At 53.9% G+C, this 69740-nt stretch overlaps 2 protein-coding genes and 1 pseudogene across 4 annotated transcripts; all 3 read left to right on the top strand.

Moving 5' to 3' along the window:
- The first annotated feature begins 16078 nt into the window (after window positions 1-16078).
- Window positions 16079-25642, top strand: GPR78 (G protein-coupled receptor 78). The gene is made up of 4 exons (XM_010384411.2): window positions 16079-17333; window positions 18069-18182; window positions 22651-22873; window positions 22946-25642. The coding sequence occupies exons 1-4, from the start codon at window positions 16666-16668 to the stop codon at window positions 23030-23032; spliced, it is 1092 nt and encodes a 363-aa protein (XP_010382713.1). The 5' UTR covers window positions 16079-16665; the 3' UTR covers window positions 23033-25642.
- Window positions 25643-27626: 1984 nt separating this feature from the next.
- Window positions 27627-57808, top strand: CPZ (carboxypeptidase Z). Of its 2 annotated transcripts, XM_030921288.1 has the most exons (11): window positions 27627-27860; window positions 34185-34217; window positions 35890-36264; window positions 38591-38803; window positions 41898-42094; window positions 42660-42821; window positions 43196-43354; window positions 50116-50251; window positions 52427-52566; window positions 56479-56578; window positions 57309-57808. In XM_030921288.1, the coding sequence occupies exons 1-11, from the start codon at window positions 27773-27775 to the stop codon at window positions 57662-57664; spliced, it is 1959 nt and encodes a 652-aa protein (XP_030777148.1). In that variant the 5' UTR covers window positions 27627-27772; the 3' UTR covers window positions 57665-57808. The 2 variants fall into 2 exon arrangements, with proteins under 2 accessions (XP_030777148.1, XP_030777152.1); XM_030921292.1 differs by lacking the exon at window positions 38591-38803.
- On the top strand, window positions 48887-49734 carry LOC115894283 (annotated as a pseudogene). The gene has a single exon (XR_004054380.1). The product of XR_004054380.1 is annotated as a 40S ribosomal protein S6 pseudogene (transcript).
- Window positions 57809-69740: the final 11932 nt, after the last annotated feature.

The raw sequence follows: 69740 nt of genomic DNA, 5'->3' as shown, positions 1-69740 counted from the left end.
GGCCTTATATCAGTGTGCTTTTGATGTTTATGTTTAATTTGTAGAGAAACTGAACTAAATTTTGTCTCTCAAAATTTGTCTTTACAATCTCACGCACTCACCACTTCCATGATAGTCCCATGGCCTTGAGAGGTTGAACGGTTTTAATTTCTGGCCCTGTGTCTCAAAAATGCAGCTTATTTTGATTATCATCTTCTCCTGGGTCTGAACGTGAGACTTTAACTGCTGTCAGTGTTTAAGATTTAGCAGGTCTTGGTGTCCTTTTGGACCCAGCCATCAAATCCTTATAACTTAACAGCACAAGGACTTTAGAAGCAATACAAGGCTGGGCATGGTGGCTCACGCCTGTAATCCCAGCATTTTGGGAGGCTCACGCTGTAATCCCTGCATTTGGGTGGATCACCTGAGGTCAGCAGTTCGAGACCAGCCTGGCAAGCATGGTGAAACCCCATCTGTACTAAAAATACAAAAAGATTAGTCAGGTGTGGTGGTGGGCGCCTGTAATCCCAGCTACTGGGGAGGCTGAGGGATCAGAATTGCTTGAACCTGGAAGGTGGAAGTTGCAGTGAGCTGAGATTGTGCCATTGCACTCCAGCCTGGGTAACAAGAGCACAACTCTGTCTCAAAATAAATAAGTAAGCAATACAGAAAGTTACATGGATATAATAATTTTTTAAAATCTCAGTTTTAGTAAGCAAATAAAAAACTTAATAATGATGACATAAGAATTATTTCAATAAAACATAAAATATGGCCAGGAGCAGTGGCTCATGCCTATTATCCCAGCGCTTTGGGAAGCCAAGGCTGGCAGACCACTTGAGCCCAGGAGTTTGAGGCCAGCCTGGCCAACATGTCAAAACCCCATATCTACAAAGAGTACAAAAATTAGCTGGGTATTGTGGCATGTGCTTGTCATGCCATCTACTTGGGAGGCTGAGGTGGGAGAATCATTTGAACCCAGAAGGTGGAGGTTACAGTGAGTCATGATTGCAACACTGTACTCCAGCCTAGGTAACAGAGAAACAAACCCCAAAACATAAAATATATTTGTTATGTTGGTTACCAGAAACCAAAACAAAAACAAAAACCCCACCTTCTGCAGTGTGATTTTCTTCCCTAGGGGAAATCCAGTTAGATGCCCTTGCAAGTCAAAACTAATGAAAATGGTACTTGAATTAATTAGACAAAGGAAGAGGGTATCCTGGGTCTTAAGTGAAGGTGTTGGGTTTCATAGAACAATTTAGACATATTAGGAACAGCAAAGAGTACAGAATGTTATATTAGAATAAAATACCCTTTAGGGCCGGGCGCTGTGGCTCACACCTGTAATCCCAGCACTTTGGGAGGCTGAGGCGGGTGGATTGGATCACAAGGTCAGGATATCGAGACCATCCTGGCCAACATGGTGAAACCCTGTCTCTATTAAAAATACAAAAATTAGCTGGGCGTGATAGCCCATGCCTATAATCCCAGCTACTTGGGAGGCTGAGGCGGGAGAATCGCTTGAACCAGGGAGTCAGAGGTTGCAGTGGGCCAAGATTGCCCCACTGCACTCCAGCCTGGCAACAGAGGGAGACTTTGTCTCAAAAAAAAAAAAAAAAAAAAAAAAAAAAAAAAAAAAAAAGAAAGAAAGAAAGAAATTCCCTTTAGACCTTTAAGATAAAAATCTTTAGCATCAGATCACAACAATAGTTAGAATCTGAGGAAAAAAGTGAGAGGAGTTGAGAAACAAGTTGAAGGGGAGAGATTATCTCAGACCTTCTCAAATGGGAGAGAAAGCTGAAAATAGCATGTCCATGAAGGGTCAAACTCTGTAAAATATTTAAAGAGGTGTATTGTGAGCCAGATGTGAGGATCATGACCCTTGACACAGCCCCAGGAGGCACGGAGAACACCTGCCTGAAGTGGCTGGGTTACAGTCTGATTTTATGCATTTTAGGGTGTCAATCGAAGAAAATGACGAGACAAGTCTCAATCATTTTAGGAGATTTATTTGCCGACTTTAAGGATGTGCCTGGGAGACACGTCTATGCCTTTCTCCGAAGATGATTTTGAGGGCTCCAAATTTAAAGGAGAAAGGGTGGGATATTGAGAAGCACATAGTTTTCACATTAAAAAAAGGGGCAAAGGAAAAACATGGGGAATGCACATTTTACATAAGAGAACACCGACAAAAAGCAGTAGGGGAGCAATCAGATATGCATTTGGCCTGGTAGTGGCAGGGGGGTGGGCAGGATGACTACACCTGTAAAGATAAGCTATCAATTTGCATTGCCATGATGAAGTTTTAACAGCTCACTAGGAATTTACTTCTGGGCAAAATATGGGGGAGGCAGGTAGCTTTTCATCTTGTAGCCATCTTATTCAGAACCCAAAAGATGGAGGCAGGTTTGCATGACCCAGTTCCCAGCTTGACTCTTCCCTTTGGCTAAATGAGCTTGGGGATCCCAAAATTTAATTTCCTTTCACAGGGAGAACTGAAGTTATAGGCAGATGTCAGTCAATACATAGAAGGTATACATTGGTTCAGTCTGAAAAGGCAGGAGCTCTGCAAGTGGGGGCTTCCAGATCCTAGGTGGATTCAGAGATTTTCTGATTGGCAATTGGTTTAAACAGTTGGGATTATGATTTAAAGACCTAGAATCAATAGAAAGGAATGTCTGGGTTAAGCTAAGGGATTGTGGAGACCAAGGTATTTTTATGGTGCAGATGAAGCCTCCAGGTAGCAGGCTTCAGAGCTCTAATCAGACATAAAAAGGTGCCAGACTCTTAGCTAATTCTCTCCTGGATCAGGGAAAAGATCTGGGAAGGGAGGGGATTCTCTGTAGGTTGCAGATTTTCTCCACCAGAGACAGCTTTGTAGGGCCATTTCAAAATATGTCAAAGGAATGTATTTTGTGGCAAAATACTTCAGTTTCTTCCAGGGCCTGCTATTTCTCATGTAATGCTAGGCTGGCGTCAGGTTGGAATTTGGTGTCTTATTGCTACAAACAGTCTGTTTTGTCCTTCTTAAGTCTCTGTTTTAATGTTAATGCTGGTTAGCAGTGCTTGAATTCCAAAGGGAGGAGAGTATAATGAGGCATGTCCAACACGCTTTTCATCATGGCCTGGGCTAGTTTTTCAGGTTTCGCTGGAATGCCCTTCACTGACTAGGGGTGGCGGGTCCATCAGCTGGGGGCTTAGAATTTTATTTTTGGTTTATGAGCAACATGCAATAAAAGTTGAACTTTTGGGTTAAAAATTGAAATCTCTTGCAATTTTATTAATAATAAGTCAATACTTCAAGAAAAATTTCTTCTAACCAATTCTTTAGTGTATTTTTTTTTACTTTTTGAGACAGAGTTTGGCTCTTGGCATCCAGGCTGGAGTGCAGTGGTGCGATCTCAGTTCACCGTAACCTCCGCCTCCCAGGTTCAAGCAGTTCTCCTGCCTCAGCCTCCTGAGTAGCTGGGATTACAGGCGCCTGCCACCATACTTGGCTAATTTTTGTATTTTTAGTAGAGATGGGGTTTCACCACATTGGCCAGGCTGCATTAGTGCATTTTTAATATCAAGGCCCAATCTGTAGAAAGACTATTATACATAATCTCCTTTTAATTATAGGCAATTTAATCACATAAAGTTTATGTATATATGTATACCTACACACACACATGTATATAAATTCTCTTTTTATAAACCTTATTAGGACTTGCACAAACCATTTATGACATGCTTGAACTTCCTGCTTTGTCCTAAACATTCTTTTTCTTAAAAAAACAATCATTTTATTTCAGGACAAAAATGTATCATACAAGATTTTTTTCTCATATAAAATTATTTTTCTTTTAATCTTTCTCGCCAAAAATGCCTCCTTATATGTATAACTTTCTTTACATCTCTCTTATTTACTGGTTCTTTTTACTTCATTTCATAAATAACCTTTGAATTAGACAAAAATTATTTTCCTTTTAATAACACATTTTTCTGAAGAATGTTTTTTGTAATATATTTTTTAAACTAATGAAGATTTAATATGACTTTAGATTCTTAATTATATGTAAATTTATTTGTAAGGGTTTTTTTTTTTTTTTGAGAACCTGTCTTACCCTGTTGCCCAGGCTGGAGTGCAGTGGCACATTCTTGGCTCACTGCAACCTCTTCCTCCCTGGTTCAAGTGATTCTCCTGCCTCAGTCTCCCAAGTAGCTGGATTACAGGCATGCACCACCATGTCTAATTTTTTGTATTTTTAGTAGACATGGGGTTTCACCATGTTGGTCAGGCTGGTCTTGAACTCCCGCCCTCAGGTGATCCACCCACATTGGCCTCCCAAAGTGCTGGCATTATAGGCGTGAGCCACCATACCTGGCTTACTTATAGGTATTTTTCTATTACATTTACCTAATTACTTATTATTTTTATTTATATTTTATATTTTAATTTTATTATTTATTATTTTTTTATTTTTTTTCGAGATGGTGTTTCACTCTGTCACCCAGGCTGGAGTGCAGTGGTATGATCTCAGCTCACTGCAAGCTCCGCCTCCTGGGTTCATGCCATTCTCCTGCCTCAGTCTCCTGAGTAGCTGGGACTGCAGGCACCCACCACCATGCCTGGCTAATTTTTTTGTAGTTTTTCAGTAGAGACGGGGTTTCACCATGTTAACCAGGATGGTCTCGATCTCCTGACCTCGTGATATGCCTGCCTCAGCCTCCCAAAGTGCTGGGATTACATGCATGAGCCGCTGTATTTTTATTTTGAATAGTTTACTTAGATTACTTATAAAAACTGGGATAGTCATTGTTTAAAGTTATTTTCCTGTTTTAATCATTTTTATAGCCTGTGAATATCAGGCGTTTACTTAAGTAAGAATCTTAAGGTTAAATAAATGGGATTTTTGCCAATAACTCAGGATTTAGCTGTTTTCGTTTAATAAACAATATTAAATACTCTACTTATCAACAAGTATTCAAGGGTCATTTGACTTCAGTCTGGATTTATAGTTTTATAACCTTCATGCTAAACCTTGACACCTTATAATATCTAGCAGAGATAAATATAAAACTGTTTGATCAATAAATTTAAACAGTAAGGAATGCTAATAATTATGAAGACATCTCTAATTTTATTTTACTAATAATTTTAAAGCCAGCTTATTTATAAAAGATTTACTTAAGTCACATTAACTTGAAAAGCACTAGGGCTTATTACTTAATTTATGAGTACTTTTATTTTTAAGCCAATTTGGTAACTTGTGGCCATAGCATACGTACATACATGTAAGCACATTTAAGCATACGCATACATATAAACAAGGATCCTGCAGCTTTTACTTCAGGACTCTAGCCATGAGATGTCAATACAAACTCACAAGTATGCAAAAAAAAAAAAAAAAAGAAAAGAAAGAAAACAGATGCCAACTGGTTTTTGTCTCAACATCAGTAGAAAGTTAATGGCAGACTTAAAGCAGGTAGAAAATAAAATAGAGAAATAGGCAGAGAACTTAGGAACCCTATAGTTGCAGGTCCAACTTTGAGCTCTGAATTTTTCTTGATGAAATTTGCCTATCAGTTTAAAATCTGCACAAGAATAGACCATCATAGGTAACCAGCTGGAGTACTAGAAAACCTGGCATGTTTTTGGCTTTCCCATTTTTTAAAAACTTAATTATCCTCGTGCTTTCTTAGGATATGAAAGAAAGCTGCAACAAATTAAAAAATTATCTTTTGCCGGGTGCGGTGGCTCAAGCCTGTAATCCCAGCACTTTGGGAGGCCGAGACGGGCAGATCACGAGGTCAGGAGATCGAGACCATCCTGGCTAACATGGTGAAACCCCGTCTCTACTAAAAATACAAAAAAAACTAGCCGGGCGACCTGGCGGGCGCCTGTAGTCCCAGCTACTCGGGAGGCTGAGGCAGGAGAATGGCGTGAACCCGGGAGGCGGAGCTTGCAGTGAGCTGAGATCCGGCCACTGCACTCCAGCCTGGGCGACAGAGCGAGACTCCGTCTCAAAATAAAATAAAATAAATAAAATAAATTAAAATAAATAAAATAAAATAAAAAATTATCTTTTGTAGAGACAGGGTTTCACCATGTTGTCCAGGCTGGTCTTGAACTCTTGACCTCAAATGATCCAACTGCCTTGGCCTCCCAAAGTGCTGGGATAACAGGTGTGATCCACCAGGCCCAGCCCTACAACAACACATTTGAGAGAACTTCTTAAATTGTTGTTTGATTCTGTAGGAGTAATGTCACCTGGGGTGCCCACACAGGAGGGACCCCCTTAACCACAGCATTTACCATGACCTGGGTAATAGGCATATTCTATGGGTGAATATCCTGGTCATTATGAAGCCAGTCCTAAATGGCTTGCAGCTTGCATACGAAGCATATCAGTTGCTTCATCTGGGGTGCTCCAGTTGGCATTTATAGCAAGAGTTGGGCAGTCCCCTCCTCAGGGTAAACAGACTCTGTGGTGGTTTTCATCCAGTCTGCCAGGCTGGCCGTTCCCTCAGGCATAATCTCCTGTGCAGCTGGATCACATATACTGATCAGGGAGTGTTCAGAGTGAGCTGTGGGTCCTGCATCAACCCAAACGTGCCCTTTCATTCTGTAACATTTAAAATTAAACATACTGTCCATGAAGTAGTTACTCTCACAACCGATTTTAGTAAAAGTTGTGCAGGAAGCTGATGACACCAATCTGTAAAATGGAACAATTCCCTGACACCACACCTTCTGGGTTTCAGAGTTAGTTGGTTTTTCCCTTTCTCCACATGGACTGTCTTCTGGGTACCCACAGGTCTCAGAGGTACTTTCTGCTCCCCTGGCTTAATTTTTCCTTTTGTGGATAGCTCTGAGGCTGGTGATCTGAGTCCAGACAGACCACATCTGAGTTTGGTCCAACCTCAAGGCTCCCCATCCCAGGCCCAACATTTCATTTGACTTCCAGTTTGGCTATTACAGATAACAGTAACCAAGGGGCTGAGTATGTTGCTTTACACATCCAGTGAACCAACTCAACAGTGTGACCCATCTCCAAATTCCACTGGTGACTTTGGCCTTCAGTGACTGAGGCAGCCCAGCTGCAGCTCATAACCATGGGACTCTTAGTAAGCACCTGCTGTATGCTTAGCTGCAGCTCCATACCATGGGACACTTAGTAAGCACCTGCTGTATGCTTAGTCTGGGCTGCTTCCAACTTGTTTTATCTCTTCCTGCCACCCCCAACAATCTAAGCAGATGGCTCCTGCTGTCTTGAAGAAGAGGAAACTGAGATGCAGAGAGATGAAGTGACTTGTCCAAGGTCATGCAGTGACCCAGGGTCTGAGCCAGGGTTGGGACCACTTTGCCAGATGCTGGCTAGAGAAGGTGGTGCTCTGCCTCCCATAGGCAATCCTGAGTCACCAGCCACAGTGCAGAGTGTAATTAGGCCTGACTCATGCAGTCATTATACGGGTTTTAATTATCCACCACCTCGTCCTGGTGTCCTCTTTGGGCCAGTGATGGAGGCCATGGGACAGGCCTTCTGGCTGGGGTGTCTCCTTGTATCTGTCAAGCAAAGAACTGAAAAAATGTGGGGGACATGTCCAACAGTGGCTGAAACAGAAATAATGGGTGCTGTGCAGAGTGACAGGGAGACCTTGAGTTCTCTCCAGGAAACTTAACTGCAATTCAGCAACTGGAATTCCCAGTTTGGCCACCAGCATGGAGGGTGGGCAGGGCCCGCCTAATAATTGCCTGGATTCCAGCTGGCGCCAGAGGGCAGGGTCCAGGGCTTGGAGTCCAACAGTGGGGGTGGTTCAGGCTCCTTTCAGCTCTGTGGCCCCAGACCAGCCCCCTGGTCTCTCTGTGGGCAAGTTTCTCCAGTTGAGAGGGCAAATACCTGCCTCATTGTTTGGGTGCTTATCAGATGGGGTTAAGCAGGTGAAATGTCCAATGCTCTCTAAGAGCTGTTTACAATGTTTGCCTTGCATCTTAATATGGTCATGGCATGTCAGCTGTGGTGAGTAGATGCCGCTCACAGGAACTGGGCAAGTGGAATCCATACCTCACAGGGTTACAGGGAAGATGGTGGAGGTGACGCATGGGAAGACCTCCCCAATAAGTGTTGGCTGCTCCCAGTATCATGAGAATGATTCCTGGTGGAGGTCATAACTGTGTTACCATTGCCTGCGATGTCTGGAAACATTTTTGCCAAAGGTGACACTGCCTGTGTCCGGGTTGTGTGTCCTGTCCAGACCGGGTGTGTGATGGGCTCCTTCCAGACTCCTCAGAGGCACATTTCACAGGTTTATGTCACAAGGCCCATTTGAATCCTACCTTGTAGGACAAGCCCTGGTTTTATCCATCTTGTCTTCAGACCTACAACCAATATTTCCTGAATGAACAAATGAACAACTGGACTGTTTATTTAAAATTTTATTCCCGTGAAGACTAAACTCAGGTTGAAGTTTTCCTGGGAAGCTTCCTCTCCCCAACCTCTTTCTTCACATTTTCTTTCTTTTCTTTTTTTTTTTTTTTTGGTCAGAGTCTCGCTCTGTCGCCCAGGCTGGAGTGCAGTGGCCAGATCTCAGCTCACTGCAAGCTCCGTCTCCTGGGTTTAGGCCATTCTCCGGCCTCAGCCTCCCGAGTAGCTGGGACTACAGGCGCCCGCCACCTCGCCCGGCTAGTTTTTTGTATTTTTTAGTAGAGACGGGGTTTCACCGTGTTCGCCAGGATGGTTTTGATCTCCTGACCTCGTGATCCTCCCGTCTCGGCCTCCCAAAGTGCTGGGATTACAGGCTTGAGCCACCGCGCCCGGCCTTTCTTCACATTTTCAACCGATTTTCTTTTCTTTTCTCTCTTTTCTTTTCTTCCTTTTTTTTCTTCATTTTTGAGCCACAGTCTCGCTCTGTCTCCCAGGCTGGAGTGCAGAGGTGCAATCATAGCTCACTGTAGCCTTGAACTCTTGGGCTCAAGTGATCCTCCTGCTTTCCAGAGTAGCTGGGACCACAGGTGTGTGCCACCTAGGTCCACTGTCCAGCTTCTTCCCTGGAACCACGACGCAGGTGGTTTCTGCTCTGACAGGGCCTGCCATGTCCTGGGTGGAGGAGGCGCACCTTTCGGGGACCCACAGCCTCAGCCCCAAGCAAGCAGTTGGCCCTTGTGGCCAGGGAGGGCCCCCTCTGTCTCTCGATTCCTACTTAAAGACACACCGTGGGTTCCCTTACCTTCCACTGAGTGAGAATCCTAACTGTTCTCATGGTAAATGTCACACTTACTGTGCCTAGGGGTCCATAAGAGACAGGAGAAGGTTCTTCCCACACTAAAGATAAGAAGATGGCAGAAAGATGGTCACCTTCCCTGCCCGAGGCCACTCACGTCCAGGAGGCAGCGGAGGAGGGGAAGAGGGGAAGGATTTGAACCCAGGGGAGAGCCTGTCTCTTAGGCCGTTCTGACCGCCCAGTGAGAGCTGAAGGCCTCTCCTCTGTGGCCTGCTCCACCTTACCTGCACCCCTCTCTCCAGGTCCCTGCTCCACCATGGGTGTGGAGGCAGCCACCAACCTTCCGGTTCCTGGCTCAGCCCTGGCACATAAGAGGAGAAAGCACTGGCAGAATAAGTGGGTGAAGCGATGCCCATGGGTCTCCTTTGTCCTGGCTGCAGCCCCTCTGTCAGGGCACCACAGGTGGCACCGTCTGAGCATCGGCGTTTCCGGGTGACCACTGTGGGGGCAGTTGTGACACTCATGCCTCTTTTATTTATTAAAAAAATGTTTTTTGGGGGCCAGGTGCAGTGGCTCACACCTGTAATCCCAGCACTTTGGGAGGCCAAGGCGGGTGTATCACCTGAGATCAGGAGTTCAATGCCAGCCTGACCAACATGGCAAAACCCCGTCTCTACTAAAAATACAAAAATTGGCCAGGCGTGGTGGTGCATGTCTGTAATCCCATCTACTCAGGAGGCTGAGGCAGGAGAATTGCTTGAACCCGGGAGGCAGAGGTTGCAGTGAGCCAAGATCGTGCCACTGCACTCCAGCCTGGGTGAAAGAGACAGGGTCTAGCTCAGTGGCATAGGCTGGAGTGCAGTGGTATGATCTCGGCTCACTGTGGCCTCTACCTCCTGGGCTCAAGTGATCCTCCCACCTCACTCCTCTGAGTAGCTGGGACCACAGTTGTGCACCACCATGCCTGGCTAAGTTTTGTATTTTTTTCTGGAGATGGAGTTTCATCATGTTGTCCAGGCTGGTCTCAAATGGCTGGGCTCAAGTGATCCGCCCGCCTCAGCCTCCCAAAGTGCTGGGATTGCAGGCGTGAGCCACTGTGCCCAGCAACTCATGCCCCTTTTAATACTCATACCAACCCTGTGGGGAAGCCCCTGAGTTCCCATGCTGTAGATGAGGAAACTGAGGCTCAGGGAGGATGAGGCCATACTGCTCAGAAGAGAAGGTGTAGAATCTGAACCCAGGCCTGAATGTCTCCTCAGCCGGAACCCTTTTCCTTCCTACTGCCAGAGTTTTCTTCCAAGTATCAGAAGACACTCTCACCTTGGCTGCGGATTCTTTCCATCCTGATGTCTTCCATCTGACTGAGGCTGGGGCCTCCCTCCTCAGCCTCCTGTTTCAGGAGGCTTGCCAGGGTGGGCCACCCCTGGGTCAGAGCAGCCCAAGGGGCCCGGCTGGCTCCCTGTACTGGGGCTGCCTCCGGGAACAACTTTCCAGAGTTACAGGTGCTTCAGGAGGCCAGGAGGCCAGGTGAGTGGCCCAGCATGATGCCCAGGCTGCAAGGTTGTCTCTGAGAATAAAGGGACCCTGTGCAGGTGGTCAGGTAAGCAGGACTCCAGGCTGCTTAGTGATCTTCAGTTGAGACTCTAGGATCACCCCCGCCCCCAAACCCCTTCCTCCTCTGGAGGGTTCTTCACACAGGGTGGGGCCAGGATAGAGCTGGTCCTTCCCAGCTAAGAGCTTCTTAGCAGCAGGAGTTCAGACTGCACTGACCAAGACCCCAAAGGCCTCCAGGGCTGCCAGACTGAAAGATTGGGACACAGCCCCTGCCAGGAGCCTTTGCTGACATCCCACAACCTCTGGGACAAATCCCAACTCACTTAGCCTGACATTCCAGGTTTTTTAGGAGTTGCCCTGGCCATAGTCCATAACCTTGAACTTTGCTTCCCACTGACCCCTTCCTCCTCCTTACCATCTGATTGTCTCTTACTTGTCCCTTCTTGTCAAACTCTGCTGTCCTTCAAAATTCTCTTGCTCAGGCTGGGTCAGGTGCCACCCAAGGGTCCCCCAGAGTCCAGAGCCTCCCCCTGCTTCAGCCTCAGTCATACCTGGGGGAATCATGCCTGGTTTCTGACGTGCCCTTGGCCCCCGGCCCATGAACTCCCAGAAGACAGGGACAGATCTGACTTGCCCTGGAGTCACAGGTCCCAGCTCCAAGGCACTGAGGGACTCTTCCGTGTTTCATTGAGGAATGAGTGGGAATGTGTTGCTGCTGAGGGCGTGTGTGATTTCTAAGTGTGTGGATAATATTGCCAGCTGTAATACTTTCCTACCTCTCTGCTATTCTAAGGAACTCCATGCTCGTGATCCCTCTCTCTCTCCCTTTCTCTCTCTCCCTCCCTCCCTCCCTCCGTCCCTCCCTCCCTCCCCCCTTTTCTCTCTCTCGCTCTTCCCCCTCCACTGTTCCTCCCTTCTCCTGGGAAGATAATTTCTACTGGGATTTTACAAAGCTAAGATGTTCCAAGGCAGGAAAACAAAAATTAAATCCAGTAATGATGGTGAGGCCTCCAAATGGAGCGCTTGATCTAGGCTCTTCTTCCTGAGTGATTTTCTGCTTTTTGAAATGCTCCCACAGAAAATGTGAAAGTGACAGGAAAGTGTAAAGACACAGAGAAACAACCAACCACTCCTAGCTCCATCAGCCGTTGTCGACTGTGACTGGCAGCCTGGCATCAGCTTCCAGTGCTTCCACGCCTTGTTCAGAGAGTCAAGGTCCCAGAGTTCTCAGTGGTTTCCACGAAACAGTCCACAGTGGGATTTGTCCTTGGGACATCTGCTTTTCTCTCTTTCTTTCTCCTTCCTTCTTTCGCTCCTTCCTTCTGCCTGCCTGCCTGCCTGCCTTCCTTCCTTCCTTCCTTCCTTCCTTCCTTCCTTCCTTCCTTCCTTCCTTCCTTCCTTCCCCTCCCTCCCTCCTTCTTCCTTCCCTCCCTCCCTCCCTCTCTCTCTCCCTCTCTCCCTCCCTCTCTCCCTCTCTCTTTCTCCTTCTCTCCTTCCCTCTCTCTCTCTCCCTCCCTTCCTCCCTTCCTTCCCTTCCCTTCCCTTCCCTTCCCTTCCCTTCCCTTCCCTTCCTTTCCTTTCCTTTCTTTTCCTTTCCTTTTGTTTTCTTTCTTAGATGGAATCTTGCTCTGTCACCCAGGCTGGAATACAGTGGCACAATCTCAGCTCACTGCAACCTCTGCCTCCCCGGTTCAAGCAATTCCCCTGTCTCAGCCTCCTGAGTAGCTGAGACTACAGGTGCACACCACCATGCCCGGCTAATTTTTGTACTTTTTTTTTTTTTTTTTTTTTTTTTAGTAGTAGAGACAGGGTTTCACCATATTGGTGAGGCTGGTCTCAAACTCCTGATCCACCTGCCTTGGCCTCCCAAAGTGCTGGGATTACAGGCATGAGCCACCGTGCCTGGCCGACACCTGCTTTTTAATGGTGGCGCAGTGCTATGCTCTAGGGGAATAGAATCACGCACTTGCCGCCTTCCTGTTGTTGGGAGTTTCATTCGTTTCTCTGTCTTTCCATCTTCCTCCTTTCACTTTTCCGCCTGTCTATGAGCAATCATTTTTGTTAATATGCCAGATTGTTCCTTCCAGATGCTTTTCTGCAGTAGGGGCTTGATAGAAGTGGGCTCCCCCAGCCCCTCCAAGGCTTCTAAGTGACCATGTGTGTGGGGAGTGGTGGAGGTGTCAGGTGGCTTCAGAAGGAGACTTTAGTGTAGCCACTCACAGCAGCCCCATCACCTCTCAATGACTCCACGGGGAGACGATTCCACTTGCAGGGGAGCAGAGAGCATCTCTTCTGAGACATGAGCACAGGGAAGCTTTGCCAGCCTGTATTATGGAAAGGCAGGCCATTCACTCATCTGCAAGGATGTACTGGGCACCCAGTGTGTACAAGAGAACATGCTGGAAACAGCAGACTGTAGGGATCACACGAGGCTTGATTCCTTCACTTTGTTGAGCAGAGAGAAGATGTGGACAAAGTCAGATCTGATCAACACAACCACCCCTGGCCCCCCAAGAGAAATAACAAGCTTATTTTGTGAGACAAGTGAATTGTATCCATTACATCATGTTGAAGTGCTGTCACTAATGACAACTTCATTTCCACAGATATACACCAACAGCTTGTTACATGCAACTGGGCAGGAAAAATGAGAAATGAGGGAAAAGAATAATGGCTAACTGAGCTCATTTGATTTTATTTAAACTTATTTTAGTACTAAGCTTATTTCTTTTATTGAATGCAACCATATTTAATTCTTACTGCACCCCTCGAAGGTGGGTCTTCCTGTCCCTGGTTTTCAGATGAGGTAACAATTAAGCCATTCGCTTTAATTAAGCAGCAGAGGCATCTCAGCCTCTGCACTTCATCTCAGCCCAGCACTTCTACCGGGGCTGAGATGAAAATCGCTGCGGGTGTTCTGAGGAGGTGTGGCTCTCCCTGGCTGACGGGGGAAGGCTTAGCAGAGCTTTGTCTTAGAGGAGGAGTAATGAGAAGGAAAGTGCAGAGAGGGCATTCAGGCCAAGTCAGCAACACAGACAAAGTCAGGTCGTGTGGGTTAAGTGCATGGGTAATGAGTAATGGAGATGTGGCTAAATGCTTGTGTGTGTGTGCGTGCACACGCGTGTGCCTGCCTGTGTGTGTGTGTCTGTGTGTGTGAGTGACAGCAACAGCAAAGGACCCAGCATGAGTGGCTGAGACCAGATTTAGGTAGACTTGGAGGGGCCACTAAGGAATTTCATAGGCAATGGGGAACCATTAACTATCACTAGGCAGGGGAGGAGCCTCCGGGAACCAATCCTGAACTTCATCGTTGCAATGCGTATCTCAGCAAGAATGGGCAGGATGGCATAGTCAGGAGTACTGCCTTACGTTTGAAAGAAGTGGTGAAAATATTTAATATTTTAATATACTTTTTCTTTTTGGAAGATAAATGGATTAGGTCCACCATTTCACCCTACAGAGGAGTTAAATTTTTCATCAGGAATGAGATTTGAGTGTAAGAAGATTAAATGATAGTATACTGATAAGACCACAGGGTTCAAAACCACCCCCTACAACCCAGGGAAGGGGGGCAGCCAGGCTGGCAAGATCTGAGGCCAGGAGTGCTGGGGCTTTGGGGAGAGCAGCAAACAGAACAGACCTAGACCTATCAAGGTGCTCCCACCAGAGTCCAGAGATCTCACCGCACACATTTTCTCATTCATGCCGGTGCCCAGTACATCCTTGCAGATGAGCGAATGGCCTGCCTTTCATAACACAGGCTGGTGGCGCTTCCCCACACTCGTGTCTCAGAAGAGATGCTGTCTGCTCCCCTGCACGTGGAATTGTCTCCCTTTGGAGTAGTTGAGAGATGTCAGAGGCTTCTGTGAGTGGCTAGACCAGTCTCCCCGTGAAGTCACCTGGCACCTTCACTGCTCCCCAGAGCTGCACACGGTCACTCAGAAGCCTTGGACGGGTTGGGGAGGCCCCTGCTGTCCAGCCGCCACCATCACAGTCACTTTGTCCAAGCTATTCCCCTGCAACCTTGCCTGACCTGCAGAAGCTTCAGAGTGGCCCACTCTTCCTGGGCATGTCAGGAAAACTTTGACATGGCTGCTCTGGCTTCAGGCAAGGTCTAATTTGGTGAAAATTCGAAAGCAGTTTGGTGGGGGTGCCAGGGAGAAATGGGGAGAGAGAAAGCCACTGCATTTGATGGATGGCAATGGCTTGGAGCTGGTGTGATGGCTTCTCTGGATGACAAGGACATTGGAGTTAGAGCCAGAAGGACTGACGTATGAATGTCAGCATTCCTGGTGTGTAGTTATGGGGACTTGGCACAGACACTTGAATGAAACTTCTTTTGCACAGCTATAAGATGGGCCCCTTAATAAAGGCTGACTTTGTTCTGATCCTTCACTGCCTGTTGGGATGTTCTCAGCATTTTGTGCATGTTGGCCAATTTAACCCTAACAGCAACCACCACAGGCAGATGCTATTGCTAGCTATTAATATCCCTACCTGACAGATGAGAATCTGACAGCGAGGCCCAAGGGGTTTGAGTAATGTGCCCAAGGCACACAGCCGGGGGTGCTGCAGGAGGCCAGTTGTGCACTTGTGGCTTTTCCCCTGGCCACTTTGCAGCACTGGTACAAGAGAGGCCCACGGGTGAACCCCCACCCCACAGCCACCCTTTGTCCCTCAGAAAGGGCTGGCAGAGCCTGCAGGTGAGGGTGGGTGTGGGGAGGGGTGGGCAATGGTCTGCCCTTCATTTCTGTCATGTTGTGGCTGCCACTGGGGAGAAAATGTCAAAAAGCTTCCTGGAAGAAGCAGCTTGCAGGAGGCTTCACCATATCCTTGTCCTGCCAACTGGCCACAAATGGATTGGAAGACTCCCACCGGGTGAGAAGGCTCAGAAGCCATCACAGGGGATGGCAGATGTGGGAGAGGTACGCACCTCGCACCGCGGGGCTCCAGGAGCCAGACGAAGGACAGGCATTTCTGTATGGCACCCCTTTCTGGGTGGGTCCTCTCAAGGGACCCCCTTCTTTGTCTCTCCCTCTGTTGCTTTTCTCTCCTCTTCCCTCTTCTTCCCCCCACTTCCTCTTCTCCTCTTTACTTTTTCTTCTTCCTCTCTCTCCTTCCCGCATACCTCTCTCAACTTTGTTTCCACTTCTTGTCGCCCTTCTTGCTTCAACAAACGTCAATGCAGTCACAGTTCCTAGGCTGAGGCTGGGGGATGGGAGGGAAGTCCTGAGGGCAGCTCCCGCCCCCGCCCCCGCCCCGTCACTCCCTCTGCCCCGCCTGCACAGCTTCTCACCACTTCATTCCTGCCCCCACCGCCCCTACCGCCCCTATAAGCCACCAGGTCGCTCCAGTTTGGTGCCAGCGCCTGGAGGCAGAGGCGTGGTGAGGGCTGTGCAGCCTAGGATCCACCTAGTGGCTCTCGCTGGCCTCTCAACTGCGCATGAACCAGCGCTGGGAGGCTCGGCTGGAGGTGTGACCAGGGCAGGGACAGACCTGGCCCGGAGCAGAAGAGCCCAAAGTCCCATCCTGTCACGCTGCAAGGAGGGAAGAAGGAAAGATACAGTGTCAGCAAAGAGACCTCCCTCGCCCCTACGTCCCGCGCCCCCACGCTTCCCTTCAGCCTTAGGACAGTCCTGCCGGGACGGTGAGCGCATTCAGCACCCTGGACAGCACCGTGGTTGCGCTGCCTCCAGGGCGGCCTCGGGCTGCTCCGGCTAGGAAGAGCAACGCCCTCCGCCCGGGTACCCCGGCCCGCGCACTTGCCGCAGCTTTCCTCGCGCCGCTCTGGGCCTTGCCGGCCGGGTCTGCACCTCCCAGAAGCTGTGGGCGCGCCGCTCAGCCACTCCATCGCCGCACTTTCTCAGGCCCGCGCCCGAAGTAGAGCCATGAGAACCTCAGGGTGCCTGCAGAGACGCTAGCGCCATGGGCCCCGGCGAGACCCTGCTAGCGGGGCTGCTGGTGATGGTGCTGGCTGTGGCGCTGCTATCCAACGCGCTGGTGCTACTTTGTTGCGCCTACAGCTCTAAGCTCCGCACTCGCGCCTCGGGCGTCCTCCTGGTGAATCTGTCGCTGGGTCACTTGCTGCTGGCGGCGCTGGACATGCCCTTCACGCTGCTTGGTGTGATGCGCGGGCGGCCACCGTCGGCGCCCGGCGCGTGCCAAGCCATCGGCTTCCTGGACACCTTCCTGGCGTCCAACTCGGCGCTGAGCGTGGCGGCGCTGAGCGCAGACCAGTGGCTGGCCGTGGGCTTCCCGCTGCGCTACGCTGGACGCCTGCGACCGCGTGATGCCGTCCTGCTGCTGGGCTGTGCCTGGGGACAGTCTCTGGTCTTCTCGGTCGCTGCACTTGGCTGCTCGTGGCTCGGCTACAGCAGCGCCTTTGCGTCCTGCTCGCTGCGCCTGCCACCCGAGCCTGAGCGCCCGCGCTTCGCAGCCTTCACCGCCACACTCCACGCCATGGGCTTTGCGCTGCCGCTGGCGGTGATCTGCCTCACCTCGCTCCAGGTGCACCGGGTGGCGCGCAGCCACTGCCAGCGCATGGACATCGTCACCCTGAAGGCGCTCATGCTGCTTGCCGACCTGCACCCCAGGTATTGGCCCAGTGCATGCCGACCGGCCCAGGCCAGGGACTCAGGTGCTCCCTGGGCAGTTGGCTCGAGTAGCCTGTGGTCATCATCACCTTTACTTCGCCCAGAGTTCACCAGCCATGGCAGCTGCCCGTGCATGCTGCTCGCGGGGGTTTCCAGTTGGTTCCTTGGTGCAGACACCGTGGGGGCCTCTGCCTCCTGGGATATGTGCAGACACCGCGGGGGCCTCTGCCTCCTGGGATATGTGCTCACAGCGCACGGGGAACTTTGCACAGAGCGGTGGGGTGTGCGTCTCCGGGAGGGGTTCTGAGGGCTCTGCTGTGGACAGCCAGACACACCCCTCCTATGGAGTAGCTGTGGGTCTGAGGCATCTGCATGTTTCTGCCTGCTGCTGACCCAGTACACTTGCATGGCCTTGGGCTTCATGTCTTGAGCAGGGTCCATCCCCCATGCTTTCTGCTCACTACTTGGCAGGATTTGTCTCCTGAATCTCTAGCTAGTGTTGCCATTGTTCCAAATTACCTCCCGTAGGGTGTTCCCCTTTCACCCTAGGCCCCCCACAGAACCCCCAAGAGGCTCTCCTGCTCCTGGGGTGGGCAGACCAGGTGACTTCTCCCTCCCTGAGGGCCCCAGCCTTGCCTCTCCATCAGCTCTGCCCTCGCTTCGGCCCCTAGGCTCTGGGCCTGGGCTCTGTCCCCACCCTGCCATCATCCTGACCGCTGTCCTTTGTCCCCACAGTGTGCGGCAGCGCTGCCTCATCCAGCAGAAGCGGCGCCGCCACCGGGCCACCAGGAAGATTGGCATCTCTATTGCGAGCTTCCTCATCTGCTTTGCCCCATATGTCGTGACCAGGTGGGTCCCGAGTCCGGCTCCCGTCGTGGGAACAGCTGGGAGGGCTTGGCCTCAGTTGAGTAGGCCTCTGAGGTCTCTCAGTCGGGTGTCGGGAGGGTGGCCATCACCACAGGACCCTCCTCCACACCTGACGGGCTGGGGGCTGTGCTGGCAGCTCCTGGGAAAGACCCTTGGAGGAAGATGGCACTGGCCCCCATCCTGTCCTATAAATGAGGAGACTCTCCTTGTCCAGGCACAGGCAGATATGGGGTCTGTGAGTCAGCACCTGGCTCTTTAAACCTAGGAAGCTTTCCAAATCAGGCAGTCTGGGACTAACCCAGACCTTAGACTCCGCATCTCCCGGGTATGGAGTCGGGAATCTGGGTGGAAGCTCCGGCTGGAGCCTCAGGGCAATCACGCTGCCAGGTGAGTGTTCTCTTTGCTCCTCTCTTTCCTGGAGACCTTGGCCTGAGTGCTTGTCAGGTCAGAATTACCTGGAGTCACAGGTAATTTGGGAAAGATTGTGGGTAAAGGTTCTGCTGGTACCATTGTCCCAGTCCTGTGCTGAGGGGCAGGGGAGTCTGCAGTCTTTGCCTCCAGGGTTCCTGGGTCACCCACTTGGCCACTTGGTCACTACCTTAGCTCCACTCAAGGAAATGTGTGCACCCTGCCTTGCTGGAAGGCAACATGGTTAGAGGGAGGCACGTTGTTTATTAGAGAGGGTGACTGCTTGCTATCATGTTTTGCCTTTCTTGGAAGCTCCATGGAAGTTTTGGCCAGGCCTCTGCAGCACTCAGGCTGGCTGGGAGGTCTCCACCCTACATGTTGAGCCACGGCAGGAGACTGCCCTGAAGGAAGAAGCTCCCGGGAGGGGTCCATGGCCCTCATCCTCAAGGGGCCCAGGTCCCCACCCCAGGGGAGGGAGCCAGCAGGGAGTGTGGTACCAGGATTCTGGCTCTGTTTGTGTAGGGTCTTCCCGGGGTTGCTATCTAATGCCCTACAAGGTCTGCCAGCCTGTCCAGGATGCCTGCCTATCTTTCTAGGTCACTGGGGTGCTTAGGTATGTTGTGGGGGGGGGGCAACAATTGTGTCCCAGGAACCTGGGAGGTCCCAGAGTGCCCATGATGAGTGGCACCAACTCTGTCCTGCCTACTAGGCTCTCTCTGAGCTCTTTGGAATCAGCACTTGGGATAGGAGCTCTTGGCCACCCATCCCATCTGGCTTAGGGACAGAGAGCCAGGTTTCTTGTGGATCGCAGGCACTCTCCTTGCTCACATAAAACCTGGCAAAGGCCTCTGGTTCTTAGGAAACTTCATGGGCACAAGTGTGGATGGAGAAACTGTGGCTTCCTTCTCTTGGGAACTAGCTGTTTATCTGATTATCGTGCTTGTGTGTATGTGGGCCCATGTGTCTGCTCATGCATGCATGTGTAGGTTGGGAGGTTTCATGTGTGTATTCATACATGCACAGGTATGTACATACATGTAGAAGGTGAGTGCTAACATTTCCAGAGCTCCAGCATTTAGTTTTGAAAGTTTAAATGAAGATGAGTGAGACTGGCTCACTCAGCCATGATATTATGTTGATTAATGGGTGTAACCATTATTTTCCTGCATGTGTACAAGGCCCTGACCGTGTGTGTAAGCATGCATAGCTATGAGCGTGCACACAAGTGTTCAAAGGGAGAATCCCAAACGAAGTCATGAAGCCTGCCTTGGCAGCATTGTTTCCACAATGCTGTTACCAACTCTGGGATCTGGGCAGCTCAGGCTTTCTTCTCTGTGAAAAACGTGGGTACAATATAGCATTAATGAGGATATATATTTCTTCACGTACTCACTAAACATTTAATGAGCACCTACTCTGTGCTGGGCTTTGTGCCTGGTCCTGCAGTTACAAAATCAAATGGAACACAGGCTCCTCTTGGTTCTGATGGCGGAAGATGCGGGTCAGCAAGACCAGGCAGGTGTTTCAGTGGGGGAGGGGCCTTGGGGGATGGAGCCTGGGAGCAGCACAGCTGGATCAGTTTGGATGGGTTTGCCTGACAGGTGGCTCTCACATCATAGGAATGAATCGAATCAGAACCTCACTCCGTTATTGCCCTAAGGCTCCAGCGGGAGCTTCCACCCAGTGTGTGGACGAGGTTCTAATGCAGTTGGCTTAACCCACAGGAAGTCAGAGATCCAGGAGCATGTTGTCCCTGCTGCCCCTTAGAAGGTAGTGCACTCATTCCAATTGTTCTGCAATTGCTAAAAATATTTCAGAGCTCTTCTCCTGGGAATTGTTTGCAGAACTGGGATGCATTGTTAGACTCTTCTGTGGACATCTTGAAGGTGAATTTAATCTGGTTAGAAATAACTCAAAGTCACCTTGAGCCAGTTCATGTGGATAAAGTAGGTAAAGGAGATGGGGAATATAGGATTTTTCTTTTGTTTCTTGGTTGTCACTCTTGAGTTTTACTGACTTAATCAATGGTGCAGATGAAGTCCCTGGGGTGTGCAGCAGTGAGACCAGGAGGGCGGGGATACAGAGCCTCGCTTGTGGAGTCTGTGGTCTACTGTGGGGGTGCGGGGAGGACAGATGGATATGGTCACCAGGTGCTGAGCATCAGTGGACACGTGAGCGAGTCCCCTTCTCCGCAGGGTCGTGGCTGATTGGAATGCCACAGTGGCTGACACATGACTTCTGGTCCCAGTGTGACTCCAGACACAGCCTCAGCTGGGTGTTTCCAATGACTTCCATCTGCACCGTGGCTTCACTAGGGGGTAGACACTCTGCCATGTGTGTGGCTTTCTTACTCACCTGCAGCTCAGTCCCCTAGTGACTGAAAGAAATGCCATGCTTCTCAGATCCTTTGATAGGACTCTCCTTCCCACTTGCCTGATGGTGGGCTGTGACCAGTCTCCAGTCCATGCCTGATGGTGGGCTTCGTGGACGTGGGGGTGACAGTGTACCTGATGTGCTTATGCTGGCCGGTTGCAAAGTCCTTTGCGGACTGTCATTTACTGTAACTGGGTTCTCACCTCAGCCTGGGGTAGGTGATTAGGGCCATGACTGCCTTGGATCTGTGTCCCTGCCCTGATTTTTGGATTCTGGATGCCTCTCCTCTGGCCACACCCCTCAGTTCTCCCTGTCCTCACATTCTGGCTCTGCTTCTCAGCTTGAGGTGGCTGCCTGCCTGCTTGCCTGCCTCTTCATCCCCACCTCGCTGGACTGGGTGCCCTGGAGGGAGGGAGTCAGTCTGATCCTTGCTGCACCCCAGCAGCTGCTGTGTTTGTGGGTGGTCAGCAGGTGGTCTCCAGACTAATAAGTGACCCAGCCAAACTTGTAAATCACAGGGCTGCAGTCCTTCTGAGTGGGGAGTGGGACATCCTGGGACAGAAATTCACTGCCTGGGGGGTCATCAGGCTGATGGGGAAAGCCCTGGCTTTTGGGAGCCCTGGTTCAAAGCCAGGACCTGGGAAGCAGAACGGCTGCCACTGGTCAGCACATGCACTTGTGACAGCTGTCAGAAGCCTCGTCCTGACTCTGTGGCCCCCACCTCAGGCTGTGCTGCCGCTGGTCAGAAGCCTTGTCCTGACCCCGTGGCCCCTACCCTAGGCTGTGCTGAGAGCGGAGGGATCCATCCAAGTCCTCAGAGGCCCGGCCCCCTGCTGCTTTCCCCCACGCAGAGCCCAGTCCCTTCCACTCTGAGTTCTAGTCTGATTTCAGAAAAGCACTGGGCTCAGACTCAGAATGTGGGACTGAGCCTTTCCTCTGGGAGTTGTATGCCTGATGGTCCTAAAGATGCCCTTAAGACTCTCTGAGTGATGCTGCGAGAGGGTGGGTAGGGAAGCACCCTGCGTGGTGCGTGGTGCCCGAGGACATCCCGTGAATGACTGCGATTCACGTGGGTGAGGTGGTCACGCTTGCTCAGCGTCTGTTCTACAGCCCAGGTTGACACCTGTTACTCCAGCCTGGTTATTAGTGTTGTTCCGATTTGTTCTCAACATTGCCCAGGTTTGGCAGGTGAATGCCAGAGGGGAGTCTGGCTGGGGGCTCCCAGCGCTCACATCTGGGGTGTCTTGGTCTGCAGCATGGAAGTGGTAATGGCTCCCTAGGTAGCTGGTTCTGTGTGCAGGCGTTCGCGGCAGGTGTGCGCGCAGGTGGGTGGACTGAGCTGAGAGTGAGGATGGTGGGAGAAGGCCTGGGTCACGGTGGCAGTGCTGCCACCTACTGAGTACCTGCTGTATGCCGGCTGATGTCGGCTTGCTCCGCAGTCCCAGGACCCGGCCTTGTAATCCCGTTTTAGGAAGAGGAGACCCAGGCTCAGGGTGCTGGCGCAGAGCCCCCTGGCTAGTGAGCGTCAGGGCTGCGGTGTGTACTTGTCCTGACTCTGTGGCCCCCACCTCAGGCTGTGCTGCCGCTGGTCAGAAGCCTTGTCCCGGAGCATGAGTGTGTGGCGGGTGCTGTCACTGTGGCTGAGTCAGCTGCTCCGCTTCCCCAACAGGCTGGTGGAGCTCGTGCCCTTCCTCACCGTGAACGCCCACTGGGGCATCCTCAGCAAGTGCCTGACCTACAGCAAGGCGGCGGCCGACCCGTTCACGTACTCTCTGCTCCGCCGGCCGTTCCGCCAAGTCCTGGCCGGCATGGCGCGCCGGCTGCTGAAGAGAACCCTGCGCCCAGGGTCCACCCACAACAGCTCCCTGGACCTGGCCAGCATGGTGCACCAGGTGCTGAAGAGAGCCCCGCGCCCGGGGTCCACCCACAACAGCTCCCTGGACCTGATGAGCATGGTGCACCAGGTGCTGAAGAGAACCCCGCACCCAGCGTCCACCCACAGCAGCTCCCTGGATGCAGAGAATGATTCCTGCCTGCAGCAGACACACTGAGGGCCTGGCAGGGCTCATCCGCTCCACCTTCTAAGAAACCCTGTGGAAAGGGCACTGGCCCTGCCACAGAAACGCCACTGGGGATCCCCCAGACACCGGCGGCTTGACTTTGAATTGAGGCTGAAGTACAGGAGGAAGAGGAGAGGGCCAGATGTGGGTGTGGACAGCAGGAGCAGGGCAGGAGAGCTCCAGGCTCGGCCACCTGGCCTGGGACAGCGGTCTTTCCTTTCTGAGCCTCGCCCTTGTTCTGGGGTCGTGGCGATGCTTCAAGATGGTGGGTAGGGAAGCGTCTTGTGTGGCACGTGGTACCCGTGGGCGTCCTATCAGTGACTGCTGTTCATGTGGGTGAGGTGGTCACGCTTGCTCAGGGTCTCTTCTGTAGCCCGGGTGGACACCTGTTACTCCCACCTGTTATTAGCATTGTCCCGATTTGTTCTCAGCATTGCCCAGGTTTGGGAGATAAATGCCAGGGCAGAGTCTGGTTTGGGGGCTCCCAGAGCTCACATCTGATAGTCTGTGGTCAGGGCCCGGCAGGCACAGGCGGTCCCTGGGACGTGCCCATCTCTGGAAGCCTAGAGGCCCCCAGCTCCAGGCCTGTCCTCTGTGACTGCCTGTGTGGGCAAGCAGATGAAGCCTGTCTCCTGCCTCCTTTTCCGTGGTTTGCCAGGGCTTTGGCATCTTGACTGGGGAGGATGTGGAGTCTGTGTGCTCAGAGCCTTTTCTGGTGATGATATCATCAGAGCACATGACCTCTGCTTCCTGCCCCCGAAGGCCACCTCTGGGCCTCTGGATCCTAGATTTGAGATGGTCAAGAGATGGAAGTAGTAGCCAGGACCCAGGTTCCAGAGAGGGTGGCCCAGGATGGGGAGGGCCCTTGCTCCCCAGCAGCAGTGCTGGGGAGCCACGAGAAGGTGGAGTGTCCTTGAGTAGCTGTGTGCATCACCCCCAGTTTAGTAATCACAGGGTGCCATTCCCCGGTGGGGGCACCCACCATCAATGTCATTGAATGTCCCCATGGGACAGTGTTGAGGACTTTTGTGCACATCTGTCCTATTTCACAGCTCAGGGAAAGAATGGTACACAGCGCACATGGGTCCCCAGTGGAGAGGTGTGTGGGTAAATGAGTGAGCGAGTGAATGAACGGACACGATTCTCTCTCCAGCTTCTGTCATTGCTGTTTTCTTCAAGGCCCAGGGCCATCCCCTGCAGAGACAGGGTGGACTGCAAGACCTCAGGCCCCTGCCTCATGGAACTCTCTGATGGGCTTCACCCATAGGCTCTTGCAGGCGTGGAGCCTGTGTCATGACACCCTACACCCAAGGCCAGCAATGCAGGGAGAGCGTGGACATCACATTATTTCCTTCCAGAGGCTGAATTCTTCAAAGACACATGTGGCTGTCACTTGCTCTTGGTATGAACAGTGGAGAACTCAGCTGAGGTGGCTTCACAGAGTCTTTTCCAAAAAACAGGTGTTATTATTGTACTTTAAAACAACTTTTTGAGACAGGGTCTGACTCTGTTGCCTAGGCTAGAGTGCAGTGGTGCAGTCTCAGCTCACTGCAACCTCCGGCCCCCATGCTCAAGCCATCCTCCCACCTCAGCCTCCTGAGTAGCTGGGACCACAGGCATGGGCCACTATGCCTGGATAATTTTTGTTTTTTTTTTTTTGTACAGATGGAGGTCTCATTTTGTTGCCCAGGCTGGTCTTGAATTCCTGAGCTTAAGTGATCCGCCCACCTCAGCCTTCCAAAGTGCTGGGCTTACAGGCATGAGCCACCGCACCCAGCCAAAACCAGGTGTTATTTGCTGACTTGCCAATGCTTTCCTCAAAAGGATAAATTTAAAAATGTTTGTAAATCATGAAGTGTAATTCAAATAAAACAAATTATTGTTTGGAATAATTGCAACTATAGGTATGTGGTCAGGAAGCAGTTAAAAACATTAAAACACAGACCTGGCCAGTTCAATCAAACCCAGGGGTTCCAGGCAGGAGGTGGGGCAGGTGGGCGTCACACCCTGGTTTGCAGAGGGCACGTGAACTTGAGACCCTGCTGCACCCCTGGTGCCCCTGTGCTTACAAGGGAGGGCACTCGCACAGCAGAAGCAGGTTGGTCCCCATTGTTTAAAGTTCCAGAGCCCAGGCTGTGAGCTCCTTGGCTGAGCCCTCTCCTGTCCCTGGGAGCTCCCCAGGTGTGAGGAGCCTGGCAGCCAGTGGGGCCTACCCTCCGTGTTAGTGCGTCTCCGCCAGGCTAAAATGCTTGGTCACTGCTTTAGCGCCACTCAAGGAAACGCGTGCAGCCTGCCCTGCTGGAAGGCACCATGGTTAGAGGGAGGCACGCTGTGTATTAGAGACGAGGGCTGCTTGCTGTCATGTTTCACCTTCCTCGGAAGCTCCATGGAATGTTCTGGAACAGGCATCTTAAGGCATTCCCTCCGCCTTCTCCGTCAGCCCATGTGGCTGCCACGCCGGGCTCTCCCTTGCCTTAGGCATGGGGACTTTTGTGTGTGTGTGTGTGTAATTTGAAAGATACTTTTCATGTGCACTTAAATGTGTTGCAAAATGATGCTGGGTCTCACGAATGCTGTGAATCAATAAACATCTTATTCAGAGGGTGTCTCATTTCCATGGAAAGGCGGGGGGATTCTGCCTCGCATTAGCCACAGTTCAATGACCAGGAGAGCAGAGCTTCCTAGATGCCTGGGCTTGCACGCAATCCCTTGCTGGGCTTCCAAGACCTCCAGGCTAGGCCCTGCACCCTGTGTGCGGCTGAGTGAGGGAGGCTTCTCCTGTTGTTTTGACGGTGGAGCTGCAAGCTTGGGAGGCTTTTCCGTGGGTGGGCGGGAAGCAGAGCCATGGAGGCTGTGAGGCTGGCAGGCAACTTGAAGGACATAACTGCTCATTTATATTATTTGGGGGACCAGGAGTTTTTTATTGATTCCATCTGTCAGAGGGCTGCAGCATTCCATGACGGGTGAGGCAGAGGGAGGCCCTGTGGGAGCCCAGAGTGACAGTCCTCTCAGCTTGCCTTCTTGTCCTTTTGAGACCATGATCTCGTTCACCCGAGCCTCCCTCCTGCTCACACGGGGTGCAAACCTGGGCCAGAAGGAGTTCTGAGCCAGGAGCCCTCTCTCCATCCCCTCTGTGCTTGCTGACCCTCACCCTCCTCCTGCCTCACCTGGACACCCATCCATGGCCAAGCCTCCAGAACCCTTCCTGGTCCCTGGTGAAGCAGCCCTTCCTCTCACCCACCCTCCACCAAGCAGAGCGAGCTCCTGGAAATGCAGCCAAGAGCAGGTTGTGCTCCTGCCAGAGCCTGTGGTCTCTGCTCCTGAGCCTGGCATTGCTAGCCCTTTCTGTTCTCTGTCCGCACTGTTCCTCACTCCTATCCACATGGCCTTGGGCTAAAGTGCTGGGTGCCCTAGTCTACTGGCCCCTCCCTGGGGAGCCTGCATCCTTTCTGGGCCTTCTCTTAGTACTTCCTCCTCCTCTGCTTAGCCAAGTCCTTCCACCTGACCGAGGCTGACACAACCCTCCCTCTTCAGGCTTTCACAGCCCCAGCACCCCTCTCAAGGGTCCAGCTGTGGGGTGGGTAGGAGCGGCGTCAGACCCGCTTTTATCGCTAGCACCCGCTGTGCAGCAAGTGCTGAGGATGCCGGCACGCACCCATCATGTCCAGCTGCGGAGCTGGCTTCCAACCACTGATGGACTCCTCCTGGCTGTCATGCTGCCCCCACCCCATCCTCATGAGCCCCAAGGTGAGCGCGGTGCTGTTTCTCAGTGGAGAGCTCCCACCCTCGAGGAGGCCAGGCCACTGGCTCGAGATCCTTTGAGCCGTGAGTCTGTGCTCTTTTGACGACACAAACTGGCTTCTCTCCTAGAAGCTTGTCCTGCAGGGCACCCCGCATGGGCTGGCCAGGGCAGTCAGAGGTGCTTCCGGAAGGACCCAGCCAAGTCCAGGCAGACACAGGGCAGCGTTGAGCACCAGACACCCCAGATCCACGGGAGTGTTGAAATGGGCATCTTCAAGCAGATGACCCGCAGGAAGCAGCACCTGCTGGGTGCCAGCCATGAGTTGGGGCCACTGTGAGTACTGTCTCCATTACACCAGCCTCTGGGCAAAGGGGCTTGTCCTAAGTCTTAGGGCTGAGTGGCAGTTGGCTCTGGGGCCTGGTACTGGTGCACTGGCATAGCTGGCAAAGGATCCATGAGGCACACGGCTCCTAAAGGTCCAGCCGCCCAGCAAAGCCCCTTCCCCTGCATCCACACCGGGGACAAGGGTTAGCAGGTGGGGACATGCCTTCACTTTCCTCACCTGACAGGCCCTGGTCAGCTGGGGTCAGGGCTGCAGCCAGAGCCCCCTCCACCCGCAGATGCAGCCTGTGCCCGGGACCAGGGGTTTTAGGCAGGATCAGCAGGGAATCTGCAGATGAGCTCCACAGTGCGCTCGGGTGGTAGATGGGGAAACTGAGTCCCAAGGAGGGGCAGTGAGCCCTTTGGAGGAGGCGGGGCACCCCACCCAGGGCAGGCAGGGGCCTTTATCTGTTGTCCTGCCCCTCCTCCTCCCCCAACGGCATCCTCCCTCTAGCTTCTGGCGCTGCCCACTGTAACCCGACTCCGGCATTTGCGTTTGGGGCGCCCTCCCTGCGCCGGGGGCGGGAGCCCAGCGAGCGCAGAGCCCCGGCCCGCGCGGCCCGAGTGCCACATCACTGCGCCGGCCGTCCAAGGCCCGCTGCCCCACCATGCCGCCCCCGCCGCCGCTGCTGCTCCTCACAGTCCTGGTCTTCGCCACTGCCCGGCCGGGGTGCGAGTTTGAGCGGAACCCTGCCGGTAAGGCCGTCCCCTGCCCCCATCCTCCACCCTCCACCCTCCACCCTGCAACCTCCGGGGAGTGTGACCCGTCGCTTCCCAGGGGCCTGGGAACTTTCTTCCAGTAGGTTAGGCGCCTATGGCCCCCGCGAGAACGTCTCCAAAGTGGGCAGCATGTGACCTGGGACTGGTAGGGTGACCTCTCCCCTGGACGGGGACACCAGGGAGGCTCTCTACAGCATCCAGGCCAGGACCCCAGGCAGCAGAGGGTCACCATGCCTGGGCCAGGGGTGAGATCTTTCTCCTGTCGGGTACAGCAGCAGGGGCACCCTGCTGGTGGGCCCGGGGGAGCAGGTGCCAGGACTTTGCAGTTTGAGAGGCCATCCAAGGTCCCCAGGTCCTTCCAGGAACAGGGCGATCTCTCTGGGCTATGGCAAACTCTCGACCCCTCCCTCCCAGATAGAGCTGTGATGTGGACAGTAAGTCTCCGGAAGTGGCCCTGAGGGCTGGGAGGGGGCGTGGGCCCCCTAGAGGGATCTGGGACTGGGAGAAGGGAGGGACGCAGGGACCCTCTAGGAGGTGTGTGCCTGCACGACCTCACCAAGGGGTGTGTGCAGCGGGGGTGGGGGAGCAGGTAGGTAGAGGCTGGGGGCTGGATCCTGGGCTCCCACCTGGCCTCACAGCCTCTCCAGGTATGGAGGTGCATCTAGCAAACCTTGCTCAGGACTCTCATCAGAAACAGACATCTGGGCTCCTGCAGGCGTGGGGCCCTGTGTGGGTTCAAGGGTGCAGGGTGTCATGTTCTCAACTGCTCGTTGTCTGGGATTTGTGGACACCTGAGAACTGCCTGAGCCCTGCGAGTGGATGTGCCAGGACCACGATACCCCACCCTGGGGCGTGATGTCGACGCTTTTCCTTTCCATCCTGTTGATGCCTGGATCTTCCCCCGACCTCTGCTCCTCACCCTACCTCAGCTCTTTTCTACCCCCTGTGTGTGTGCTCATGCAGGTGTGCGGGTGGGGTGCTCTGGAGCTTGTGCCGTGTCGTGGGTGGGCCTCCCCTCAGCCCCTGAGAGCCCAGACAGTATCTAGAATCATAGGCTTGTTGGAGACCACAGACCCCTCCTCCAGGAAGCTCTCCTGACCTGCCCTTTCCCAGGAAGAAGTGCAGCCTCCTCCTCTGCAGGCAGGCAGCACAGACCACCCTGTCCTCACCCAGCAGGATGCACAGGCTGATCTCTGTCTCTGGCAGGTGCTGAGCACAGCCATGGCATCGGCAAGTGTTTCTAGGAGGAATCACTCATCCTCCAGTCCAGTCTCCCGTCTTATGGATGAGCGTGGAAGTCAAGGACCTTTCCAGCCCACAGGCAGAAGTGGGCAGAGCCAGTCAGCTGCAGTGCAGGCCCCCACACCCCAGGCTGCCATGTCCCTATCTCGCCATCGGGTCTTGCTCAGAGGAAGCCTGGTGCTCTCTCCCCTCTGCCCCCCGCCCTTCCCTGGTGGAGGATTCCCTGTCCTCACCAGAGCCTGGGGACGGAGGGGATTTTCATGTCCTAGGGTCTGGGATTCAGATTCTGACTCCTTGACTCTGCTGTGTGACCTGGGCAGATGGCCTGACCTCTCTGACCTCATTCAGGTCTCATTCCTGACCCAGGCGCAGCCGCTGGTCAGTTCAGGAGGGGGAGGACTGACGGGATCTCACTCCCCTGTTGAAGAAATGCTGCCACCTCGTGGTTAAGAGTCTTAGGACCATTTCAAAAGCAGCTTTCGGACCAGCGCCATCCAACACAAACACAAAGCCATCCACACACAGAATTTTATATTTTCTAGTAGCCACACTAAAGAGGTAACAGAAACAGGTGAAATTGATTTTAATAACAAATTCTATTTGATCCAATATGTCCAAAAAATTCCAGTATTTTGGCATTCATATAAAAATTATTAATGAAATATTTACACTGTTTTTAGTACTACGTCTGAAATTTGGTGTGCATTTTACACATCGCACACATTGGTTTGAACTTGCCACATGTGAAGGGCTCAGTGGCCACGTGTGGCTCGTGGCTGCTGTACTGGAGAGCGTGGCTTGAGAGCCTTCTAGGGGTACAGGCTTTCACCCCGCTGTGCATTTGCAAGTCTGCAGGGGGATCCAGGGGTGTCGGTGCCCCACAGTGGTTGGAGTGGGGAAGCAATGGTGAATAGTCTAACCACCCACAGTCTCACTGGCTTTGCTCTGTGGCTGCCAGGGCAGGCGGGGCCTAGGAGAGGCAGAGAGTGGGTTTTGGGTCAGCAGGCCTGCCCCCATGCAATAAGTGGCAAAACTAGAGGCCTACGGAGGCCAAGCCAGCTGGCAAAGGCCCAGCTACATCATGGGACTGGCTGTGTGGTCTTGGGACAGTTGCAGCCCCTGAGGGCTCCTCTCAGACCATCCTGACTCTCTTGTGGCCACAGCAGCACCCACTGGGGCTTGCTGATTGTTGGGGGAAGAATTGTGTCTTCCAGAAAAGACATACTGATGACGTAATCCCTGGCACCTGTGAATGGGAGCTTACTTGGAAACAGGGCCTTTGTGGATTAAATTGAGTCAGATGAGGCCACAAGGGATTAGGGCAGGCCCTAAGCCAATAACTGGTATCCCTAGAAGAAGAGGGAGAATTTGGGCAAAGACAGAAACAGGGACAAATTTCACACATGACAACAGAGGCAGGGACCGGAGTGCTGTGGCCACGAACCAAGGAGCACCTGGGGCCACCAGGAGCCGGGAGGGGCGGGAGGGTTCTTCCCTTAGAGCCTTCAGAGGGAGTGTGGCCCTGCAGACCCCTGATTGCAGACTTCCAGCCTCCAGGATTCTGAACTGTTGTGGCTTCTTTTTTTTTTTTTTTTTTTGAGACAGAGTCTGTCACCCAGGCTGGAGTGCAGTAGTGCAATCTCTGCTCACTGCAACCTCCCTCTCCCAGGTCCAAGTGAGATGGAGCTCATCTCACTTAGCCTGCCTCAGCTTCCTGAGTAGCTGGGACTACAGGTGTGCACCTCAGCCTCCTGAGTAGCTGGGACTAGAGGTGTGCGCCACCATGCCCAACTAATTTTTGTATTTTTAGTAGAGACAGGGTTGCTGTGTTGGCCAGGCTGGTCTTGAACTCCTGACCTCGTGATCCGCCTGCCTCAGCCTCCCAAAATGCTGTGATTACAGGTGTGAGCAACCACACCCCGCTGTTGTTGCTTTAACCCAAGCATGGTGGGCACTTTGCTAGGGCAGCCCTGGCAAACAAACCCACCCCTCTCTGTGCCTTGCATGTGGTGGGCAGTGGAAGCCAGGGCAACCCAGCTGGCAGACACTCTTCCTGCCCCTTGGGAAACCCCAATGGGGCTGCACGGCTGGTTGGGGGGTCATAGCAGACAGTCCTGCTCCTGCCCACCATGTGCCCTGAGCCTCTGTGTGTTGAGCATTCACTGGGCACCTCACCCTGCTGTCGTAATCATCTTGATGGATCCTCCAACAGCCCTATGAGGTAGGTGTGATCATTATCCCAATTTACACATGAGGAAACTGAGGCAGGGGCAGTGGTTCATCCTGGAGCCTTAGTGTCCTCATCTGTGAACCAGGGAGACTCAAAGCCACAGGAAGCCAGAGGGATCGCCTGTCCAGTCCCTGCGTGATGGTCCAGTCACCCGTGTGGGCTCTTGGTGGCTTTGGAGGAGCAGGTGCAGGGGTGGACACCTCACCTTGCAGCTCCCTGAGGCCAGCAGAAGCCCCAGGGTCAAGTCAAAGTTAGTTCTTCCACTCGCTCACGCCTGCTGAGTGAATAGACAAAGTTCTAGATTCACCCAGGCTTGCCAGCTCAGGGCCAGGCCAAGCTCAGTGCCAGCCGGGCACCATCAGAGCCCTGTGATGGGTACCCAGGGAGTGGGGACAAGGGCACTGGGCTGAGATCACCTTGATCCTTGAGCTCACTGTGCTGCAGCATCTGCCTCGGTTCAAGCTCAGTGCAGGATGAGACCGTGGGTCAGCTGAGTGTAAACCCTGCTCCCAGAGTGGTCCTATAGGCGGCCGGCTTTGCATACCAGTGCGCACTCAGGGCCCTGCACGGGATGGGTGCTCACACAGGGCCCTGCGTGGATGCAAGCCTTTCATCTGTTCTTCCCAATATCACCCAGTTGTCTTTAGCCACACAGACAGGCGGGTGAGAACACAGTGTTCCAAGCAGAATCCCGGACCAGCTTTTTTTCCATTCCTTTTTTCCTAAAGTTCAAACTGTCATGCCTCCTTTATGCTGCAGATGGGTGGAGTCTGGGGATGCTCTGGACCATGAAGGCCTGGGAATCACGTGAGGGTGCCAGGGAGGGTGCCCGGAGAGCCTCACGCCCACAGGCCCATGGCAGCCATCCAGGGGGGCTCAAGCTCCTCTGTGCTCATCCCAGGGCACGTTGTGGGCATCCGTGGGCATGGATGGGCGGGTACGGGCGGGTGGTCACACTGCAGCCCCCTCTCTCCAGTTAGGGCCGCTCCACTCCCAGATGCTTTAGCAACGCTTGCCTGTTGCTCTCCCACACTTAGCTCAGCACGGGCTCCTGCAGCTTGTCTCCGGGTTGTTCTGAAACCGTTGCAGGAACGATGCACACTGTAGCTGATGGAGACTGCTCCCCCCGGCAGATCTTGTGCTGGGCTCGGACCATGGGTCATCTCATCTCACAGCATCCCTGCAAAGTGATTATAATGAACCCATGTGAAATGGGGGAAGTTGAGACACAAAAGAGCCACTTGCCTGAGGCCCCCTGCTGTGATGTGGTGGTCTGGGGCTGGGCATCTTCCCTGTCCTCCACAACCCTTGTGGTTCATGGTCCATGTTCCCTGCCAGCTTGGACAGGGAGGAAGGGCGAACCCAAGGGAGCCACGTCTTCCCCAGGGCCTCCTGCACACGCCTGTTCCATACCCCGAGGCAGCCGCGTCTTCCCCAGGGCCGCCCGCACACGCCTGTTCCACACCTGGAGAGCACTGTGTGGACCTCTTTTGTCGTCTGTTGTGAGGATGGAAACGGAAACTCTCCTAGGAGTGCCTGGTGGTGGACGGGTGCCCTAAACGTCACCATCCCGCAAGAGCTTTGTGAGCTGAATGGTGCAGGGATCCAGGACTATGGTTGCCCAGTCCTCAGTGGGGAAACCGAGTCCCGAGTGGTTCCCTAGAGTGGGAGCTGCCTGGCCACAGAGCAGCCCAGGTCTCTCAGACCATTTGGAGAGTTGCCATGTGCTCAGCCAAGCTTTCACAGCCCCCAGATCCTAGGGTGAGCTCCAAAAAGCGGCCTGCCCTCTCCCAGCCTCAAGGTTCTGTCCCCAGTTTTGACTGGAGGTGCAGAGTCACAGCCAGGCCTTTTCCTCTGCTCCAGCCTGCTTGCCCCCATCTCCTTGGCCCCCTGCACCCACTCCACATGTCCTGCCTGTGGGTCATGTCCCCTTCTCCGGGGTCCTGCTGCTCCCACCGCCCAGCCTGCCCCCACTCTGGCCAGGTGGTCCCACATGGGACATGGGCCTGTCCCAGCACTAGCCAGGTTTTAAATCTGACGCCGGATTCCCCTCCTTGAATGTGTTCTCCCCGCTTGAAGCGCCCAGAGCCTTGGGTCCTGCTTCATACAGGGCCCTTAGCAGCCGGCATTACTTAGGGTTGGCTATGTTTGGCCTTCCCAGAGGCCTTACTGTTGGGTTCATGTGTCTGGGCTTCGGAAAGGGCCCTTGAAACCCCACGACTGCCAGGATAGTTTTGTGTGTTGGTCCTTTTTTCTTGGAAGAGGGCCCTTGACTCAGGAAACGGGGAGAGGCCACACGCTGGCGGTGTCCTTGGGGGCACGGAGCCTGCATGGCTGACTCTGGGAGGGGCCTGGGTCCGGGTGCAGCAGTGCCTGCTGGTGAGGGGTCTGGAGGCTAACTATTAAAACTTCTGGAGTCTTCTAAGGACTCAGCGGCTTATGGTGGGAAGCTTGAGGTTGGCTACGGTGGAGGTTCTTGTGCCACGGCACTCACAGGTGCCACCTCAGGGCTCTTCTGTCCTGGACATCAGGCTTGCAGGCACTGCGGCCTGAGCTTCGAGCCAGATGGATGCCACTGACCCCCACTGCTGTCCAACTGTCTGTCCTTAGGCAGGTCATGTGACCTCTCAGACGCAGCCTTCGCACCTGGGAAATCGGGGAGACTACGGCGTCTGCCTCAGGGGCTGCTGTGAAGATTCCATGAGAAGGAGCTGGCGGAGGGTGGCCCGGGCTGGTCCCCGCCTGCGCTCAGGGCCCTGGGTGTGTGTTGCCCGGTGAGTGACAGACGGCGAGCCAGGTCCCTAACAGTGCCATGTCTCTCTTTCCAGGTGAATGCCACAGGCCGCCGGCTGCAGACAGCGGTACAGTACCGGGACCTCCCTGGCTTCTGTTCTGTAGGAGGGCTGCGGCCCCCACACTGTCAGAGCACTTTAGGCAGCTGAGCCCGTGATTTCACAAGTGGGTGATGGATGACACAACCCATCCATGAAATCAGAACCCCCTTGTAAACAGCCAGAGAAAAATTAGACACAACAAAAAAAGACCAGCCAGGAAAAGGTGCACCGGCTTCCCACCGGGCTTTGCCCATGCAGCCCCTGCAGAGATGGCCTCTCCATCCCTCCCCACGCCTGCCTGCCCCCAGCCCCACTCCAGTTCCCGCTGCAGTCACACATCCTGAGTTTGGACCTTGCCCACATGCATTTCATGGTCACTGGCTCTGTGCCGGGCCCCTGCTGAGTCTGGGGTTGGGTGAGTCACCTCCCCCGCCGGGCCCCGATTTCCTCCTTGTGATAGGAGAAATGCCAAATGAATCTGGTGAGATGGCTTCAAAAGTGGCATGGGATCCAACCAATGTGGAGTGCTCAGGTCAGGACTGAGGACAGGGCTTGTTCCCTGAAAGGGTCGAACATTTCATCGTTGCCTCCTGACAGATTTGGGCATCTGGTGTATTCTAAGTAGAGGCTTTTAAAAAATCAGAAAAAAAAAAAATTTGGGGGGTACAAAGTCAATGACATATGTAAAATGTCTATTTTATTTTTGATTTATCTTATTTGTTTTTATTTTTAGAGATGGAGGTCTTGCTATGTTACCCGGGCTGGTCTCAAACTCCTGGCCTCAAGCGATCCTCCCATCTTGGCCTCCCAAAGTGCTGGGATTACAGGTGTGAGCTACCTTGCCCGGCTGTAAAATGTGGTGAGCAGGGCAATGTGAGGCAGAAAGAATCCTGTCCTTTCTAGACTTTGACATGAGAAGTGGCAAAATGTCATGACTTGTCCCATGCAATGCCACATCTGGAAAGTCCAGCTGAGGAAAAGAGGAGAAGGCCGTCTGGGGGTGCGAGCATGGAGCCAGCGGCTGCAGGGACACAGTCTGTTCCCAAGGGGGCTGGAGGGCCCTGCTAGGCCAATGAGGGCCTTAGAGATGGGGCATTTGGAGCTAAACAAACAGCTGTGATGAGGAAGCAGGAAGGTGCCCAGCAACAGTGAGGACCCTACCCCCTGCCTGGGCTTAAGGCAGCCCTGCAAGCTGCAGAGCAGAGATGAGCCCAGCCGAGCCGCATCTGTCATTATCTGCTTCTCATCCAAGTCCCGAGGCCCACCTGACCCATTAGGGTCCCCAAAGACACAAGACACCTAAAGCAGGGTGCGTCTTTTGGGACGTCTTTGTGCTGCGGCTGTGGCTCCTGGGTGGTTTGTGCCTGTCCCTGCCTAATGCAGCATCAGCTGGCTGCCTTCATGGGCCCTTGTGTGGCACAGCTGCTTTGCAAATGGAGATGCTGAGGCTCAGGGCAGCCTCTGCTGCAGCTCGCTTGCTAGTGGGTAGTTGAATCTGGTTGGTCTTAGGCGCCTTCTCTGGTCTCTCACAGTCTCTGATTCTTGCACAGTAACTGTTGTCCTGGTCCTCCCCTACCAGACTGTGGGTGCCCCCTCCCTACAGGCCCTGGCCCTGCGTGGGGTCCCCTTCATAAATGTCTGATGTGTGATGGTCAGGGCCATTGCAGGAGGGACTGACATGCCGACCCTGCCTCCCCAGTCACCTGCGTGGACCTGCAGCTCAGGACCTGCAGCGATGCTGCCTACAACCATACCACCTTCCCCACCCTGCTGCGGCACCGGTCGTGGGAGGTGGTGGAGGCCAGCTCCGAGTACATCCTGCTGAGTGTTCTACACCAGCTCCTGGAGGGCCAGTGCAACCCAGACCTGCGGCTGCTGGGCTGTGCTGTGCTGGCCCCCCGGTGTGAGGGCAGCCAGGTGCGCAGACCCTGCCGGCATATCTGCGAGGGCCTGCGGGAGGCCTGCCAGCCCGCCTTCGACGCCATCGACATGGCCTGGCCCTACTTCCTTGACTGCCACCTCTACTTCACGAGTGAGGATGAGGGCTGCTACGACCCACTGGAGAAGCTTCGGGGTAAGGGAAGGCGGCGGGGGCTGTCTGTGTGTACACAGGGTCCGGGTGGTCATGGAGGACCAAGAGCCACACTGGAAGGAACTTGAAGCCTTTTCCATCAGTGGCGACAGTGCAGGCATTGGTAGAGGGCGGGGCTGCTCCCCAGGGCGGCACGTTCCCCACAAAGGGTGCCAGGCAGGGTTGGGGACTCAGTGCAGATGGAGGATCCTCTCGCCGCCTAGGGCCCCCCAGCAGAAGCCTCCAGCCCTTAGGGGCAGTCTGGGGTGGAAGGGTGCTGAGTCCAAGTGGCGGCAGTGCCCCTGCCCAGGGTGCAATCAGGAGGCCTCGTGTTAGGGAGCCCGGGCTCAGAGTGCAGGGCTGGCCCCGGGGGTCCAGTTCTTGGCCACAGACCCTCCAGAACAGCAAGGACGGAGAGGAGCTGTGGAGAAAGGCTTTGGTGTCTCTTGCAGATAAAACAGTGGAGGGGGAGTGGGCAAGCCTGGGCCACCATGGGCTACTTGTGTCCGAGGTGTACAAGGCTGTCCCAGAGGGCCACTTGGCGGCGGGGCTGGTGGGGGCCCTGCATGGAGTCCCCGTGTCTGTTGTCTCACGAGTCGGTGTCCACCAGAGACCTTGCATGGTCCGCAGCAGCCTTGGCCAGTTAGACCGTCCTGTGTGAAAGAAATGTTCTATTCTGTGCTGTCCAAGACGATCACCACTGGCCGCATGTGGCCCCCAAGGCTTGGGATGTGGCTCTTGCCACTGAGGCCTGGACGTGGGCATCTCATCGCATTTGAATGGGTCTGAACATGCCTTTGAAGAGCCCAGGGCCAGTGTGTGCCACTTTCAGCTGTGCAGGGTAGCGTCCGCTCGTGGTTGGATTCAGAGGATCTGACTGCGGGTGCCACACATGTGCTGGCTCATGCGTCTCGCGGCAGCCTTGCTCCATGGAAGAGGAAGCAAAGCCTCAGGAAGGGTGACAGCGGTGGGGTCTTTAGCTGGAGTGGCCCAAGCCCATCGCAGATGGAGGGGTGGATTTGGCCATTCACCAAACAGCTACTGAGCACCCACTGTACATATGACTCTGTGCTGGGACGTTGAGGAGGGCAGGAGAAGGAAAGCAGACACACACCGGGGCCAGGCTCCAGCAAGCCCTGGGCTGTGGGCTGTGTCAGGCACTCAGGGCTGATCCTGGCACGTCTTGCATCCTCTGGTTCCCAATCGGAGAAGGGCGGATCCTGTCCACCCTGGGCTTCCATGCAGATGCAGTGGCAGGGTGCCCTTTGCCAGCAGGTAGGAGCCATCTGTCTGCAGAGCTGTCCCTGCAGAGACGCTGGAGGTGCCTGTGGGAGGCCAGGGAGGCGAGGAAGGAAGCCAAGCCCACAGCCCTGGGAAAGCCCAAGGAGTCACTTTGAGATTATTTTGGGCATCTCTACCGCCAAATTGCCGGCTTCCTCTGCTAGTCTCTCCCCTGGAGAACCGTTTTGAGCAGAAGCAAAACCACAGGGTGAGGAAGAGCTTGGAGAAACACATTAACTCTTTGTGGACCCAGGAACAGCCTGCGGCACCTGCGTCCTGCTCCTGTGGGCCTGGCTGCTGCAAAGCCCCTAGCGGGATGGAGGGAGTTGAGGGTCACCGGGGTGGTCTTCGGGGTGTCTCTATTCTAGTGGATGACAGGATGGTGGGGAAGCTGGTGCATATGTGACATAGAGACATTCGTATTCTGGATCCAGAACCCCTCCCTCTTCCCCCGACCCACTTTTTTCTTCCTCCCTGAAGTCCTTCCCAGAACCCCCTTTCTGTTTCCTTCCCGGGCTGGTGCTCACTGCTGTGCTGGTGAGGCTGTAACAGAAACACTGGGAAGCCTTACATGCAGCCGGAGGGGGCACCACAAGGAGGCTTCCTGTTTCCACCATTGGCCAAGCAAACGGAGCAGAATACTGAACTGCCCGAGTGCCACTGTCATGGAAAACACACCCAGGAAAAAGCCCCTCTGCACACCTAGCAGGGGTTTGCCCTGGGGCGTCCAGGGCCCCATATATCTCTTTTCCTTTCTGTTGTCCTGCTCTGTATTTTAGGAACTTCCCACAGTGGCCCCATAGTACGTTTATTCAGTCACATTATTCGGTCAGGAACCATGGCGTTGTGCTGTGTACATACCTCGGGTGTCATTTGGCTTAGATATTGTTGTAGGCACTGCAGAGGGAACTCTAATTAAAGATAGAGCTGTCCAAGCATGGCTGTCATGCAGAGGGGGCTAAGGGTGCTGTGTGTGGTCAGTGTTCCCAGGCAGCGGTAGGAAGCCTCAGGGCCTGACACTGACTGAGCCCCCCCACTGCTCCCCCAGGAGGCCTGGAGGCTGACGAGGCACTGCCCTCGGGGCTGCCGCCCACCTTCATCCGCTTCAGCCACCACTCCTACGCCCAGATGGTACGTGTGCTGAGGCGGACAGCCTCCCGCTGCGCCCATGTGGCCAGGACCTACAGCATCGGGCGCAGCTTCGACGGCAGGGACCTGCTGGTCATCGAGTTCTCCAGCCGCCCCGGCCAGCACGAGCTGAGTGAGTGCCCTTGGGAGGACCTGGCCTGGCCCCGCTTCGGGAAAGGGCTTGGGCTGCTCCACCTTGGGGCGCACAAGTTGGCTGGGTGTTTGGGGTCTGGGCACAGCTGGGACCCTCAGGGAGCTGCTTGGTGCAGGCCACGTCCCACTGGGCGTGTGCAACCACTGTATATACAAAGGAGGATTTCTCCAGATATCCATCTTACTTCAAAATTTAGGGTGGCAGACTAGGTTATTTGATAATAATTTAGACATCGATCCAGTAGCTGAAAAGACATAAAACAAACAGGAAATTTTATTTTATTTTTTAGAGACAGAGTTTCGCTCTTGTTGCCCAGGCTGGAGTGCAGTGGCGCGATCTCGGCTCACTGCAACCTCTGCCTCCTGGGCTCAAGTAATTCTCCTGCCTCAGCCTCCTGAGTAGCTGGGACTCCAGGCACTGGCCACCACACCAGGCCAATTTTTGTATTTTTAGTAGAGACGGGGTTTCACCATATTGGCCAGGCTGGTCTTGAACTCCTGACCTCAAGTGATCCACCCACCTCGGCCTCCCAAAATGCTGGGATTACAGACGTGAGCCACTGTGCCTGGCCAAACAATAAATTTTAGACAGAAAAGATCATATTGGGATGTGGGCTTGCAGGGAGATAGTAAGGTTGTCTGGGAGTCGCCTGGGAGGCTGGAGGGAGGAGGGCACCATCCCGGCATGTCACAGGCATAAGTCAGGGAGGAGCAAAACAAAGGCTATAGGAGTGCCGGGTCCTTCTGTGCTTAGGAGTGTGTGGCCATACGCTGCATTTTTGCCGTTTGAAGACCTTGTCCTGGCACACTGGACCCCAGGCAAGTCTGTACAACTCTTGTCCCTGGGCACCAGCCTCTCCTTTTCCAAACCGCTCCAGGAGTGTGACACCACAGAATGCTATGAATAAAGAGATTTTTCTATTTTAAAAATCCAAGTCCGTTTTCATTCCATCAGGCTTTGGATCCTGTTCTGAAGCGGGAACGGGCAGTATGGAAAATGCTAGGCATTTCTGTTCCTTCAGAGGGGTCTTCCTGCAGGGCAAATTAGGAAATCAAATTTTATTGCTGTCGTGATTTGCTACCCTAAGTTGCAAAGAGCCACTCAGGCTGGTGGTGTCTAAGAATCTAGGATGTTCTAGCAAACACCCAGACCTTCTGGATGGGTGGCCTCTGTTTCCCGCGTGGGGAGGTCCCCCTCTCCCAGGGCACTGAGGACATTCAGGGTTGGAGTCTGGGGCTTCCTAGGGGTCAGTGAGTCTGAGTCCTGCCTGGGCCTCAGCCCCCAGCCACACCTGTCCCACGAGCACATTACTCAAATAGAATCGATTATTTTAGAAGCAGCCTCCATTTGACCCTTGGTCCCCAGCAGTTACTGAAAAATGCACGTGCTCTTTGTTTGTGGACTCAGGGGCCTTTTCAGGGCTGGCAGCCTCAGCCAGTCTTCATCCTGCTGGCCTAGGCAGCATGGACACCATGAACCCAAGGGCTCTATCTCTTACCAGGGACCAGTGGTCACGCCCTGGCCCCCAAGGCTCACTATGTTCCCCCTCCAACTGTAACATGCTCTGGGCAGGAGGCAGAGGCTCTCCCTACAGCACTGGAATTTGAGGGCAAGAGGTGCCCCTGTGCAGAAGGCCAAGAGAGGTGACCAGCACAGAAAGCTCCCAGGTCATTTACACCTGACATGTGGCATCTGAGAAATGTGGGTGTTTCCTCTCATCCCTAGATGTCCCTGGGCCACACACAGCTGGGGAGGGAGATGTCATTTTCCAGGGGAGCAATGCGAGGCTTAGAGAGGAGAAGTGACTTGCCTGTAATCACACAACTAGTAAGGCCATGGAACCTGGTCCACTCTTCTTCCTATAGTCCATCCATCCATCCATCCATCCATCCATCCATCCATCCATCCATTTATGCATCCATCCATCAATCCATCCACCCATCCATCCATCCATTTATTCATTCAGCCATTACACATCCAACCATCATCCACCCATTCACTCATACATCCATGCATCCATCCACTCATCATTCATCCATCCATCCATCCATCCATGTATTTATTCAGCCATTTCACATCCATCCATTCATCTATTCATTCATGCATCAGTTTATCCATTATTTCATCCAGCCATTATTCACTCATCCATCCATCACTGATTTATCCATCTATCCATTCATCCATCATCGATATATCTATCCATCCAGCCATCCATCCATCATCTATTCATCCATTCATCCATCCATTTATACATCTGTTCATTCATCCATCCATCCATTTATTCATTCAACTATTACACATCCATCCATCATTCACCCATTCATTCATACATCCATGCATCTATCCACTCATCATCCATCCATCCATCCATCCATCCATTTTATTCAGCCATTTCACATCCATCCATTCATCTATTCATTCATGCATCAACTTATCCATTATTTCATCCAGCCATTACTCATCCATCCATCCATCATTGATCTATCCATCTATCCATTCATCCATCATTGATATATCTATCCATCCACCCATCCATCCATCATCTATTCATCCATCCATCCAGCCAGCCATTATTCATCTATCCATCCATCTATCATTGATATATCTATCCATCCATCCATCCATCATTGATTCATCCATTCATCCATCCATCCATCATTGATATATCCATCCATCCATCTATCCATCCATCCATCCATCACCCATCCATCCATTCACCCATCCATTCATCCACTCAAGGGCCAACCACCTTTCCGGCTAAGCACCAATGTATACCTTGACTTCTTACACAAACATGAAGAGAGACCATCACTGAAATTTGCATGGATCAATGATAACATATATTATTCATATTCTTGAGTTATGCTAACTAATAATTCTGGCTAGGTGTAAAAAACGAGCTTAACAAAAGTGATGACCTTGATGAGACTTCATTATATACAGAGATTCCTGAGTCAAAACAAGTATGAATTGGTCCCAGCCCATCTGGTCATCCTTGCTGAGTGGGGGGCCTCATGCCTTTGGGGACCCCAGGCTTTGAGATGATGCCCCAAGTCTCTGTATTTGTCCCCAGTGGAGCCCGAGGTGAAGCTCATTGGCAACATTCATGGCAACGAGGTGGCGGGTCGGGAGATGCTCATCTACCTAGCCCAGTACCTGTGCTCTGAGTACTTGCTGGGCAACCCCCGCATCCAGCGCCTGCTCAACACCACCCGCATCCACCTGCTGCCCTCCATGAATCCTGATGGCTACGAGGTGGCAGCCGCCGAGGTGAGCGCCCAGATGCCTGGATTCTGTGGGCCACTGCCTGAACCACCCCCTCATTCATTCATGTACAAGTAGTTTATCTTAGCAGTGCTTAGCTCCTGCCTCTCTAGGAGAGGAGCATTCAGTAGATGTCGATACTGGCAAACCCCTGCTTCAGGGGCTGGGGAGAGGAAAGGCACTGAGAATTCTAGGTGTATTAAAAAAGGTGATGCGTGTGATAGAGGAAAATGGTGGATAGGGAGTTGATGGTGCCTGTGTGTGTCAGCGGTGGCCAGGGGAGCTCTCGGAGAGGTGAGTAACAAGCAGAGCAGGTCACTGTCGGGGATGTCCCACTCAGGAGGAGCAGCCAGGGAAGGCTCCGAGGCCGTGGCATCAGCAAGGAACCCCGGGGAGGGAGCCCCAGGGTGGAGAGGAGGTCAAGGGTCAGGTGCACCCCCGAGCTCATCACATGAAGCCGGGAAAAACCGAAGCTCCTGGCCTTGACCCTCAGCCAAGTGTGAGACCCATCTGGAAGGAGGAGGGTGGGGTGTGCTGACCCCACCCAGTCAGGGGTTGGCCATGTTTTCAGGGTGCTGGCTACAACGGGTGGACGAGCGGGAGGCAGAACGCGCAGAACCTGGATCTGAACCGAAATTTCCCGGACCTGACGTCTGAGTACTACCAGCTGGCAGAGACCCGCGGCGTGCGCAGCGACCACATCCCCATCCCCCAGCACTACTGGTGGGGTAAGGTAGGCGCCGCCGCTGTCCACGCCTGTCGCCACCAAAGGCATCCAAGGGTCCCTGGTTATTCCAGGCTCTCCGGAGTTGTCCTTCCCCGGGGAAAGGAGAGCCTGGTGCTCCCTCCCTGCCTCAGTTACCTGTCTGTGAAATGGGAACACCTCCTTGCTGGGGTGTTGGTGAGATTGCAGAGATTCATGTTGGAAATGCCTAGATCCCCACAGGGGCCCAGTGATGGGGGCCAAGTCCAGCTGGAGCATCGATGTAGAGACTGGTCGTTGATGGTCTGCACCATTGGAGCCCAGAGGGCTGCAGAAGCCCAGGGCATGGCTAGGGTCCGGCAGGGAAGCCCAGCCCTGAGGGTGGCCTCGTCTGTCCTGGGCAGGTGGCCCCGGAGACGAAGGCAATCATGAAGTGGATGCAGACCATACCCTTCGTGCTCTCGGCCAGCCTTCATGGGGGCGACCTGGTGGTGTCCTACCCCTTCGACTTCTCCAAGCACCCCCAGGAGGAGAAGATGTTTTCTCCCACGCCCGATGAGAAGGTGAGAGGGCTGCGGGGTGTGTGCAGGGGAGGGAGACGGTGTGCGCGGTCCCCTTGGAGCTGGTGCCCCTCCAGTCCTGAGCTCAGTGAAGACGATGCTCCTGGGAAACTGCTCAGAGCCCGTCAGCACCACCCGCCCTAGGCCCAGCTCTGCAGAGAAGCGCCCTCCTCCTGGAAGTCTGCGACCTCAGGAGCCTTCGCTCCCCTGGTCTCCCCAAGGCTGGCTGCACTGCCTTTCACATGTCCCTATCTGGGAGCTCCTGGGGTGGGGACCCTGGCTCAGTGCCGCTGTTGCTCTGAGCTATGCCCTGCACCTGGAGGGGTCCCCAGTGCGTTCCACCGCAGGGGGTGCGTTTCCGAGAAGCGCCGGCAGAGGGCAGTGCTGCAGCGCGCATGGTGCCCGCCCGTCCTGCTTCTCGGGGGTCATGCTTGCTTCTCTCGCGCTGGGCTCCTCGGGATGGGGGAGTTCTGGTCCCACCGTCCACTGGGCCCTTAGGTGAGGCCCTCCCTTTTCTGGGCCTCAGTTTCTCCTACTGTTCGTAGAGCAGCCGGCGATGAGACCCGTGATGATGCTGGGACCCTCCCAACCCACCCTAACCTTAGGACGACTTGCAGAGGGAGGGCGTGGACTTGGTCCCTTCTCACATTTAGGATGAAAAAATGGAGGCTGAGGGAGGGGTTGTGATCTGAGGTGGGCCCCAGCCTCCAGCCTCCAGCCTCCAGCCTCCAGCTTCCAGCCCCCAGCCCGCAGCCCCCAGCTGTGGATCCTGGAGCTTAGCTGCCTACACTGCCCCTCTCTAGGGGGCACTGCCCACTCCACCGGAGGCCGGGCCTGCCCTCCACCTGGTCCCGTGATGGCCCAGAGTCACTCCCCAGGCCTCCCGTGGAGAGCCAGGCCTGCCCTCCACCTCCCTCCGGGCACTTTCCCTTGGTGTTTGGGGGAAGGGGCAGGGAGAGAGGGACTGGCCCTGGATGGGCAAGTGCCAGGTGCCAGGCCCCGACAGTGGCATTCACATGTCGTTTGTTCTCCTTTCTGAGGCCACCCGGCCGGGCACATAGCTGGGCCCGCGATTGGCACTCAGATATCAACCCTGCCTCACCTGGCCCCTCCGGCCCCTCCCTGTCCTGGGGCCATCACTGGAAATGCAATGGTACTGGTCCCTGCGCTGGGGGTCCTCAGCCTAGGGTGGGAGATGGAGCCTGAAACTGGCAAGGAGAAGATCGCCAGGGCTGCAGGAGGGCTGTGAGTGCACGTGTGTGCATGGATGCCTGTGTGTGCGTGTGCATTCATGTGCACAAGTGCATGTGTCGCAGGGGGAACCCCCAGCCTGGTCTAGGACTTCAAGAGGGCTTCCCTGAGGTGGTGGTTTCCCAAAAGGACCCCACAGATGAGGTGGAGATTTCCAGCTGCGGGGCAGGGAGGGGCACTGGAGGCACAGGCCACCTGGTGCAGAGACCCAGGGGAGCCCCAGGGAGCCGGGTGCAGGGAATGCTGTGGCCCAGCGGGAATGGGGAGAGCAAGCTGAGCACCCTGTGGACCCGGGGCGGTGACAGCAACACCTGGGCTACTGGCGCATTTGTCCTGCATTTGTTCATTCTCCCACCCATTCACTCCTTCACTTGTTTATCATTCACTAACTCACTCCTTCACTCACCCATTCACCCACTCCCTCACTCACTCATCCACTCACCCATTCACTCACCCATTCACTCACTCACTCACCCATTCATTCATGCACTCACTCCCTCCCTCACGCCCTCACTCATTCATTCACCCATTCAATCACTCACTCACTCACTCACTTACCACCCATTCACTCACCCATTCACTCACTCATTCACTCACCCATTCACTCACTCATTCACTCACCCGTTCACTCACTCACTCACCCATTCATTCATGCACTCACTCCCTCCCTCACGCCCTCACTCATTCATTCACCCATTCAATCACTCACTCACTCACTCACTTACCACCCATTCACTCACCCATTCACTCACTCATTCACTCACCCATTCACTCACTCACTCATTCACTCACCCGTTCACTCACTCACTTACCCATTCATTCATGCACTCACTCCCTCCCTCACTCCCTCACTCATTCATTCACCCATTCAATCACTCACTCACTCACCACCCATTCACTCACCCATTCACTCACTCACTCATTCACTCACTCATTCACTCACCCATTTACTCACCCATTCACTCACCCATTCACTCACTCACTCACCCATTCACTCACTCACTCACTCACTCACTCACTCATTCACTCATTTACTCAACCACTCACTCATTCATTCACTCATTCACTCACTCACTCATTGACTCATTCACTCACTCACTCATTCACTCACTCAACCACTCACTCACTCATTCACCCATTCACTCACTCACTCATTCCTCATTCACTCACTCATTCACTCACCCACTCACTCACTCATTCACTCCCTCATTCACTCCCTCATTCACTCACTGACTCATTCACTCACCCATTCACTCACTCACTTTCTCGTTAACTCACCCATTCACTCACTCACCCATTCGCTCACTCCCTTACTCACTCACTCACCCATTCACTCACGCATTCACTCACTCACCCATTCACTCACGCATTCACTCACTCCCTCACTCATTCACTTATTTACTCACTCATTCACTCATTAACCCACTCATTCACTCACTCCCTCACTCATTTACTCATTCACTCATTCATTCATTCATTCATTCACTCATTCACTCACTCATTCACTTACTCATTCACTCACTCATTCATTCAGTCACTCACCTATTCACTTATTGACTCACTCATTTACTCATCACTCACTCATTCTCTTATTCATTCACTCATTCACACACTCATTTTCTCATTCATTCACTCACTCATTCTGTCGCTCATTCACTCATTCATTCAGTTACTCATTCACTCATGCACTCATTTACTCACTTATTCACTCATTCACTCACTCATTTACTCATCACTCATTCACTCATTACTCATCACTCACTCATTCTCTCACTCATTCATTCACTCACACAGTCATTCACTCACTCTTATTCTTTCACTCATATGTTATTCCCACACCCCCTCCCTCTCTCATTCATTCATTGACGCTTGCAGGCAGTGCACACCAAGGGTGCAAGGGGTGAGGTGTCTGGTTCTCTGCTCAGACCTCTGCAAGTGCCCCCAGGGGTGACTGGGTGGCCTCCACTTCTGGCCTGGCCTTGCGCCCCTGTGCTCTTGGGGGCAATGGCCGGGTAGGGCAGGTGTCCCCCTCTGCACAGGCCCAGTGTCTCTCAGCCTTAGAACCAGATGTGAGAAGATGTCCCCATGGGGGATGTTCACCTCAATAAGTCCCATCAGAGCCAGAGAAAATGAGACTGTTCCCAAGCCATCAGTCATCAGGCGGTGATCATACAGTCCTGCAGCCAGCAGTGATCTCTGGAAACCAGGGTCCCAGGAGGGGCCTGGGGTTGGCCAGGGAGCATGAGACGGGCTGGCTGGGGTATGCCAAGGTACCCTTTTGCCAAACTTCCATGGTGCCCTACAGACGAGAGCCAGCGCCTGGGGGCAGTGTTCAAGGCCCTGCAGGCTGGCCATGGCTGCCTCTCGCCGCTCCACACCTGCCCCTCTGCCCGAATCCTGCTCACGCTCTGTCCTGCCTGCCAAGCCCTTTTTGGCTCTGCCTACGCTCGCTGTGGGAATCAGCATAGCCAGTTTCCCAAGGGCTTCCTGAGGCAGGAGCTGGGTGGGCTGGGTTTCCCATGGTCCTCAGCCTGTGTTCCTGCGTCCCCATTCAGTCGTGGCTTCCCCGCTTCTACCTGGTTTCATTTATCTGTGTGTCTTCCTTGCCCACGTGTGCCCAGCCTCTGGACCAAAAGCTCCTCTGATGTCCTTGTCCCGCACCTGCCCTCCCAGGTCAGGCCTGTCTTAGCCAGACCTGGGCTCCTGCACCCCAGGGTTTTGGGGACTGGTGGTCGGCAGCCACCTTCCATGCCTTAGCCCTAGAGAATGACTAGTGATGGGAGGGAGGCCCCAGGCAAGGGTGGGGAGGAGGGACTGTAGGGCAGGAGGCCTTGTGGGGAGAAAGTGTGACATGGTGGGTTGGGTCAGGAGCAGACTTTGGAGAGAGTCTGTTCCCACCCTCCTACCCGCCAAGCCTACACTCTGTCATGTTGATGGATAAAGGCAGGTCAGAGGTGAGATGCGGGTAGAATGTAGTAGACGTGTCCTGGGCAGATGGACCCTTTGTTGGGCGTGATTCGTTCTTGATGGGAAAGTCCAGTGAGCCTTCCCGCTATGAGGCGGGGCAGGCAACTCCCGAGCTGATGCTGGTCCCACCCACAGGTGCGGGGGCTGCTGGTAGGATAGTGGTCCATGGTCCGCTACCCTGGAACCATAGGGCCTGAGTGGGGTTCTGTTTGGGCCCTTGGTTTGTATCTGTGGGACTGAGTCCAGATGGCACAGCCTCACTTCTGAGGAGCTGGACCCATTCCCCACCTCCCCCAAATCCCATGTCTGGGAGTCCGAGTCGCATGACCCCCACCAGGGAGAGATCTTCACTCTGACCTGGAGCACTCACTCATTCACTCATTTGCTCGCTCACTCACTTATTCACTCATTCACTCAGTCACTCACTCCTTTACTCACTTATTCAGTCAGTCACTCATTCACTCATTCACTCACTCACTCATTCACTCATTTACTCACTTATTCACTCATTCACTCAACCACTCATTCACTCATTCACTCAACCACTCATTCACTCACTCATTCACTCAACCACTCACTCATTCACTCATTCATTCACTCACTTATTCACTCACTCTTCACTCACTTATTCACTCACCCATTCACTCACTTATTCACTCACTCATTCACTCACTGTTTCACTTGCTCACTCATTCACTCACTCACTCACTCACTCGTTCACTCATTCACTTACACATTCATTCACTCACTCTCTCGTTCACTCACTCATTCACTCACTCAGTCACTCATTCTTTCACCCACTCACTCACTCTCCCACTGGGCCCAGCCTGTCCACCCTCCAGTATCCTCCACTTCTCCTTTCTGACAGAGGGAGCCCCCTCCTCAGCACAGACTTGTCCCGCATGGTGGGGCCCTGATGAGCCCATGCAGGGGAGCCATTCGCCTACCTGCCCCACCAAGAGCCTCTGCCCAGGGTCAGCATGGGACTTACAGATGGCCGAGAACCCCCACGAAGGAGGACCTCCGGATTCTGCCTGGGGCATGGGCACAATGTGGGGAAGCTCTGGGCTGGGGAGGGAGGCCTGTGGGGAGGGACCCAGGATCCCAGCTACACATCCAAACATGTCAGGGGTGGCAGGTCCTATGAGCTGTGTTCTATGCTTCTACCAACTGCAGTGGAAGCTGGAGGGTGGGGTGGTCAGGGAGGGGCTTCCCGCAGGCTGAGTCCCAGCCTCTGATGGTGCTGGTCAGCCTGGAGTTGGAGCGGGATGGGGAATGAATCTATAATTATTCTTAGAAGAAGTTGGCTTTGCCTCTTTTTCGTGGCGCCTCGGAGGCGTTCAGCTGCTTGAAGATGAAGCTGAACATCTCCTTCCCAGCCACTGGCTGCCAGAAACTCATTGAAGTGGACGATGAACGCAAACTTCGTACTTTTTATGAGAAGCGTATGGCCACAGAAGTTGCTGCTGACGCTCTGGGTGAAGAATGGAAGGGTTATGTGGTCCGAATCAGTGGTGGGAACGACAAACAAGGTTTCCCCATGAAGCTGGGTGTCTTGACCCATGGCCGTGTCCGCCTGCTGCTGAGTAAGGGGCATTCCTGTTACCGACCAAGGAGAACGGGAGAAAGAAAGAGAAAATCAGTTCGTGGTTGCATTGTGGATGCCAATCTGAGCGTTCTCAACTTGGTTATTGTAAAAAAAGGAGAGAAGGATATTCCTGGACTGACTGATACTACAGTGCCTCGCCGCCTGGGCCCCAAAAGAGCTAGCAGAATCCGCAAACTTTTCAATCTCTCTAAAGAAGATGACGTCCGCCAGTATGTTGTGAGAAAGCCCTTAAACAAAGAAGGTAAGAAACCTAGGACCAAAGCACCCAAGATTCAGCGTCTTGTTACTCCACGTGTCTTGCAGCACAAACGGCGGTGTATTGCTCTGAAGAAGCAGCGTACTAAGAAAAACAAGGAAGAGGCTGCAGAATATGCTAAACTTTTGGCCAAAAGAATGAAGGAGGCTAAGGAGAAGCGCCAGGAACAAATTGCGAAGAGACGCAGACTTTCCTCTCTGCGAGCTTCTACTTCTAAGTCTGAATCCAGTCAGAAATAACTTTTTGAGTAACAAATAAATAAGATCAGACTCGGAAAAAAAAAAAAAAAAAAAAAAAAAAGAAGTTGGCTTTGGAGACGAAGTCCGGGAAAATGCAGCCCCCGCCAGCCTTCATTGCTCCAACAGCCCAGGATTTATAAACTGTCAAGCCAATCTACACATACCCTGTGGACACCATGTTTGTGTGTAACCTCAGGAGAGAAAGCCCACACTACCCGGCCAGGTGGGCAGAGGCTCAGTGATTACCCCAGATACCCAGGGGACCTGGCCCTGAAGTCCAGCAGTGCCAGACTGCCTGTGACCCACCTCTGGGCCCTCACATACACTGTGTCCTCTGCGGGACACCGTTCCCCTCTCCTATCTCTGATCCCCTCACTGACCCCAGCTCACAGGACATCCTGCAGGGTACCCTTTCCTTATCTGAGCCAGGTCTCTTTTCCAGATGTTCAAGCTGCTGTCCAGAGCCTATGCTGACGTCCACCCCATGATGATGGACAGGTCGGAGAACAGATGTGGAGGCAACTTCCTGAAGAGGGGGAGCATCATCAATGGGGCGGACTGGTACAGCTTCACAGGAGGTGCGACTTCTGCGGGAGGGGCTGGGGTGGGAGTCGGGGAGTGCAGAGCCTGGATGGGGCGGGGCTGGGGTGGGGGTGGGGGTAGGGGTGGGGGTGTGGAGGCTGGGTGGGGCAGGGGCAGGGCCTAACTCCAAGGTCTGCTGCTGGGATCCAGTTGGAGACCCTGGAAAACAGGGTGGTGCCTCGCCTGATGGAGAGGAGGCTGGCTTGAGTTTTGGTTTCTGTCTTGATGAAAAGCTGTTGTGTGACTGCTGTGGAGGCCCCAGGCTCGCGGCTTCTGTAGTTTATTTTATGAACACTTACATTTGACGGTTCTACCCATGACCAATCCTTTGTGACTTTTAGGGAAGTGGAGTTGCCAGATGAAACGCTGGACTTCCAGTTAAATTGGAATTCCCAAGAGACAGTGAGGAATTGTTTTTAGGACAATATAAGGATGTTCCAATGCGTGGGATATGCTTACGAGAACCCGCGTGGGGTGGACCGATACTACAACTGTATCTGTGGTTTCTCTGGAGCCCGACTTGAAGCGTGTGCATTTTTATCTGCTCAATTTGCCCTGGGGGAGGCTGCACGAGAGCAATATAATGGGCACATGCCACTGTGTGTCCTGAGGGGCACCCGCCAGACTAGGCACACATGCTCTGGGCCCTGCCTGCACCCCTCCATGCCAGCACAACACAGATGACAGCACTGGGCTCAGCTGAGAGAAGGACTTGCTGGAGGCCCAGGGCCACAGGTGGCAGAGCTGGGACCCACGTGGCATCCCCTTCTGCCCCTTCCTCCCATGCACGCGGGCAGAGAAGGTGGCACTTCTTGCACACTCTGAAGCCACCTTCACAGCCCCTCTGCAGGAAAGGGTTCTCTGGTCTGAAAACTTTTCTCTCCTGCTCAATGACTGGCACCTGTGGTCTTTCCCCGGTGCGGAGCAGCCTCTTTCCCTTCCCGAACCCAGACAGAGGGCCCTGAACCCCGGTCATAGCCCTGTGACTGGGGTCTGCAATAGACACCCAGGAGCTGAGCTGGGAGAGGCCCCTCTCTGTCCCCTCTTTTTTTTTTTTTTGAGATGGAGTCTCACTCTATCGCCCAGGCTGGAGTGCAGTGGTGCGATCTCGGCTCACTGCAATCTCTGCCTCCTGGGTACAAGCGATTCTCCTGCTTCAGCCTCCCGAGGAGCTGGGATTACAGGTGCACACCACCACACCCAGCTAATTTTTGTATTTTTAGCAGAGATGGGGTTTCACCGTGTTGGCCAGGATGGTCTCGATCTCCTGACCTCCTGATCCTCCCGCCTTGGCCTCCCAGAGTGCTGGGATTATAAGCATGAGCCACTGTGCGTGGCCTCTGTCCCCTCTTGCACCTGACACAGCCCTGGGAAAGCAGGAGGCCAGGGACCAGAGCTAGCTGGACCACAGGGACAGTGACTGTGGCTACACTGGGGTCTGGGCAGGGACTGTCAACAGCAGCTGCAGGGTCGGCGGTTCAGGAGCCTTGAACTCCAGAAGGGCTCCCTGCTACCCCCTGTGGGTGCCATCGCCCTAGGCCTGCCTTGGAGATGGTCATGGCTTCTGCTGAACAAGAAACTCCAAAAGCAGGTGGCACAGAGGGCAGAAGCGGGTACAGCCGGGGTAGGCCCAACTTGCTCTGAGGCCTTCTCAGCTGGCCAGGTGGCTGGTTGTCCACCCTAGCCCGGGCCCGTGGTCTCTCTGGGAGATGGAGCTAATAGGATCGCCCTCCTAGACTCTTGTCAGGACAGCGTCTGGGTCAATGGACATTGTCACCATGGGGCCCCCAGGCCAGCAGCTGGGATGGCAGAGGCCTGTGTGGCTGCCCCGTGCCGTGGGCTTCTCTGTTAGAAACCGATTGATCCCCGACCTCACCAGAGACAGCACGGGGGTGGGGAAGCCTGTGGACTTTGCCACCAAGCTGCCTGGGCTCAAGATGCAGCTCTGCCCCTTCCTGTAATATCCCAGGCCTCCTTCTGCACATCTGCAAAGTGGGGATCATATGGCCCACCTCCCAGTTGTTCAGCCCCTCAGTCGTAGGAGGGGCGTCTGTTGCTGCACTCACCTGCTGCACTCACCTGCCTGCTGGGCGCTCAGCTGATGCCCCCGACGTCCCGGCTGTCTCTGTGCGGCTGACACCCTTGACCTCCCGGTTGTCTCTGTGCCACAGGCATGTCCGACTTCAACTATCTGCACACCAACTGCTTTGAGATCACAGTGGAGCTGGGCTGTGTGAAGTTCCCCCCCGAGGAGGCCCTGTACACGCTCTGGCAGCACAACAAGGAGTCACTCCTGAATTTCATGGAGACGGTGAGTTCTGATGGTCTCCAGGCTCTGGCCCAGCTGGGGCCTGGGTGGGGTGGGGCAGATTCAGGCTCCCAGGGCGGCCCCAGCAGCTCACTGCCCCTGCATGTTCACTGCATGCTCCTCTCGCTGCCACTTGTTTGGGGTTCACTGTCCACCATGCGCAACTTGAGATGCAGCAGCCGGCTCTCCTCTGCGTGCCCTGTCGGTGCTGGGGCGGCAGTGCCATGTGTTGGAGTCCCTGCAGCAAGGGTGTCATGACCTAAAGCAGCACAGTTAAACAAGGGAGCATGGATGTGGGCAGCCCGGTGAGGCGTCTGACCCAGCCTCGGAGGCCGGGGGGCTTCCGGGAGGCGGCCGCACAGCTTCATCTTGAAGAAGGGTAGGAGACATCAAACCACAGGACAGGGAGAGCTCCCAGCAGAGGGGAGCATACTAGAACCCCATGGGGCCTTTGAAACCCTCGAGAGCCGCGGGGGCTGTGGTGAGGACTCGAGCCGTGGGATGGGGCAGGCACTGCGCTCCAGGAGGCGCGGGAGTGAGGGCTGTGGGCAGTGGGGTAGCTGTGTGGCTCAGGCAGGGCTTTGGGGCCTCGGAGGGGAGGGTACAGGCAGGAAGTGGCTGGCAGAGCCTGGGGGCGGGGCAGGGCGGCCTGACTGAGGGGTGACTACTGTCATGAGGCTGAGGGCACCCAGAAGCAGGCAGGTGGGAGGTGAGTAGGGATGGCTGAGAACGTGTCTAAAATGACTGCCTCGCTGCCCCAGAGGGCCAAGGTCTCCCTAGCACTCAGTGTCAGAGTGGGGACCCTGTGCCCGTGTCTGCTCCCCGTCCAGCACAGCTCACACCGAGGGTGCTGGGGACCCCGAGAAGGACCCGGGATGTCACACGGAAGAGAGCCTGGGTTCTGAAGACACTTCTGTTATTTTTTTCCCAAGCGTTTTCAAGAATCACATGAATTGCATATGAGCACAGAGGCCCAGTGAGAAGCAGACCTCAGAAGGAGGGTTGAGCTGCAGCAGCAAGGAGGGGTGAGGGCACAGCACCGTACAGTTGGCGCCCACCCACACAGGGCAGCCGGTTTTGACATCAGGCGGGGCGGCAGACAGGGCCGTCCCATTTTATAGATGGAGTTGTGGTTCTGACCTGGAGTCTCTGGGCCACACACAGGCTCACGCTCCAGGCTCCCAGTGTCTGTGAGACAGCCAGAGGAGGAGACAGAGGGTCAGAGAGTCACATGGCCTGTCTGGTGTCACCCAGATCTGCTTGTTCCCAAGCCTTCTGTCCATGAGCCCCCTCCTTTCTAGAAAAATCAGGAACTTGCCTCCAAGTAAGAATTAAGTGAACTCCTTAGGGCAGCAGCCACTGAGGAAGGAAATAAACAAAGACCCAAACAAAGTTATAATGGAACATTCTTCCATTTGAGTTTCTTTCTGATGGCTATGCCGCAGCATTGTGCCACCTGCAGTGAGTCTCACTCTTCTATAAGCTCTTGTGCCAGGCCTGTGCACAATGCATTTTGCATCTGTCTGGTGAACATGAGGTTGAAGGAGCCTCAAATATGGCTGGCATTGCTCCTGGATATTACACGTGAAGTCTTGGGATATGAAGATTTACAGCGAGCCTGGACCTTGGAAGGCCGGGCGGTTTGCTGGCTGGCGGAGAGCTGGGTGCGGCCTCCTGATAAGGATCAAGCCTGTCGTGGCCAATTGAGGCTTTTTTCATAGTGATCCTGGCCAGGCCTCGGGTGGGAGTCTACATAATCCAGGGCTAGGGGAGGGGCGGCGTGGCAGCTCTGCTTCCCCGCCAGAGAACCGTATGTGCCCCGTGTTTCGTGGCCTTGGGCCCAAGAGCAGGGACAGAAAAAAAATCCATCCAGTGCAGGCTGATGTTGAGTGAGGGCCTTCCTGTAAGACACCTTCCTGGGAGAGCCCCTGCCCTCAGGTGGGGCTGGGGGAGGCAGAAGTGAGGGCTGGCAGAGAGGAAGCCTGGGGCTGTGGGACCCTGGGGTAGGCCCCCAGTGTGGCTGGTCATCAGGGAGGGCTTCCTGGAGGAGGAGGAGTATGATCTGTGTTTTGAAGGGTGGGAAGGAATTGTCCCGGTGAGGGGCTGGTGAGGGTATTCTAAGCAGAGAGGGCTCAGAGATGCTGTCTGGGGGTGAGGAGGATCCACGGGGCGGGGTGGCTGAGGGGCACGGTGGCTTCTCAAGCCGTCCAGTTTCTCCCCATCACCTCTCACGCAGGAAAGCCTTACTTTTTACGCTCTCCCTCCCGCTAAATGTGAGTCCACGAGACATTGTTTCAGGAGTGCAATGCCATTAGGCTGTGAAGTGTGGACAAGAGCATCCAGGGTGGGGGTCACAAGCCCCAGAGGGCAGCGGGCAGTGGCCGTCACTCCTTCTCCACCGCGTCAGGAGGGCTGGGACCCTGTGATGTGCTCGTCAGGATTCCATGTGCTCTGGCTTCCCCAAATTCCTGCGGCACAGAGACAAGTGATAGCTTGTGCTTGGTGGAGCTGGACTGGGTGCCCGCCCCCTGTTTAAGCCACCCGTGCCACTGAGGGCTGGGCGTGAGCCTGGAACGGCAGTTAGGAGCCGTGGGGTCTGAGCTCGCCGGCAGCGTGTGTCAGGCGAGTTGGTTTCCTCATGGGTCACTGTGGGGTCAGCCACGGTGGGATTAGAGTTCACATGCTGGTTGCTAAAGTCATCAGTCCTGCAGAAACCAGAGCTGCTTTGGCCTCAGGAACATTTTACAGCTGAGGAAACTGAGGCACCCAGAAGCAAAGGTTTGTCTGAAGTGAGGAGTCACTGGGGCAGAGCTGGTTCTCTGGCCCAGAGAAAAACCAGCCCCTCTCAGGCTCACGTCCCTGGGCCAGGGAAGGAGGACGCTCCTGTTGCCAGGGCCGGGTCCTGACCCTGTGGGCCCAGGCCCTTTGCTTCTGCGGACTCCTCCCTCCATAGGAAGTATTTAAAACTGCACTTTTACAACTGTCGACGTAAAGATGAATATATAGGAAAACAGTCTCTCCAACCTAAAAAGTTTTGCTTTTATCCTGATTTTAAGAGGAGCAAGATCATTTTCACAGTTTCGGGAAGCACAGCAGGGCCTGGCTGGGAGCCCTTTCCCTAGGGGATCTGTTGCTGCTGAGCCCCGCGCAGGGCCTGGGCATGGGGCAGCCTCGCTGGACTGACTCCTCTCCCCACAGGCATCCTGGTCCCGCTCAGCGTGACCTTCAGCATCCTTGGACCCCAAGCTGTTTTCTGCTTACTATAGCAGGGGCCATGTGGTGGTCTGTCATTGACTGTTTTAGAAGAAATGCGGATAGGATCGGCAGCTCTGGGAGGGGCTTTCCAGGGTGAAAACGTTGGCGCTGTGCGCGTGCAGGGAGCTTGTGTGCTGAGGATCAGTTCGTGCCAAGGCCAGGCGAGCGGTACCAAGGCAGGGCGTGCTATCCTCGTGTATGATGAAGAAACCGCGCTGCTCTAGCCAGCGTCCAGGCACTCAGCCCTCGTCCTCTCCGACACCCACGCTGCCTTCAGGAGCCTCAGCTCAGAGGGAACCAGTGAGTCCCGTTGTGGCTGGGAAGGCAGGGAAGGAATGCCAATCAGTCAGAAGAGTGGCAGGAAAGGGTTCTCTGCTCAATGCCCGTTGAGATGGAGTCAGCCCCGCCTCGGGCGAGATGCAGGGTCATTCAAAAGCCCGGAACATGCTCAGGTCAATTGCCAGGGAGGAAACTGAGGCTCAGAGAGGGGAGTGACTGACTTGTTAAAGATGGCAGAGTGAGGGCTGGCGGAGTGGGGCTCTGTGGGGTGGTTCCCCTGAGATACTGAGCTCTGAGGAGCATGTGGGGAACCAGCTGACGGCCTCCATGCTCACTGGGAGAGCTCACGCCATCTCTGTGGCCTCTCCTTGGTCTCTTTAGGTGCACCGGGGCATCAAAGGTGTGGTGATGGACAAATTCGGCAAGCCAGTCAAAAACGCCCGGATCTTAGTCAAAGGCATTCGCCACGACATCACCACAGGTGAGCACGTCCCTGGCGCCCACGTCTGCCAAGGGAATGCCACATAGTGGCAGCTGGCACCCTCACGCACTCATAGTGTGCCCAGCCGTTGGCAGGATGTTCCATTCCTTCCCAGGCTGGTTGGGTCGGGGAGGGTGGGCAGGAACCAGGGTCTGCGCCTGCTTCAGGCTGCGTCTCCTTGCAGCATTTGGTGAGGGAAGAGCTTGCCCGGCCATGGCTACTGAATGACGGGTGGATGCCTGTATTCCTACGAAAATGCCTCCTTCTCCAAGAGTGCTGGGGAGAGCCGACTCCACCCAGAAACCTGTTGGTTTCGATCCCAAAGTTCATACCCCATTGACAAGCTGGGATGTCCAGCCCCGTGCGGGCTCTGGCTGCCCTTAAAGGGATTTCACAGCTGACGAAAAATGGCAGTATGCTGTGATGTGTCACCTGGCAGAGATGTGGTCCAGAGAAGAGCAGGACTTTTGCTAACTGTGGTTGGGTATGGGGGATGGGAGTGGTCATCGAAGGTTTCAGAGAAGAGGGGGTGCCTACGCAGGGTTTTGAGGGATAAAAGAGTCTGACAGAGAAAAGAGGTGGAAAGAACATTCCAGGCTCACACAGAGGGAAGTGCACGTTTGGCGTCTGCCTCCCACGCCAACCTCTCCCCACTCACACCCATCACCCATCACCCCGTGGCTGGGTCTGCAGTCCTCCTGAGAATCATTTGTAATCTGTTTGTCCACAGCCCCTGATGGCGACTACTGGAGATTGCTGCCCCCAGGTACCCACATTGTCATTGCCCAAGCCCCTGGCTACACCAAGGTCATCAAGAAAGTCATCCTCCCCGCCCGGATGAAGAGGGCTGGCCGTGTCGACTTCATTCTGCAGCCTCTGGGGGTGGGACCCAGGAACTTTCTTCATGGGCTGCGGAGGACTGGGCCCCACGGCCCGCTGGGAGGTGCCAGCTCTTTGGGGGAGGCCACGGAGCCCGACCCGCTCCGGGCACGCAGGCAGCCCTCGGCCGACGGGAGCAAGCCCTGGTGGTGGTCCTACTTCACATCGCTGAGCACGCACAGGCCACGCTGGCTGCTCAAGTACTAACCCCAGCCCCAGCACCCGCCTGGATGTGGAGACCCAGGCCCATCTCCGCATCCCGGGCCCCTGGCTCTTGATTTTGTCTGCCACAGACATCCCACAAAGCCGCTGCCGTTTTATTAAAGTGTTTATATCCACTTTCCACTGGAACGAGAGGCTCTGTGTGAGGCACTTTCCAGGGAAGGCTAGGGACTGACCCTTGTTGCCTGGGGACAGCTGTGGCCTGGGCCCCATGGGGCAACCCCAGGCAGCTATCCTGCTGCCCACAGGCCCCGCTTGCAGGCCCGAGACTCCAGCCCATCTGTGCTGGGCCAGGTGGACTAGGTGGCTTTTCCCAGACCACGAGGCCTTGAACTGACTTCAAATGGGACACTGAGGTGGGCCAAGGGTGTGAGCCGCTGTAGGAGCTGTGCTCTGGATCCTGCAGCTGAAGATCATGTGTCCTGGAGTGCAGAGGAGAAGCGGGGGCGCTGAATGGGAGGATGGGGGTGGGCAGCAGGTGACCCCAAGGTAGGGTCAAGACCTCAAGGGCAGGAGAGCTGGCCAGAGCCTGGGGCCTCATGGCACAGTCGAGGGGACCACACTCAGGCTCACAGGCTTCCGGGGGGCCTGGCTCCATGGCAGTGGATATTCCTGGGCCCTCCCTCATCCCGATCATGCTACTGGGGTCCAGGGACCCTCTCTTGTCCCCTCTCTCACCATCCAGAAAGTCTGTCAGCCCCAGGATCCTCCAGGAAGGGGTCCCATAGCCTGAACAGAGAATGCGGCAGAGAAGGTGCCTGAGCCGGCCAGGGCTGTGTCAAAAAGCAGCAGAGACCTGGCGCTTCAGCAGCAGAAGTGTGTCCTCCCACAGCACTGGGGGCTGACGTCAGAGCCCTGTCGGCAGGGCAGGCTCCTTCTGGCGCCACACTCCCTGGCGCGTTGGCAGTCATCTTTCCCCCCCTCTTCCCATCATCGTCCCACTACGTGTGTCTCTGTCCACATTCCTCTTCTTATACTGGGCTAGGGCCTCATATAAGACCCTAGTGACCCTCATTTTAATGTAGTTACCTTTATAAAGATGCTACCTCCAAATAAGATCACACTGAGGACCTGGGGCTGGGACTTCAGCAGATGAATTTTGTGGGAGGGACACGGTTCAGCCCCTAGGAGAGGGTAACATCTGCCATGCAATGGCCCCTCACGCGCTCCCGGCTGTGCCCATCAGCTGTCCTGGTTTCCAGAGCTCCAGGCCCGGGCAGGCCCCTCCATGGAAATGGGCATCCACTCTGAGCAATGCTTCAACCTCAACTGAATGACAGCATGGTCCCCACCAGCACCCTCAGTCTCACTCCATTGGCTCCTGGCACCTATGCCCTGACGTGAAGGCCTCGGGCTTCCCAGCTGAAGCCCAGAGGAGCAGGCACACCCCCTGCGCTGGGCAGTGTGCTCTGAGGGGAAGGCACGGGGAGGGCTCAGGCAGCCTACAGTCCTCAAGTCTTGCACTGGCACAGCAGAGCTTGGTTTGCTGAGCAAGGCACGGGTAATGATCTGGAGTGTTTGGGAAACATCTCACAGCCTCCCGAGCCCCTGCACCCTACATTCACCCATGTGCCTAGTGACTTGAAGGTCTACATTTATTTGGTTCCACTGCATACAGGGCACCATGCAGGGGTCCTCTGAAACCCCAGGAGGCCTATGGAGCAGACCTCTGCTTCCTGCTTTGCTGATATCGGTGTGGAGACAGCGGGCGCAAGTTGCCCAGGACTCAGGGTGTGCAGGTGGCTGCTCAGTCTCAGTGCCCGAGGGGCACCTGCACGAGGCCTTCCCTGCACTTCATTCTGTCCCACCCATTCACATTGTCTAGGGAAAAGCCTAATCAGTGGGTGTGTGGGGTGGAAGGACTCATTCCAGAGCCCAGTTCATGTCAGGAGCCAAGGACCAGGTCCCCATCATAGAAACTGGGATGAGGAGTTGGTCAGGGAGCCTTGGGGAAGGCTGTGCAGGAGGGCCATGGCAAGAGTGGGAGCTGGGGAGGGGGAGACGAGGAGATGGCATTCTCTCCACACACCACCCCAGATCCAGCCAGTGGCGGACCGTTCCGCACTTCCATGTCCTTTTTTGTTTGTTTGTTTTGAGACAGAATCTTACTCTGTCACCCAGGCTGGAGTGCAGTGGCACGATCTAGGCTCACTGCAACCTCCACCTCCTGAGTTCAAGCGATTCTCGTGCCTCAGCCTCCCAAGCAGCTGGGATTACCGGTGCCTGCCACTACGCCGGCTAATGTTTGTATTTTTTTAAGTACAGATGGGGTTTCAACATGTTGGCTAGGTTGGTCTCGAACTCCTGACCTCAGGTGATCCACCCACCTCGGCCTCCCAAAGTGCTGGGATTATAGGAGTGAGCCACCACGCCTGGCTCCGTGTCCTTTTGCTAGAATCTGCGCAGTCCGTAATGACACCCTGGCTGGGCCCTGCTGCCCCCTCTCACTTTCCGCGTCCCCTGGTTTCCAGTGCGAAAGCTGTCAGAATCAAAACAGGGACACCTGTGTTAAAAACAAAGCAAACCGGAACCGCAACCGATAAAGCTGGGCACAACCCTGACGGTATTCCCCATAAATCCATCACGGAAGACGGCAAATGCCGCACTCGTGAGCAAAGTCCATGACAGCCTCACACAAAACACACTTCTGCGAGGACGCCTGCCCAGCCTCAGACTGTTACCACCCGTGTTACTGATTCCCGTGGCAAGGATAATTATCCCAAAACAATGATGTGATTCTCCTCACTTTCCCATTAATGCCTTTGTGCTTGTACTTGCCTGAATACGCACAGCGGACTCCAGCATATGTATTTCTACTGCAATGCCCGACTCCTGAACGAACCTCATTTTCATTTGGAGAGCCTCTCTGGCAGTGGTTCGGGTGGACGCTAGTGTGGACATGGCATCGGGAAAACGCAGCCGTGCACCAGGGCTGCCTATTGCTGTAGGGGTGCTCATCGCTTCCAGGCCCGTCCGTGGACAGAGCTAGATATCCAGTTGTTTTTAAAGGGAAAACACATAAGGCTGGGAGTGGTGGCTCACGCCTGTAATCCCAGCACTTTGGGAGGCTGAGGCCGGTGGATCACCTGAGGTCAGGAGTTCAAGACCAGCCCGGCCAACATGGTGAAACCCCCATCTCTATTAAAAATGCAAAAAAAAAAAAAAAAAAAAAAAGAAAGAAAAAAAAATTAGCTAGGCATGGTGGCAGGCTAATCTGGAGGCTGAGGCAGAAGAATTGCTTGAACCCGGGAGGCGGAGGTTGCAGTGAGCTGAGATCGTGCCATTGGACCACAGCCTGGGCAACAGAGCAAGACTCCATCTCAAAAACAGAAACAAAAATATAAAACACAGAGGGTTCATGTCGCTACTTCCAGTTCCAAACCAGAATGACCTTCTCCTGTAGAGAATCCCAGATTTCAGGGCAAAGCAGGGAAAGGACAGAGTAGAAAGTCACACAACTGTGCCTGCTTTATCCGAAGCACACACGATAATCTCACAGCCCAGGGCCAGCCCGCTACCCACAGTGCAATCACTGCAAACAGCTCCACTTGTTTCTTCAAGTTCCTTTCGTTCTGGGATATAACCCACTAGGGCTACATATAAGCTCTGATGATTGACTTTTAATATTCCTAGCAGCTGAGAAGACCAAGGTGCCATGAGGAGCCACAGCCCCTCCAGAAACCGTGCCTGGCCAGGAGGCCATGTGTCTAGAGCTGAGACCCCGAGGAGTGGGTCCCCAGGGGACTGGTCTCAGGGAGAGGTGCTGCCTCTTAAAACACGACAATGGACAGACAGGTGGATACGTTCAACAGCAGCATGAACAATTTCTGGAACTAGAAATCATTATTTGTAAACGAAAAACCCATTTACGAGTTGAATCAGAGGAGCGACTCATGTCTCTGAGTTCTCAATTCATGTTGGGGAGAAACAAATGGAGGAATTACCTGAAACATAAAGCAAAAATACCGCCTCGAGGAAGTTATGAGGGAAAAGAGATTTTGAGAACAGATCCAGTAGCCCCATATGCAAATAATAGGGAAATAAAATACAATAGAAAAAAGACCTGGCGCGATGGCTCACGCCTGTAATCCCTACACTTTGGGAGGCCGAGGCAGGCAGATCACTTGAGGTCAGGAGTTCGAGACCAGCCTGGCTAATATGGAGAAACCCCATCTCTACTAAAAAAAAATACAAAAAATTAGCTGGGTATGGTGGCAGGCACCTGTAATCCCAGCTACACTCAGGAGGCTGAGGCAGGAGAATTGCTTGAACCCAGGAGGCAGAGGTTGCAGTGAGCCGAGATTGTGCTACTGCACTCCAGCCTGGGTGACAGAGCGAGACCCTGTCTCCAAAATAAATAAACAAACAAATAAAAGAAGACTGATGGATGTTTACAAAGCGTTCAGAGGAAAGGGCTCTACCCTGACACTCTATACCCCAGCATGAATAATACTACTCATAATAAATGATATAATAATAGCTGATACCCATGGACTGTTTTCCCTATCCAGGCACAACTTAAATGTTGTCTGAACTTGTTCAACTTGTTTCCTCTCCTTAAGGAGAGACATATTAGAATTATCCCCATCTCGGCTGGGCGCAGTGGCTCAAGCCTGTAATCCCAGCACTTTGGGAGGCTGAGACGGACGGATCACGAGGTCAGAAGATCGAGACCAGCCTGGCTAACACGGTGAAACCCCGTCTCTACTAAAAATACAAAAAACTAGCCGGGCGAGGTGGCGGCGCCTGTAGTCCCAGCTACTTGGAGGCTGAGGCAGGAGAATGGCATGAACCTGGGAGGCGGAGCTTGCAGTGAGCCGAGTTCCCACCACTGCACTCCAGCCTGGGCAACAGAGCAAGATTCCGTCTCAAAAAAAAAAAAAAAAAAAAAAGAATTATCCCCATCTCACAGGCAGGGACAGGTCAAGTGACTTGTGCACCGTCACACAGGCAGGGTTAGAAACCAGAAAACCTGGCTTTGGGCTGGGACTGCGTTCTCTGCCACTCTCTCACTGCCCCTTCAGATGGAATTTGTGGGTCACAGAGAAAGAAAGACATGTAGATTGGCAAGGATAAAGGGAAGATGACCCCCAGACCCTCCTCTGAGCAGACGAGCAGGGACTTAGCACAGGGCCAGCAGGAGGAAGAGGAAGCAGGGGCTATCCAGCTCTCTGAGAGATTCAAGGCCACGTGAGAGCCCCGGGAAAGTGAGGTTTGACTGTGGAATGAGGAGCATGCGATCGAGAGGCATCCCACGGCTGACCTCCCGGGCCTGGGGGTGTAAGTGGCCGGAAGCCCCCGGGGGCTCAGGCGTGGTGGGGAGAAGGGCTCCCAGTCGCTGGTGGAGGGTGGTGTTTGGGTTCCTGTCCTGCAGGACTGGGAGTCTGACGCCGAGAATGGAAGGGAACAGCGCCGCCTGGTGGCACGGGAGCGCCGGGACCACGCGGGGACTCTGAGCAGGGGAGAGCCCTCGGGGTAAACTAGGAGAGAAGCCTGAGCCCGCTGCAACCCAGGGAACCGCAAAAAGATCATCCGACCGGGGTTGAAAACACGTTGCATGCATTTTAAAGAAGCGTAATTATGGACCAGTGATAAACAAGGCTTCAAATAAAGTGGTGCCGGCCGGGTGCGGTGGTTCACGCCTGTAATCCCAGCACTCTGGGAGGCTGAGGCGGGTGGATCACGAGGTCAGGAGTTCGAGACCAGCCTGGCCAGCTTGGAGAACCTACGTCTCTACTAAAAATACAAAAATTAGCTGGGCGTGGTGGCGCCTGTAATCCCAGCTACCTGGGAGGCTGAGGCAGGAGAATTGCTTGAACCCGGGAGGCAGAGGTTGCAGTGAGCCGAGATCACACCACTGCACTCCACCCTGGCAACAGAGCAAGACTCTGTCAAAAAAAAAAAAAAAAAAAAAGTGCCAAGCAGCGCAGGCCGGACAGCAAGGCATGCTTTAGTACAGAGGAGGCAAGGTGAAGAGCAAAGCATGAAGTGGGAAAGACATTGTGAGTAAGTAGTGAGTAAGATAAAAAATAAATCTGTATTATACATGAATCAATTCAGCAGCTAACTCTATAAAAGCCAAGTTATTTAGAAATATAAGAACTTAATAAAAGCAGGATCCCAGATGGCCCCATGCTAGGTACCATCTTCAGAATCAGACCAACTTAATAGATGATAAATAAATAAATTATATTTTAGAGAATTGAACCACATAACCAGTAAACTTGATTTAATAAATGTGTAAAACATCCCCTGCTTCACATAGAGATTATACAGTTTGTCAAAGACCCATTGACCATTTATAAACATTGATGATGTTTGTAGTTGCAAAGAAAACCATAAGAAAGTTGAAAAGGTAGATTTTTTTTTCTAGTTGTATTCTAGAAAAATTAGAAATAATAAATTTTTGCTCCTCTCCCCCCAGAAACTCTCAGTATATGGAAAGTAAGCAATATACTGTTAAACTGTACTTTTAATCTTACAGAATAGGTTTAGCTGCATGGCTGAGAACCAAAGAAGAGTGGATCACCATTATGGACATAAAAATAACTTTTTTTGTTATTTCTAACACAAAAGTCTGGGCTGTGTGGTGGGCAGGGAGCTGGGTGCTCTCTGAGCACCTAGGCTTCATCATGCTGCTGGTCCACAATCTTAGGGGGTGCCCTCCTCCACATGGTCCCAGCTGGCTCACTGTCACACCTGTACCCCAGCAGACAGACATGGAGGGCACCATCGCTTCTGCTCACACCCTATTGGCCAGACATAGTCACATGGCCACAGCTGACTCAGGAGATGCTGGGAGATGCACCTTTTATCCTGGGTGAATGTGGATCCAGTAAACACCAAGGGTGTTGTTACTACAGGGAGAGGGGAGAGGAGATTTGGGAAAGGAATCACTCTGTATGACATTCTTGGAATTAGAATGAAAGCTGGAATTAGAAACTAATCTGACAGCCACGAAAAGGGAAGCTCCTCAGTGAGAAGCAAGAAAGCCTTCAATACATTTGGTATTGAAGAAGAAAGACTATAAGAAAGGAATCGATCTATCACTTTAAGAAAGTATTAGAGGCAGGGCGCGGTGGCTCACGCCTGTAATCTCAGCACTTGGGGAGGCTGAGGTGGGCGGATCACTTGAGGTCAGGAGTTTGAGACCATCCTGGCCAACATGGTGATACCCCATCTCTACCAAAAATACAAAAATTAGCTGGGCGTGATGGTGGGTGCCTGTAATCCCAGCTACTTGGGAGGCTGGGACACGAGAATCTCTTGAACCCGGGAAGCGGAGGTTGGAGTGAGCCAAGATCATGCCACTGCACTCCAGCCTGGGCAACAAAGTGAGACTCAGTCTCAAAAAAAAAAAAAAAAAAAAGAAAAGAAAAGAAAAGAAAGTATTAGAAAAAGAGATGAAAATGACGAAAATGACAAAACAAATAGAAAGCAAACGAAAATGGTAGAAAATACTCAGAAGCCCCCAAGTTGGTTCTTTAAAGACACAACAAAACAGACACATCTGTCATAAACCTGATTAAGAAATAAAGAAAGCAAAAGAGACACAATGAAAAATAAGAAAAGAGTTGTGACTAAAAAATGGGAAGAGATTTAAAATATATTTTTAAAAAAACTTCATAGAACTCTTTATATAACTCTTCACTAAAGTTGAACACCAAGAAAAAAAGAGATGACTTCCTAGAAAAATACGAATTAAATATGTAACATATACTAAAATATAAATATAAATGGGTAAAATTGACCTAAGACGAAGTAGGTGACATGAACAGCTCATGTACCATAGAAGAGATGAGAATGTGGTTGCCTGGGCTGGGGTGTGTGTGACTGTGATGGGGACGCAGTTTTTGGGGGGATGATGAAAAAGTTCTGAAGTTAGAGAGTGATGATGGTTGTACAAATGTGAAATACAAAAACCCAAAGAATAGCACTTTAAAATGGTGAATACTAAGTGATGTGAATTTTATCTCAATTTATAAAAAGAAGTCAGGGAGAAGGCTTCGTGAAGAGACCAGGACGGAGTCTCCAGAGAGGAGGAAACCAGGCAGCAGTGTTGGTGGGAGCGTTTAGGGTGAGGGGGTTTGAGAGAGCACGCGTGTGGGGTCTGGTGTGCACCCAGGGCTTCCCATCGTCCCCGTCACCGGGTGCTCGGCTTGGCTCCCGGAGTGTCCTTGCCCTGTCTGGGGTCCCTGCTGACCTGTAAGGCCTGTGCGGGAGGGAGCAGCGAGCTGTGTCCTTTGGACCCCCTCTGCATCCCAGGTCCGAGCAGAGAGCTGGCCACCCTGATGCTCACCGGGCAGAGAAGAGACGACGAATGAAATGAATGAATAAATGAACAAGCAACAGGATGAAAACTGGAAACGGGCTGTTGATGTTGCTGGTGTGGATGTCACAGAGCTTGTCCAAGGCGTCTCTGGGGCATGGTGGAGGGTGGACTGAGTCATCTGCGAGGGAAACAGGGTACCAGCCCTCACTGGGGTGTGGGGGAGGCCAAGGGAGGGTGCTTATCCTCTGGAAGGGGGGTCAAAACGATTCTAAATCACGCGTGCCATCAGCCCGAAGTCTGAGTTGGGAAAGGGAGGTGGGGGTGGGGGTAAGGGGGTGAGAAGGTGTGGGCCTCAGCGCCTGCAGGGGCTCTGGGCCATGGGGGCTGGAGCAGCAGAAAGGAAGGTGAAATGGGTGTGGTGACTGGAGGCTGGAAGTGGAGACCCTGGCCACCTCCTGGCCTGTTTTCTCTGAACAGTAAGAAAATAGCTGTTCTCAGAGAGTGAGGGAGGTGGGAGAGTGAGGGGAGGTGGTGGGCGAGTGAGGGAGGTGATGGGCGAGCGAGGGGAGGTGGTGGGCGAGTGTGGGGAGGTGGTGGGCGAGTGAGGGGAGGTGGTGGGCGAGTGAGGGGAGATGGGTGAGGGAGGTGGTGGGAGAGTGAGGGAGGTGGTGGGAGAGTGAGGGAGGTGGTGGAAGAGTGAGGGAGGTGGTGGGCGAGTGAGGGGAGATGGGAGAGTGAGGGAGGTGGTGGGAGAGTGAGGGAGGTGGTGGAAGAGTGAGGGGAGGTGGGAGAGTGAGGGAGGTGGGAGAGTCTTGATTTTGAAGCGGCTTTGAAGGGCACCGAGAGAAACCTTCACCCAGCCTGATGTCCTCTCTGGCATCTCAGGCAGGGAGCCTCTCTAACCACCCTTCCCAGCTGTCTTCACCTAGACGCACCTCCACCCAGCTGGATGTCCTCTCCAGAGTCCCGGGGGCCGCTCTCACCACCCTTCCCAGCTGCCTTCACCTAGGTACACCTGCACCCAGTTGGATGCCCTCTCCAGAGACCCAGGGGCCGCTCTCACCACTCTTCCCAGCTGCCTTCACCTAGATGCCCCTGCTGCCTTCACCTAGACGCACCTGCACCCAGCTGGATGTCCTCTCCAGAGTCCCAGGGGCCGCTCTCACCACCCTTCCCAGCTGCCTTCACCTAGATGCACCTGCTGCCTTCACCTAGACGCACCTGCACCCAGCTGGATGTCCTCTCCAGAGTCCCGGAGGCTGCTCTCACCACCCTTCCCAGCTGCCTTCACCTAGACGCACCTGCACCCAGCTGGATGTCCTCTCCAGAGTCCCGGAGGCTGCTCTCACCACCCTTCCCAGCTGCCTTCACCTAGACGCACCTGCACCCAGCTGGATGTCCTCTCCAGAGTCCCGGGGGTTGGGGGGCCCCTCTAACCACCTTTGCCAGCTGCCTTCACCCAGATGCACCTACACCCAGCCCGATGCTCTCTCCAGTGTCCCTGGGGGCAGCTCTCACCACCCTTGCCGGCTGCCTTCAGGGATGGGGTGAAATGGGGTGATCAGCCCCTTGGGAAGCTGTTGCTACTGGATTTTTCTCCTTGTGAAAAAGCACTTCCTTACATGGAACCCATTTCTTCTGTGAACCGTCCACGGAATGTGGCCCTCGGCAGCTGCACTGGCCACGTCCTCTCTCTTCCCTGTGACAACGTTTTGACCACTGGGCAGATCCTGTGGCCTTACAACTTTCCTCTCTGCTAAATGTCCCGCTCTCTTCTCCCAGGTGGACAGGGCACAGGGAGCGGAGAGAAGCCGTGCAGGGCTGGGTCCCGTGTTCCACCAAGCATGACACCATAAAACACTCACGAATGATCAGGGCCAGGCCCCGTGTTCCGCCAGGCATGACACCAAAAAGCACTCGCAAATGGTTTTATGAGAGTCGTTTTTTCTCTTCCATTTTCGTATACAAATCTAATCTTTGGAGAACCCTCTCCCTTCTAACTCACATATTATGGGCTTTCATCAATAATAATATACGATCAATTACCCAAATGTAATTGATTAGTCGAGGGAACCGTATTTCCCCTCTTAGTTTGTGTCTGACTGGTTATAAAGCACAGCCGTTGCTGTGGGGGGTGGCCCTGCCCTTTGGCCGTGGGCTATCTTTACCTTTTAGCTGAGATTCAATTTATATGCAATTTACTAACGTTAGCTTAAGAAAAATCCAAAAGGGCATTTTGCAGCCCAGCCCCGCAGAGGACACCAGCCCGGCTTTGCTAAGTGGCCTGCGAGGTGGGCCCGCGGCTGAAATGGCCCTTTGCGCTGGCTCTCAGCTTCGTTCATCTTTATTTGGCCACGCAGATAATTTTTTTTGTCATCAGAAAGTTGAGTCCTACAAATCCAATATCCCCCAATTCAATAAAGAGAATCAGAGCCTGTTTTGACCAATCTGCATCTCTCTCGGCTGAAACAAACCCACGGTGTTTTACCAACATGGCAGCGATGCCCAGACGGTGCCCAGCACAGCAACACAGGGAACTGCAGGCCCCAGCCCAGGACACCGTGGCCTCCCACGTGCAGGGGACAGCGGGGGATCCCAGCACCTGGGCTTATGCCTCTCTCCACCGCTGACCTGCCTGCAGCTGTGAGGTTCCAAGTTCCCGCCTGGTGACGTGGTTGGCTCAGGACGGGCAGGATTGTGGGAGTGCTGGGCCTGCGCCGGGAAGCTGGAGCTCAGCCTGTGCGGTGACACTACCCGCACCTCTCTGGCTTCCTGGGAGAAAGGTGGGCGGCAGGCCCGACACACTGGGGGCTCAGGAGGTGTCTGCAGGCTGGCCATGTCTGCAGCCGGGTTGAGACTCCTGAAGAAACAGAGTAGAAAGAGGGGCTCCTTTGAAGCCCTGTGTCCCTCAAGGCCCCGTGCAGATGATCCCCGTCCACGTCAGCTTCACCATCGCCCTGACAAGGATAAATTTCTCCTTCCCACCAATCCCGCAGAATGGAGCTGATACCTCTCATGAAGTCCACTTATGTGCTGGGGGCGCAGGGTGCCCCCAACACTGGCCTACCACTCTTCTCTCTCCCTGGAGGGGAACACCCACTTCCAGGGCTAAAACCACCATCGAGTTCTCCTGTCTGCTGCGAAGGCTTCTTCACTCTCACGCCGCTGTCAGCTGGACCCGCAGTCTCCCAGGCTGTTGCTGTGGGTTTGCTACCTTCTCCTGGGCCACCTACCCCTGCCCGCCCAGACCAGGAGCTCTCTGAAAGCCTTTCTGGAACAAAGAGAGAAATAACATACACCCGTGTGTGTGCACTTGTACACACACACACCCTCCAAGCTCCCTGAGTAAGGACTGCTTCTTGTTGTCCCCGAGGTACCCTCAGCATTTAGTACTGGGCACTCAGTGGCCCAGTCATTTCCAAATTACTGAATCAACTCTTAAGTACTTACCATAGCCAGTTTCCGTAAGATTAGATAAGATAACCCATGTGAAGTGCTTAGCAGGAGGGCTGGCTCTGTGGAGCCGCCCACCCAGCAGTTTCTGAAAATGTTCTCAGGAGGTGAGTTGTGCAGGTGACCCTCCTCCATAAGCCTTCCCTCCATGGGCTTCCTGCAGAGTCCCCTCCGAGAAGCTGGTTCCCCACACTCCCTGGAGACAGAATCAGAAAAACCACATCTACGTTGCAAAGCACACTTCTAAGCACTTGCCTCAAGAAAGCCCCCCTCAACCCTGTAAACAGAAAGAGGGGGAATGGTGAGCTCCTGTTTGCAGACGCTGAGATGGTGTCA

The sequence above is a fragment of the Rhinopithecus roxellana genome, chromosome 2 (genome assembly GCF_007565055.1).
Source record: "Rhinopithecus roxellana isolate Shanxi Qingling chromosome 2, ASM756505v1, whole genome shotgun sequence".
Lineage (NCBI taxonomy): Eukaryota > Metazoa > Chordata > Mammalia > Primates > Cercopithecidae > Rhinopithecus > Rhinopithecus roxellana.
Note: the sequence above shows the minus strand (reverse complement) of the source record. Positions and strands in the feature narration are given on the sequence as shown.

Coding starts and splice junctions, on each gene's coding strand:
- GPR78 (XM_010384411.2), top strand. CDS start 16,666: ATGGGCCCCGGCGAGACCCTGCTAGCGGGGCTGCTGGTGATGGTGCTG. Junction 17,334..18,068: donor CTTGCCGACCTGCACCCCAG/GTATTGGCCCAG, acceptor TTGTCCCCACAG/TGTGCGGCAGCGCTGCCTCA. Junction 22,874..22,945: donor TGGCCAGCATGGTGCACCAG/GTGCTGAAGAGA, acceptor ATGGTGCACCAG/GTGCTGAAGAGAACCCCGCA.
- CPZ (XM_030921288.1), top strand. CDS start 27,773: ATGCCGCCCCCGCCGCCGCTGCTGCTCCTCACAGTCCTGGTCTTCGCC. Junction 38,804..41,897: donor CCCCGGCCAGCACGAGCTGA/GTGAGTGCCCTT, acceptor ATTTGTCCCCAG/TGGAGCCCGAGGTGAAGCTC. Junction 42,822..43,195: donor AGCACTACTGGTGGGGTAAG/GTAGGCGCCGCC, acceptor TGTCCTGGGCAG/GTGGCCCCGGAGACGAAGGC.